At 45.5% G+C, this 72,089-nt stretch overlaps 1 long non-coding RNA gene across 1 annotated transcript; it reads right to left on the bottom strand.

Moving 5' to 3' along the window:
* Nucleotides 1-32,279: 32,279 nt before the first annotated feature.
* On the bottom strand, nucleotides 32,280-54,090 carry LOC120987319. The gene is made up of 3 exons (XR_005775987.1): nucleotides 54,080-54,090; nucleotides 39,168-39,170; nucleotides 32,280-32,416 (listed from the first exon to the last, which is right to left on the bottom strand). It is a non-coding gene; the product is annotated as an uncharacterized LOC120987319 (long non-coding RNA).
* Between the last annotated feature and the right edge of the window lie 17,999 nt (nucleotides 54,091-72,089).

Raw genomic sequence — 72,089 nt, 5'->3', positions numbered from 1 at the left:
CTTCTGAACAGTGTTAGGCTGGGGTTCCTTGAGAGCACAATCCATCTAAAAAAAAACATATGAGCTGATATTTCTTGCATTGTCTTATCATTGTAGACACAGGTCATCAATAAGATATAATAGGTTGTTTTGGGAATAGACTCATATCAAATTACCATAGTGGCAAGTGATTGGCTCTGAAGTGAGCTCCAAGTGCTGCGACCCTCTCCTGGACCTTAGGAGCCCATTATTGTGCCATTCAGAGGATATGTTATGGCAGTGTGTGTGGGACCACTGTGTCAACCAAAAGGTTTGACTTTGGGCTAATTATTTGGACATTTTCCTGGCATGCCCTTGTTTTTCAGCCTTTAAGCGCTATACAGGGATCTGGACCTAACCACATGGAATGACCTATCTGCAACCTCCTAGAGTAGACTCATGGGGGTCATTGACATAAGTGCAAGCACTGAGGGATCAGGAAAAGGTATAGTCAGGAACAGGCCTAGGTTAGTGCAGGCAGGGTATGATCAATCTAATAAACAGTCCGAGGCCAGGGCAAGCAGCAAAGGGTCATTACAGTAAACAGGTTAGGTCAAGCAGCAGCGAGTCAGAATCAGGAAACAGGCAGAGGTTGGAACATTGTGAAACAGAACGGCACACCTTTGCAGGATTAGCAAGCTAGACAAATCTGTTTCTCAGGCACCTTCCCACAGGGTAGAGTGCTTTAAGTAACCTGAGGTACCTAACCATTGCCGGAAGAAAATTAGGACACATGTGCACTGGCCCTTTAAGAGCCAGGAAGCAGTCACTCATCCTATGGGCAGACTGAGAAGACCTAGATGGTAAGTGCAGGCCAGGGCCTGCAGGAAGAAGCAGAACAGAAGATCCTGGTGACAAATCCACTGCAAGGAAGCTGTTATTAGGTCCGAGCCACTGGAGAATACAGTCAATGGGCTCCCATTTTCCTAACTTCCTATACACCTTCAGAGTTGATCAGAGAGGAAGCTGGAATATCGATGGGGAACAACCATCTTGGGGAGAAACACATGAAAAGAGATAAGGACATACACAGAGGCAGGAAGGTACAACTTGTAGCAAACCAGGTTCAATTGTTTGAAGACCTCAAAAGGGCCTCAAAAGGACCAATGAAGTTCTTAGACATTATCCCCAGGAGAAAACTGAGGTGGAGACCTGCACTTGCAATCAGTGGATTGCAGAGGCCTGCAGAAGGGATGATTTTGTTTCCATTCAGATCTGAGAAAAATTACTGACAATAGACTCAGCTGCGAAAACTCCAAAGGAAACAGGTACTAGAAGAGCGATCCTCAATTGATGGCGGTAAACAATGAAAAAAAAAAGTTTTGCTGGAAGACTCGCTGGACTGATTACATGGAATGTTGCAGGTAGTTGACCAAGACCTGATTCATGCGATCCACAAGTCCATTTGCCTGTGGGTGATGGGCGAAGGAGCAATCCAGTTTGACTTCCATAAGCTGGTAAATTGCTTTCCAAAACTTAGAGGTGAACTGAGCTCCCAAGTCGGACACAATGTGCGCAAGCAACCCATGACAACGGAAAGTATGTTCCAGGAACTATTTAGCCAGTTGGTCAGTAGATGGGATACCAGGCAGGGGTATGAAGTGGGCCACCTTTGAAAATCAGAAAATCATCCACTACCCAGATGACTGTGAAGCCAGAGGAAGAGGCCAAGTTCATGATGAAAACCATGGCAATATGCAGGGGCGCCTCATAGTGCTAAAGAGATATTTAGATGTAATTTACATTCAGTGCTACCTAAGATACAGGAGAATAAAGGACTACATACCTATTACATCCAGTGACATCTAATGTAGATGTTGTCTTTCCTCATCTTCTCCATTGGAATCAGACCTCAGTATTGACATATTTTAGCCACATCTTGTTTCTGCAGAGTTTTCTACACAGAATTCTTAGCTTCCTCACTCTTCAATTATCCTCGCAACCCTGGCATACCAACATTGTTATCCTGCCCCTAATACTGTGCCCACTGTGCTACCCAATGCCCCCAAATACTATACTGCAGAAAAAACTGTGCCATACAGATAGTCCTCCCACACACAGCCACAGTAATAGTGCTCCCCAAAGTCCCATCAATAGTAATAATTATCTCCCAAAGTGCCCTAATTAGTAATAGTGTCCCTACATTGCCCTCAATTGTAATAATCAGAGATGAGCGAATCAAAGCTGATGAAGTGGAGTTTGATCCACCGAATCCGAATTTCCTCACGCTTTGTGGTAATGAATCAAATTTTTTCCTAAAATGGCTGCTGCACGTGTGAGGACATGGAGCAAGGAACTCTGGGAAGGCAGGATCACCCATAATGCCATGCATGCAGCCAATCAGCAGCCAGGCCTATGATGTCACAGCCCTACAAATAGCCTCAGCCATCTTGGATTCTGCCATTTTCCAGTGTAGGGAGAAATGTCAGCAGGCTCTAGGGACAGTGCTAGAAAAAACTTCATTGTGCTAAAATAACAATTTACAAGTGCAGGGAAAGATTATTTAAGGTGTAGGGAAAGGATACAGAAGTGTAATGACCGACGACACGCACAGGGAGGAAAACAGGGAAAGCCCTGCCCAAGGGAGAGGGAAAGGTGGTGACCCCTAACTCACCTTGCGGCTGGCACCTGACTGCCCTGACGTCCCTAGACGGGTTCCTCACCCGTGCGGCGATCGCGTGCCTAAACCCTGGCTTTCCCTAATATGAGCCCTGGATAGTGAACAGGCCGGTGGGATCGCTAGTCCACACCACTATCACTAAGAGGGAAACACCAGGGAGAGGACAGACAAAACATACAAACACATACACCCAGGTGGGCGACCACAATAAACCAAAAAGGTCCAACAGGGATCTGGAGGGTAGCGTACTGGACCAACTACCAGCGAACGCAGCAACACAGCTCCAGAAGGTCAGAATAGATGTCCAGTCAGGAAGCTCTATCTCTGGCAACCAGAGAAGTGTGAGAGAGAAATATAAGGAGGTCTGGGAGTGCTGGACAAGGAACAGCTGAGGAGAAGGAGCTACGGATCCCTGAGTGAGCCAAAAGGGTTTGCTAAGCAAACCCAGAAAGCTACCATAAGGAAAACAGCCCTATCTTAAATAGAGCGTGCAGGTATAACGGAGTCAGGCGTGGTCCTCGACACCCTCGTGACAGTACCCCCCTCTCTACGAGGGGCCTCCGGACACTCAGGACCAGGTCTCCCAGGATGAGAGGCATGAAAAACCCGAACTAACCTGTCGGCGTTTACCTCAGACGCAGGAACCCACATTCTTTCCTCGGGACCGTAGCCTCTCCAATGCACCAGATATTGAAGAGAGCGGCAGACCCGACGAGAATTAACAATTTTGGATATCTGAAATTCTAGGTTACCATCCACGACAACAGGAGGGGGTGGCAGCGGTGATGGTTCTAGAGGTGGAACATATTTTTTGAGTAACGACTTATGAAAAACATTATGAATTTTAAAAGTCTGAGGTAACTCCAGGCGAAAAGCCACGGGGTTGATGATGGCTACAATTTTGTAAGGGCCAATAAACCTAGGACCCAGTTTCCAAGAGGGAACCTTCAATTTAATATTCCTAGTAGACAACCACACATAGTCATTCACTCCTAGGTCCGGACCTGGCGACCGTCTCTTATCAGCCATGCATTTGTATTTACCTCCCATATTTTTCAAGTTAGCTTGCACCTTCTGCCATACCGATGAAAGAGATGACGAAAACCGTTCCTCTTCGGGAACCCCAGAAGACCCCCCCTCTTTGAAAGTACAGAATTGGGGATGAAAACCATATGCACCAAGAAATGGTGACTTGCCAGTGGATTCCTGACGACGATTATTTATGGCAAACTCAGCTAACGGTAAATATGATGACCACAACTCTTGGTTTTCAGACACAAAACATCTTAGATATGTCTCAAGGTTTTGGTTGGTACGCTCAGTCTGTCCATTCGACTGAGGATGGAAAGCAGAGGAAAATGACAAGTGTACCCCCAAACGAGAACAAAAAGCTTTCCAAAATTTAGAAATAAACTGGGTACCCCGATCCGAAACAACATCGGAGGGGACCCAGTGAAGCTTCACGATTTCACTGACGAATACCTGAGCAAGAGTCTTAGCATTAGGTAGTGCGGGTAACGCAATGAAATGTACCATTTTGCTAAACCTGTCCACTACTACCAAAATAACTGTTTTACCCGCAGACAAAGGTAAGTCAGTGATAAAATCCATTGACAGATGTGTCCACGGTCTATTGGGAATGACGAGTGGTAATAGAGACCCTGCAGGACGTGTATGTGAAACTTTTGCGCGCGCACAGGTAGAACAAGAAGACACAAAATCTAATACATCCTGACGCAACCTTGGCCACCAAAAACGACGAGACAATAGTTCCAAGGTTGCTTTACTACCCGGGTGCCCAGCAAGTGCCGAATTATGATGTTCCTTTAATAATTCGAAACGTAAGTTCAACGGTACAAACAATTTCTCTGAGGGGCAAGAGACCGGGGCGTCCCCCTGGGCCTCTAACACCTTCCCCTCCAAAACAGAGTGTACCGCAGAAACAACCACTCCTCTTTGAAGAATGGGTACCGGATCACTCACATTACCCCCTCCAGGGAAACAACGAGATAGTGCATCAGCCTTGGTGTTCTTTGCCCCAGGACGATAGGTAATCACAAAGTTAAACCTGGTAAAAAATAGCGACCACCTAGCCTGTCTAGGGGTGAGACGCTTAGCTGATTCGAGGTACAGAAGATTTTTGTGGTCCGTAATTACAGTGACGGGGTGGACTGCCCCCTCTAAGAAAAGACGCCACTCCTCAAACGCAAGTTTAATAGCTGATAGTTCCCTATTGCCAATATCGTAGTTCTTTTCTGCTGCAGATAGTTTTTTAGAAAAGAAAGCACAAGGACGCCATTTGCCAGGAGACGGACCCTGAGACAGCACCGCCCCCACTCCCACCTCTGACGCATCGACTTCAACAATAAAAGGCTGAGAGACATCAGGTTGGACCAGTACAGGTGCTGAGGTAAACCTCTCTTTTAGAGAGGAAAAAGCAACTTTAGCGGCATCAGACCATTTAGAAAAATCAGTCCCCTTCCTAGTCATGTCAGTAAGCGGTTTTACAATAAGTGAATAATTTTTAATGAATTTCCTATAGAAATTCGCGAAGCCCAAGAACCGTTGTAGTGCTTTGAGGTTCTCAGGAAGATCCCAATCTAAAATTGCCTGGACCTTCCTAGGATCCATACGGAAACCTGACGCAGATAAAAAATAACCCAGGAATTGTATCTCCTGAACGGCGAAGACACATTTTTCAATTTTAGCATATAATTCATTCGTCCGTAGGACCTGCAGTACTTGTCTGACATGCACCTCATGTGTTTTCAGATCGGACGAATAAATTAAAATATCATCTAGGTATATTACCACAAACCTGCCGATTAGATGACTAAAAATGTCATTAACGAAATGTTGAAAGACGGCAGGAGCATTGGTCAGACCGAAAGGCATAACTAGATTTTCATAATGCCCCTCAGGGGTGTTAAACGCTGTCTTCCACTCATCCCCCTCCTTAATACGAATCAGATTGTAGGCACCCCTAAGATCAAGTTTGGAGAACCACCTAGCACCCGCAATCTGATTAAACAGGTCAGGAATGAGAGGAAGAGGGTATGGGTCTCGGATGGTTATCTGATTTAATTCGCGAAAATCTAAGCAAGGACGCAGGCCCCCATCTTTCTTTTTAACGAAGAAAAACCCTGCAGCCACGGGTGAAGAAGAGGGTCTGATGTGTCCCTTAGCCAAGCTCTCGGAGATATAATCTTTCATGGCTTGTCTCTCTGGACCCGAAAGATTATATAACCTGGTCTTGGGTAATTTTGCGCCGGGAATAAGGTTACCCGGGCAATCATAAGGACGATGAGCTGGTAACTTCTGACAACCCTTTTCAGAAAAAACATCCTCAAAGTCCGAAATAAATGTAGGTAGGGTAGTTATGGAGGCGACTAAGCAATTGCTATTTAAGCAATTTTCTCTGCACTGCTCACTCCACTCCAATATCTCCCTGGCCTGCCAATCCACCACTGGATTGTGCGCTACCAACCAGGGAAGACCCAGCACTACCGGAGTGGGAAGCCCCTCCAGAACATAACCTGAAAGCATCTCGTTATGGTGGTCCCCTACCCGAAGGTGTAAATTATGAACCATGTGCGTGAGGTTTCTCTGAGACAGGGGAGCAGAATCAATAGCGAATATGGGAATGGGTCTCTGTAAAGTACAGAGAGACAAACCCAAAGTGCGGGCAAAATGGGCATCTATCAAATTTACCCCTGCTCCACTGTCTAGAAAGAAAGAAATAGTCTCCGTCTTATCACCAAAAATAATAACCGCTGGCAACACAAATTGCGATGTACGTATGGAGGAAACGTATACCCCCCGGCTGACATCCTCCACACAGCCTGGGGTTAGTAGTTTTTCCGACGGTCTTTTGTTTCTGAGGAAAGAAGGACAGACATTAATGAAATGACCCCTCTCCCCACAAAAAAAACAAACCCCACGCCTACGGCGAGCCTCAGGAGGACGGACCTGACGAGTAGTTCCTCCTAGCTGCATAGGCTCGTCTAAGTCCGTACAGACTAACTGCTGCTTGGGAGGGGTTACCAATTGCTCCGGTTTTTTCAACCTGACCCTAAGGCGTCTATCTATTCGGATAGAAAGGGACATAACCGCATCAAGGGAAAAGGGGGTCTCATATAATGCAAGCGCATCCTTAACCCTTTCGGATAACCCAGAGCAGAACTGACTCCTGAGAGCCGGGTCGTTCCATTGGGTATCCGTAGCCCACCTACGGAATTCAGAGCAATACTCCTCTACCGGCCGCTCTCCTTGTAAGAGTCTCCGTAATCTTGATTCAGCCAGGGCGACTCGGTCAGGGTCATCATATATGAGACCCAAGGCCCCAAAAAACTCATCCACTGACCGAAGAGCCTGGGAATCAGTAGGTAAAGAGAACGCCCAGGACTGCGGATCCCCCTGCAGCAGGGAAATAACAACCCCCACCCGCTGATCTTCATTACTAGAGGAGTAAGGGCGCAGTTTAAAATATAACTTACAGGCCTCACGGAATGTCAAAAACTTGTCCCTTCCCCCAGAAAATCTGTCAGGGGGAGGGACCTTGGGTTCCGCAACAACCTGGTTACCAGTAGCAACCGCTGGGCTTGCAGTCAGTTGTAATTGCTGCTGTTGCTGGAGGACCGACGCCTTCAATCCTACCACCTCCAAAGACAGGCCATGAAATTGTTTGGACAGAGCAGCAATTTGATCCATACTGGATTCTAAGTAGGTAAAAAATTTTTTTTTTTTTTTTTTACCTACACAAAATAATGGCCAGAGATAATGTAATGACCGACGACATGCACAGGGAGGAAAACAGGGAAAGCCCTGCCCAAGGGAGAGGGAAAGGTGGTGACCCCTAACTCACCTTGCGGCTGGCACCTGACTGCCCTGACGTCCCTAGACGGGTTCCTCACCCGTGCGGCGATCGCGTGCCTAAACCCTGGCTTTCCCTAATATGAGCCCTGGATAGTGAACAGGCCGGTGGGATCGCTAGTCCACACCACTATCACTAAGAGGGAAACACCAGGGAGAGGACAGACAAAACATACAAACACATACACCCAGGTGGGCGACCACAATAAACCAAAAAGGTCCAACAGGGATCTGGAGGGTAGCGTACTGGACCAACTACCAGCGAACGCAGCAACACAGCTCCAGAAGGTCAGAATAGATGTCCAGGCAGGAAGCTCTATCTCTGGCAACCAGAGAAGTGTGAGAGAGAAATATAAGGAGGTCTGGGAGTGCTGGACAAGGAACAGCTGAGGAGAAGGAGCTACGGATCTCTGAGTGAGCCAAAAGGGTTTGCTAAGCAAACCCAGAAAGCTGCCATAAGGAAAACAGCCCTATCTTAAATAGAGCGTGCAGCCAACCGCTGCGACTTCCTGACCCCGGGTATAACGGAGTCAGGCGTGGTCCTCGACACCCTCGTGACAAGAAGAATCATTCCACAGCATTTATGTTGAACAGAGTTCAGTAGGGGAGGTTATAGTCTGGGTAATAGGACCAATCCTATTACACCTTGCAGCACTGAAAGATTTCAGTTTGTTTTTCAATTGAGTGGTGCAGTTTATTGGTCACATTAAAGGTGGAAGAAGTTCTGAAATTATTTATCTTTGTCTCATTTCTTTACAGCACAGAAACCTGACATTTTAACAGGGGTGTGTAGACTTTTTATATCCACTGTATATATATGCATGTAGTGCAGCAACGTTTCGGCTCAACAATAGAGCCTTTCTCAAGCAAAGAACCAAGACAAAGTGAGCAAGATATATACCCCAAGAACAAGTGTCCAATTACTGAATTCCATAATTATTCAATAAATCTAAAACTTGGTAATTTGTACACATGCTAACATAGTAACATAATAGTGATAATAAACTGTTGAAGAACAAAAGTCTATTAATTATCTCCTAAAAACATGATAAAAACCTCAAAAGGAAAAAAATATTATACCATTACATAGTAAATTCATTACTTCTGCATGATACATGATTATCCAATAAAGTGCCTGTGCAATACCATGTGAAGTTCATCAAATATGCTAAAAAGAGTAACGAAAAGATGGACTTAAACATACCAACTAGATGAATCGCGACCTCGTGTATACGCTGAACTCAGCGTGTCAACATATCCACCGCGCATGCCCAAGGTTGCGTACATTACTTACACGGGAACCACTTGTGGAGCATGCACACATTGGCAGCTCTCCCCCGATGGCCATATTAGAAAAGGTAAAAGGCCTCAATGTCAAATATGCATGCGCCCCACATCATCAGACCAAATACGCCATGTTTATAACTGGCAGTAGGCCATATTATGCCCATATATACAAAGTTGGATTCATATGAGGAGCACTCTGAGTCCAAAAATCAGGCCGCTAATACAAAAACGGATCCCAGGGAAGGAGATATACATCCTATCAAGGACGCATCACCTACCCACTAGGAGGAAAAACCTTACAGACCCCTGCACACCAATGCAGAGTCCGCAACCGGTCCCTCCAAAGATCCTTTTTATGAGCCCAAGAGGGATCTCCATAAATGTAAATAATATAATTACGAAAACAACCAAAACAAAACAAATTAACAATAATGCCACAACCCGGGTACGGTAAGTAGATCAAATACATATAAAAATATTAATTTAATTATCGCCAAAAAACATCTGGTAGGCATATCCAACTTCCATCTTCATCCATCACTCCTCCTCAGCATATTGACTGCAAAAAATAGAAAAGTTTCTAATGGAATCTGAGTAGGAGAAGGGGATAAAGTGGAACAGGGACGTGGATGATTACAAAAAAGGAACCATTTACACATGGCAGTCAGATAACATGGTCAATTTGAATCAGAAGGACATCCGAAAGAAAAAGAGGAATGTACAGACACCTCCATCTGGCGAAAGTGCTTTTTTAGGGGACAATCCGGCTGCACAGAAAAGAGACGACATCGAACAAGGCGTGGCGGCCACAGACATCGAAAATCTAGGAAAGCTGTGCAACAACAAAGTGCGTGCACCGATGAGTAAGGCGTTGATACCGAAGAAAAAATGACTGTGATTAATCTGTCATCTAAGGAGTTAACTACAGCACAAGTGAGTGTTCTCAGTAAGGGACTTTCTTTTTGTCCTAATACATCTATTAATTGGTTTGATCTTGAATTTGATTTATTTTCTTTTTTCTGGTCCATAAAACTGAAAGTGTGGTTTAGGGATAAGACGTGGGTTGATATTCCCCAGTTGAGTGAATTCACCTTGGGGATGTTTACCAATTGGCTAAAAGAGATTTCAATCCTGTTGTTAATGAACCTGCTATTGATGCTTACATACAGTGGGATGCGAAAGTTTGGGCAACCTTGTTAATCGTCATGATTTTCCTGTAAAAAATCGTTGGTTGTTACGATAAAAAATGTCAGTTAAATATATCATATAGGAGACACACACAGTGATATTTGAGAAGTGAAATGAAGTTTATTGGATTTACAGAAAGTGTGCTATAATTGTTTAAACTAAATTTGGCAGGCGCATAAATTTGGGCACCACAAAAAAGAAATGAAATCAATATTTAGTATAATCCTCCTTTTGCAGAAATTACAGCCTCTAAACGCTTCCTGTAGGTTCCAATGAGAGTCTGGATTCTGATTGAAGGTATTTTGGACCATTCCTCTTTACAAAACATCATAGTTCATTCAGGTTTGATGGCTTCCGAGCATGGACAGCTCTCTTTAAGTCACACCACAGATTTTCAATTATATTCAGGTCTGGGGACGGAGATGGCCATTCCAGAACGTTGTACTTGTTCCTCTGCATAAATGCCTTAGTGGATTTTGAGCAGTGTTTAGGGTCGTTGTCTTGTTGAAAGATCCAGCCCCGGCGCAGATTCAGCTTTGTCACTGATTCCTGGACATTGGTCTCCAGAATCTGCTGATACTGAGTAGAATCCATGCGTCCCTCAACTTTGACAAGATTCCCAGTCCCTGCACTGGCCACACAGCCCCACAGTATGATGGAACCACCATCATATTTTACTGTAGGTAGCAGGTGTTTTTCTTGGAATGCTGTGTTCTTTTTCCTCCATGCATAACGCCCCTTGTTATGGCCAAATAACTCAATTTTAGTTTCATCAGTCCACAGCACCTTATTCCAAAATGAAGCTGGCTTGTCCAAATGTGCTTTAGCCCACCTCAAGCGGCACTTTTTGTGCTGTGGGCGGAGAAAAGGCTTCCTCTGCATCACTCTCGCATACAGCATCTCCTTGTGTAAAGTAAGCCGAATGGTTGAACGATGCACAGTGACTCCATCTGCAGCAAGATGATGTTGTAGGTCTTTGGTGCTGGTTTGTGGGTTGACTCTGACTGTTCTCACCATTCGTCGCTTCTGTCTATCCGAGATTTTTCTTGGTCTGCCACTTCGAGCCTTAACTTGAACTGAGCCTGTGGTCTTCCATTTCCTCAATATGTTCCTAACTGTGGAAACAGACAGCTGAAATCTCTGAGACAGCTTTCTGTATCCTTCCCCTAAACCATGATGGTGAACAATCTTTGTCTTCAGGTCATTTGAGAGTTGTTTTGAGACCCCCATGTTGCTACTCTTCAGAGAAAATTAAAAGAGGAGGGAAACTTACAATTGACCCCCTTAAATACTCTTTCTCATAATTGGATTCCCCTGTGTATGTAGGTCAGGGGTCACTGAGCTTACCAAGCCAATTTGAGTTCCAATAATTACAGTAGTTCTAAAGGTTTTGGAATCAATAAAATGACAACAGTGCCCAAATTTATGCACCTTCCTAATTTTGTTTAAACAATTATAGCACACTTTCTGTAAATCCAATAAACTTCATTTCACTTCTCAAATATCACTGTGTGTGTCTCCTATATGATATATTTAACTTACATTTTTTATCGTAACAACCAACGATTTATACAGGAAAATCATGACGACTAACAAAGTTGCCCAAACTTTTGCATCCCACTGTATCTGCTGTAAAATCTGAGATAGAGATGTTCAGATCTACACACTCTGGGTCTGTTTTTAGACATCCAAATTTCACTGCGGCAGAGATGGAACCATTAGTTCAACTTAGAGATGACTCTAGCCTTACGGTGAAACCAGCAGATAAAGGCGGCACAGTCGTTATTACTGACACCTACAAGTAAATTGCGGAAATATTGCGGCAACTTTGTGACACAGATGTCTACTGTGTCGTCCAAGCTGACCCCAAGTTTGAGATTGCAAAAGTTATTCATCAGAGTCTGTCTGATGCAGTGGGGGCTGGCGTAGTTGATGATGATCTTGCAGACTATATAATGGTAGCTCATCCGGTCACTCCGGTGATTTATGTATTACCAAAAATTCACAGATCTTTGATTGATCCGCCTGGACGCCCTATTGTGTCAGGGTCAGATTCTATTTTCAGTCATATAGCAATTTTCCTTGATAAAATATTGCGTAATTTTGCCATTGGGGGTACCTCATATATACAAGATACATCTGATGTTTTGTGTAAATTTGAAGACACAGATTTATCACATGCTCAAACTATTATTTTGGTTTCTTTTGATGTTATTTCTTTGTACACCTCTATTGATCATGACAAGAGCATGTCAGCAGTGAAGCGGGTGTTGGAAATGTCCTGTCTCTCTGAACAGGCTGGTGAATTTGTTTTGTCTCTTTTGAATATCATCATGAGATATAACAATTTTTTTGTTTCAAGACATGTATTATATGCAGAAAAGGGGCGTGGCCATGGGGTCCAATGTGGCTTCTACTTATGCTAATGTGTTTATGCAATGCTTTGAGGAAGGTATTGTCTATGTGTCCCACCACTACAGGCATGTTTTTCGGTGGTGGAGTTACATAGACGATGTCCCTCTCATTTGGACCGGTAGTGAGGCGGAATTACTAGATTTTCATGCCTTTTTGAACAATGTGGATGTTACATTACAATTTACGCTGGTACATTCAAACACAGCAGTACAATTTAATGATACTAATGTTGTTTTCTCTGATGGCAAGTTACATACTCACAAAAAACTAAATGTCTGCACACCATTATATATACAAACAATAGAGCTAAGAAATGGGGGCCATTCTAGATAAAAGTGGTACAATACCAACTATAAATGAATAATGGAAGCTCTTAGCGCACATACGTGTTGGGCCCATCTACCAGGCATCAAAGTAAGTACTGTAAGTCCAAAGTGAGGCAGTATATTTAGTAATAGGGACCCATCTGCGGAAGCCACCTTGACGCCTGGTAGATGGGCCCGACACCTATGTGTGCTAAGAGTTTCCATTATTCATTTATAGTCGGTATTGTACCACTTTTATCTAGAATGACCCCCATTTCTTAGCTCTATTGTTTGTATATATAACGGTGTGCAGCCATTTTGTTTTTTGTAATTATGTTTGCTTCATGGATATGCACCTGTGATTCTGAAGGTTCTAGTCTAAATTTTCTTGCAATATATTGAGGGTAGCACCTCTTTTAGACTGAACACGCCCATCTACCTGGGACTTTTGAGCAGAGTACGTTTGTAGCTGGTTCCTACACTGCCCTGAATATTGTAGGCTTAAGTAAGTCCAAAGTGAGGCAGTATATTTAGTGATAGGGACCCATTGCAAACTGGATAGAAGAAGCACTTTTGCCAGTCAGAGATCTAGATCAAGACAGGACAGAATTCCTTTCATCGATCTATACTGAGTTAAGTACTGACATTAGTAAAATTATTAGACGTCATTAGAGTATATTAGGAGGGTGTCTCAAGAATGTTCCAGAATTTCGATGTCCTCTGTAATTTCCTCATCGGAGAGCAAGTAGTCTGCGTGACTAGTTGGTCAGGGCAGATGTTGGATCTCAAAAAAATGTTAAACAATCTACATTGACGCAACCTGGACTAGGGTGTTTTCTGTGTCTAAACTGTGTTAATTGTTGCTACCGTATTTTTCGCCCTATAAGACGCACCGGCCCATAAGACGCACCTACGTTTTTGAGGCGGAAAATAAGAAAAGAAAATATTTTTATCCAAAAGGTGTGCTTTTGGTGGATTTTGAACTGATGGTGGTCTGTGGATGACACTATTATGGGGGATCTGTGGATGATGCATTGTTATGTAGGGGATCTGTGGATGGCACTGTTATGTGGGGGATCTGTGGATGGCACTGTTATGGGGGGAGCTGTGGATGGCACTGTTATGGGGGGATCTGTCGATGGCACTGTTATGGGGGGATCTGTCGATGGCACTTTTATGGGGAGGGGCATCTGTGGATGGCACTGTTATGGGGGAGATCTGAGGATGACACTGCTATATATGTGTCATCCACAGATTCCCCCCCATAGCATTGTCCCCAATACACCGGGATCCGTTTTTGTATTAGCGGCCCGATTTTTGGACTCAGAGTGCTCTTCATATGAGTCCCATACATCTTTGTAAATATGGGCATAATATGGCCTACTGCCAGTTATAAACATAGCGTATTTGGTCTGATGACGTGGGGCGCATGCGCTTTTGACATTGAGGCCTTTTACCTTTTCTAATATGGCCATCGGGGGAGAGCTGCCAATGTGTGCATGCTCCACAAGTGGTTCCCGTGTAAGTAATGTACGCAACCTTGGGCATGCGCGGTGGATATGTTGACACGCTGAGTTCAGCATATACACGAGGTCGCGTTTCATCTGGTCGGTACGTTTAAGTCCACCTTTTTGTTACTCTTTTTAGCATATTTGATGTACTTCACATGGTATTGCACAGGCACTTTATTAAATAATCATGAATGGACTATGGGAGATAATCATGTTCACATGTATTTTATGCAGAAGTAATGAATTTACTATGTACTGGTATCTAAATTATTTCCCTTTTTGAGGTTTTTTATCATGTTTAGGAGATAATTAATAGACTTTTGTTCTTCAGCAGTTTATTATCACTATTATGTTACTATATTAGCATGTGTACAAATTACCATATGTTTTAGATTTATTGAATAATTATGGAATTCAGTAATTGGACACTTGTTCTTCGGGTATATATCTTACTCACTTTGTCTTGGCTCTTTGCTTGAGAAAGGCTATATTGTTGAGCCGAAACGTTGCTGTACCACATGCGTGAGTAAACTTTTTTTTCACTTTTTTGAGCTCTGGAGTACTGTCCGTTTTTCTATTTATATATTGTGGGTAAGTGCTTATTCTCATTGGATGTTGCACCCATTTTTGTCTGTTTATATATATATATATATATATATATACAGTACAGACCAAAAGTTTGGACACACCTTCTCATTAGAGTTGAGCGAACACCTGGATGTTCGGGTTCGAGAAGTTCGGCCGAACTTCCCGGAAATGTTCGGGTTCGGGATCCGAACCCGACCCGAACTTCGTCCCGAACCCGAACCCCATTGAAGTCAATGGGGACCCGAACTTTTGGGCACTAAAAAGGCTGTAAAACAGCCCAGGAAAGAGCTAGAGGGCTGCAAATGGCAGCAACATGTAGGTAAATCCCCTGCAAACAAATGTGGATAGGGAAATGAATTTAAAAAAAAAAAAAAAAAAAAAAAATGACCCAATATCAATTGGACAGAGGTCCCATAGCAGAGAATCTGGATTCACGTCAGCAGAGAATCAGTCTCTTCATGCCATAGCAAAGAATCTGGCTTCATGTCAGCACAGAATCAGTCTCTTCATGCCATAGCAGAGAATCTGGCTTCATGTCAGCACAGAATCAGTCTTCATGTCATAGCAGAGAATCAGGCTTCACGTCACCCACCACTGGAACAGGCCACTGTCACACATTTAGGCCCAGGCACCCAGGCAGAGGAGAGAGGTCCCGTAACAGAGAATCTGGCCTTATGTCAGCGCAGAATCAGTCTTCTAGTCATAGCAGAGAATCAGGCTTCACGTCACCCACCACTGGAACAGGCCACTGTCACACATTTAGGCCCAGGCACCCAGGCAGAGGAGAGAGGTCCCGTAACAGAGAATCTGGCCTTATGTCAGCGCAGAATCAGTCTTCATGTCAGTGCAGAGAATCAGGCTTCACGTCACCCACCACTGGAACAGGCCACTGTCACACATTTAGGCCCAGGCACCCAGGCAGAGGAGAGAGGTCCCGTAACAGAGAATCTGGCCTTATGTCAGCACAGAATCTGTCTTCATGTCATAGCAGAGAATCAGGCATCAAGTCACCCACCACTGGAACAGGCCACTGTCACACATTTAGGCCCAGGCACCCAGGCAGAGGAGAGAGGTCCCGTAACAGAGAATCTGGCCGTATGTCAGCGCAGAATCAGTCTTCATGTCATAGCAGAGAATCAGGCTTCACGTCACCCACCACTGGAACAGGCCACTGTCACACATTTAGGCCCAGGCACCCAGGCAGAGGAGAGAGGTCCCGTAACAGAGAATCTGGCCTTATGTCAGCGCAGAATCAGTCTTCTAGTCATAGCAGAGAATCAGGCTTCACGTCACCCACCACTGGAACAGGCCACTGTCACACATTTAGGCCCAGGCACCCAGGCAGAGGAGAGAGGTCCCGTAACAGAGAATCTGGCCTTATGTCAGCGCAGAATCAGTCTTCATGTCAGTGCAGAGAATCAGGCTTCACGTCACCCACCACTGGAACAGGCCACTGTCACACATTTAGGCCCAGGCACCCAGGCAGAGGAGAGAGGTCCCGTAACAGAGAATCTGGCCTTATGTCAGCACAGAATCTGTCTTCATGTCATAGCAGAGAATCAGGCATCAAGTCACCCACCACCGGAACAGGCCACTGTCACACATTTAGGCCCAGGCACCCAGGCAGAGGAGAGAGGTCCCGTAACAGAGAATCTGGCCGTATGTCAGCGCAGAATCAGTCTTCATGTCATAGCAGAGAATCAGGCTTCACGTCACCCACCACTGGAACAGGCCACTGTCACACATTTAGGCCCAGGCACCCAGGCAGAGGAGAGAGGTCCCGTAACAGAGAATCTGGCCTTATGTCAGCGCAGAATCAGTCTTCATGTCATAGCAGAGAATCAGGCTTCACGTCACCCACCACTGGAACAGGCCACTGTCACACATTTAGGCCCAGGCAGAGGAGAGAGGTCCCGTAACAGAGAATCTGGCCTTATGTCAGCACAGAATCTGTCTTCATGTCATAGCAGAGAATCAGGCATCACGTCACCCACCACTGGAACAGGCCACTGTCACACATTTAGGCCCAGGCAGAGGAGAGAGGTCCCGTAACAGAGAATCTGGCCTTATGTCAGCACAGAATCTGTCTTCATGTCATAGCAGAGAATCAGGCATCACGTCACCCACCACTGGAACAGGCCACTGTCACACATTTAGGCCCAGGCACCCAGGCAGAGGAGAGAGGTCCCGTAACAGAGAATCTGGCCTTATGTCAGCGCAGAATCAGTCTTCATGTCATAGCAGAGAATCAGGCTTCACGTCACCCACCACTGGAACAGGCCACTGTCACACATTTAGGCCCAGGCACCCAGGCAGAGGAGAGAGGTCCCGTAACAGAGAATCTGGCCTTATGTCAGCACAGAATCTGTCTTCATGTCATAGCAGAGAATAAGGCATCACGTCACCCACCACTGGAACAGGCCACTGTCACATATTTAGGCCCAGGCAGAGGAGAGAGGTCCCGTAACAGAGAATCTGGCCTTATGTCAGCACAGAATCTGTCTTCATGTCATAGCAGAGAATCAGGCATCACGTCACCCACCACTGGAACAGGCCACTGTCACACATTTAGGCCCAGGCACCCAGGCAGAGGAGAGAGGTCCCGTAACAGAGAATCTGGCCTTATGTCAGCGCAGAATCAGTCTTCATGTCATAGCAGAGAATCAGGCTTCACGTCACCCACCACTGGAACAGGCCACTGTCACACATTTAGGCCCAGGCACCCAGGCAGAGGAGAGAGGTCCCGTAACAGAGAATCTGGCCTTATGTCAGCACAGAATCTGTCTTCATGTCATAGCAGAGAATAAGGCATCACGTCACCCACCACTGGAACAGGCCACTGTCACATATTTAGGTCCAGGCACCAAGTCAGTGGTGTAGTACAGTCGATATGAACCACATGAAGTTTCACCAAATATCCAGTCTGCAGGTTTGCAATAGGGTCATACCAATATACAGGAGCTGCAGCAATGATCACTTGTTAAATATAGTTCCATATATTCATAAGCTGTTAGCAGAGAGTCAGGACATGCTAAATAAACCTCTTCAAATGTGCTATTAGATAACTGAGGAAAGTTTTAACAGACAGAGTCTTTACAGTGGACTCTTCCAGAAAGCCCCCTGTGTATTCTGTTACTTGGTTTGGTCTCCTCAGTGCAGACATTTACTGTGAAGGAGGTAGGATCTCTGTCTAAGTTCTCTAAAGCTAAAGTTCATTTATCTATTGTAAAAAGTTATAATATATACCCATAATAGTTCTGTAGAATGTAAAGAGGTGACTGTATGTTTTTTAGCAGCCTTTTAAACCCTGCAGCACATGCTAGGCTGAGTAGATGATGTACAGTTAGAGAGCCATGTGTTCTTCCTAAAATGGCTGCAAGACATGCTGTATTCCAGGTCACCCTGCTGCAATATCTTTGTAAATGTGGGGGGTTGAGCCCGCACAACCTGCCTGTAGGTGCAGATCACTATAGCGAAATACATATACAAACGGAAAATGCAAATGTGATCGCACACTACATCCAGCACTCTGCCCTCCATGCTGGATGAGACATTGGTGTACATTTTGGCCAAAGCGTAATTAAGCCACTCACCGCGTCAAGGTCGTCTCACTTGAGTGGTCCCTAACTCCTGTTCCTACCTGTTTATGGGCCATGACAGCCACATAAAGTCCAGGGAATGCAGGTCAGCATGCAAGCCAAGTACACTCTGCTTTTAACCCCGTCCGGTGCCATTACAGCTTTCATCGGATCCAGGGATGCAAGTACCAACATGCATGCTGAGCCCACCATATACTTCTCCTGGAGCCAAATGGCTAATGGTAGGTTCTATATAAGCAGACTCAGTTTTATACTGACTTTAAAACCAGCCTCCAGGACAGATTGACTGGTCAGGTGTGCTCGACTCAAAGGAGATCGCCACGCCTCCAATATATGCTACAAAGAAAAAATGTGGGGGGTTGAGCCCGCACAACCTGCCTGTAGGTGCAGATCACTATGGCGAAATACATATACAAACGGAAAATGCAAATGTGATCGCACACTACATCCAGCACTCTGCCCTCCATGCTGGATGAGACATTGGTGTACATTTTGGCCAAAGCGTAATTAAGCCAATCACCGCGTCAAGGTCGTCTCACTTGAGTGGTCCCTAACTCCTGTTCCTACCTGTTTTTTTTTGGCAGTGTTTCTCTGTTGTATTACAGGCTCCAGCCAAGTGCACTCCACCTCAATAAAGCTTTAAACCATAGAAGTCCTGAGTGTCGTCCCTTAGAGTCCACTTAGAGTTTATGCCTGGAGGAGCTGGTGACCGAGTGAGTGTGAAAGCTGGAGGTGTCGCAGATGGTGCAAGGAAAAGAGGGTTACATTTGGTGCCGTGACTCGGATGTCATCATTCTGCTCAAAGTGACCAGTGAAGATACCTAAAGTCACCAGTGTGCGAGTTCTGAGGTGATTGTGCCACGGCGGAGCTGCTAGGCGGCAGATTGACCTTATTAGCGGTTTATATCCTCTCAGGAATAGAAGATGAGTGGACGAGCCAGAGCCCGCGGAAGAGCACGTGCCAGGGGGCAGCCCAGCCAAGGACAGCCTGGACAGGAGCAAGAGGCTCAAGAACCTAGACGCATTAAAAGACCCCAGCAGCCACCAGCCGAGCCTTTGCTTGTGGGAAGAGGGCGCCAGAGAGGCCCGCCAGTAGTGGAGAGACCTCCGACTGATGTTCTGCAGCTTTCAGCTGGATTTCAGGACATATCCCTCAGAGAACGGGGTGGCCGCAGGCGTGACTTCCATGACCTTGGAGTGAACACCCGGCAGACCATTGAATAGAAATGTGAGACCTGTTTTTTTTTTGCACTGTGTGACAGGTTAAGGTTTAATCTCAGAATCAGACTTCTATCTGCACGGTAGCGTGTGTCTTAGGTTTTTCTGAATGACACTATCAGTACCTTCAATGTAAGATATCCTTTTTGGGATAGATTTCAAGTAGGCCTCCAATACCAGAAACTAGTTATTTTGAGAATGGCAAATTTGGGAATAGTTTTTCAACCCAGAAAAAAAAGTGTGCTTTTACGGTCACTACAAATAACTTGACCAGCTAAAACAGTACAGATTTGCTTGAATAGAAATGTGAGACCTGTTTTTTTTTGCACTGTGTGACAGGTTAAGGTTTAATCTCAGAATCAGACTTCTATCTGCACGGTAGCGTGTGTCTTAGGTTTTTCTGAATGACACTATCAATACCTTCAATGTAAGATATCCTTTTTGGGATAGATTTCAAGTAGGCCTCAAATACCAGAAACTAGTTATTTGGAGAATGGCAAATTTGGGAATAGTTTTTCAACCCAGAAAAAAAAGTGTGCTTTTACGGTCACTACAAATAACTTGACCAGCTAAAACAGTACAGATTTGCTTGAATAGAAATGTGAGACCTGTTTTTTTTTGCACTGTGTGACAGGTTAAGGTTTAATCTCAGAATCAGACTTCTATCTGCACGGTAGCGTGTGTCTTAGGTTTTTCTGAATGACACTATCAATACCTTCAATGTAAGATATCCTTTTTGGGATAGATTTCAAGTAGGCCTCAAATACCAGAAACTAGTTATTTTAAAAAATGGCAAATTTGGGAATAGTTTTTCAACCCAGAAAAAAAAGTGTGCTTATACGGTCACTACAAATAACTTGACCAGCTAAAACAGTACAGATTTGCTTGAATAGAAATGTGAGACCTGTTTTTTTTTGCACTGTGTGACAGGTTAAGGTTTAATCTCAGAATCAGACTTCTATCTGCACGGTAGCGTGTGTCTTAGGTTTTTCTGAATGACACTATCAATACCTTCAATGTAAGATATCCTTTTTGGGATAGATTTCAAGTAGGCCTCAAATACCAGAAACTAGTTATTTGGAGAATGGCAAATTTGGGAATAGTTTTTCAACCCAGAAAAAAAAGTGTGCTTTTAGGGTCACTACAAATAACTTGACCAGCTAAAACAGTACAGATTTGCTTGAATAGAAATGTGAGACCTGTTTTTTTTTGCACTGTGTGACAGGTTAAGGTTTAATCTCAGAATCAGACTTCTATCTGCACGGTAGCGTGTGTCTTAGGTTTTTCTGAATGACACTATCAATACCTTCAATGTAAGATATCCTTTTTGGGATAGATTTCAAGTAGGCCTCAAATACCAGAAACTAGTTATTTGGAGAATGGCAAATTTGGGAATAGTTTTTCAACCCAGAAAAAAAAAGGGCTTTTACGGTCGCTACAAATAACTTGACCAGCTAAAACAGTACAGATTTGCTTGAATAGAAATGTGAGACCTGTTTTTTTTTGCACTGTGTGACAGGTTAAGGTTTAATCTCAGAATCAGACTTCTATCTGTACGGTAGCGTGTGTCTTAGGTTTTTCTGAATGACACTATCAGTACCTTCAATGTAAGATATCCTTTTTGGGATAGATTTCAAGTAGGCCTCAAATACCAGAAACTAGTTATTTTGAGAATGGCAAATTTGGGAATAGTTTTTCAACCCAGAAAAAAAAGTGTGCTTTTACGGTCACTACAAATAACTTGAGCAGCTAAAACAGTACAGATTTGCTTGAATAGAAATGTGAGACCTGTTTTTTTTTGCACTGTGTGACAGGTTAAGGTTTAATCTCAGAATCAGACTTCTATCTGCACGGTAGCGTGTGTCTTAGGTTTTTCTGAATGACACTATCAGTACCTTCAATGTAAGATATCCTTTTTGGGATAGATTTCAAGTAGGCCTCAAATACCAGAAACTAGTTATTTGGAGAATGGCAAATTTGGGAATAGTTTTTCAACCCAGAAAAAAAAGTGTGCTTTTACGGTCACTACAAATAACTTGACCAGCTAAAACAGTACAGATTTGGTTGAATAGAAATGTCAGGTCTATTTTTTAGGCGCTGGGTGACAGGCTCAACTTGCCCCTGATGTAGTATATGGCCAAAAAATAACCACACTGTTGATGGTTAAATGCACTTGGGTGACACAAGCTCAGCCTGCACCAGATGTAGTATATGGCCAAAAGATAATCAGACTGTTGATGGTTAAATGCACTTCGGTGACACAGGCTCAGCCTGCAGCTGATGTAGTATATGGCCAAAAAATAACCAGACTGTTGATGGTTAAATGCACTTCGGTGACACAGGCTCAGCCTGAAGCTGATGTAGGATATAGCACAAAATAACCACACTATTGATGGTTAAATACACTTGGTGATAGCTTGTGCTGGCGCACCACAAGTCACAAAATGGCCGCCGATCACCCCAGAAAAAAAGTGATCTAAAAACGCTCTGGGCAAACTCAAAAAAGTGAGCAAGTCAATACTAGCACTTCAATGATCCACAGCTGCAGATCGATCACAGAATGAAGTCTTTTGGAGGAGTTAATCACTGCCTAATCTCGCCCTAACGTCGCAGCTGCAACCTCTCCCTATGCTTGAATCAGCAGAGTGACGTGCAGCGCAACTTGACCCAAGCTTATATAGAGGCTGGGTCACATACTGCACTGGCCAATCACAGCCATGCCAATAGTAGGCAAGGCTGTGATGGCCTCTTGGGGCAAGTAGTATGACGCTTGTTGATTGGCTGCTTTGCAGCCTTTCAAAAAGCGCCAAGAAAGCGCCGAACACCGAACCCGAACACTGACTTTTACGAAAATGTTCGGGTTCGGGTCCGTGTCACGGACACCCCAAAATTCGGTACGAACCCGAACTATACAGTTCGGGTTCGCTCATCCCTACTTCTCATTCAAAGAGTTTTCTTTATTTTCATGACTATGAAGGCGTCAAAACTATGAATTAACACGTGGAATTATATACATAACAAACAAGTGTGAAACAACTGAAAAATATTCTAGGTTCTTCAAAGTAGCCACCTTTTGCTTTGATTACTGCTTTGCACACTCTTGGCATTCTCTTGATGAGCTTTGTCACGGAACCATGAACCAGACGTACAACAAGGGATAAGTGAAAATAGGAAGGCTTTATTGAAAATAAAGCTGTAAAGCAAAAGTCCAAACGGATGGCGAAACCGAAGCAGAGTCTTTGCGAAGCCAGAGGTCAGGAACCAGAAGGGTAGTCAGACGAAGCCAGGATCAGGAACCAGCAGGGTAGTCAGACGAAGCCAGGATCAGGAACCAGCAGGGTAGTCGGATGAAACCAGGATCAGGAACCAGCAGGGTAGTCGGACGAAACCAGGATCAGGAACCAGAAGCAGCAGCAGTCTAGAAGCATGTGAACACAGGAGGACCAAGCAAGGAACTGAAGCCACAGACCTCCTATATATATGAGCTAGGCATCCAGCTCCTCCCAGTGGGAAGGAGGAGCCGCAGGGTGGGAGGCTACAAGAAACCAAGATGGCCGCCAGCACATGTCAAACGAAGGAGAACAGCAAGAAGGTAAGACCATGACAGTACCTCCCCCTCAAGGGACCCTCCTCCGCGGAGTAAAGAACGGTTTCTGAGGGAAGCGTGCGTGAAAGGCTCGGAGCAAGGCAGGAGCATGGACATCTGCGGAGGGAACCCAGGAACGCTCCTCTGGACCATAACCACGCCAATGGACCAAAAACTGCACCCGACCGCGGACCAGGCGTGAGTCCAGGATATTGCTCACCTCATACTCCTCACGATTACCCACTTGGACCGGACGAGGCCGAGGAACCGAGGAAGTGAAACGATTACACACCAGTGGCTTCAACAGGGAGACATGAAACACGTTGGAGATCCGCATGCCAGGAGGAAGCGCAAGGGCATAGGCTACCGGGTTTACCCTGCGAAGCACTCGGAAGGGACCAACAAAGCGAGGCGCCAGCTTGGGAGTGGGCACTCGAAGGTTGAGGTTGCGGGTGGACAACCATACACGGTCTCCGACCTGGTAGGAAGGAGCAGGCGCTCGTCTGCGATCAGCCTGGAGTCTCTGGCGCTGCGCAGAGACCTCAAGGGACTTCTGGATCAGTACTTAAGAAGCACGTAGGACGGAAAGGTGATCCTCCACAGCCGGAATATCCTGGGGAGAGAATACCTCCGGTAACACGGCAGGTTGGAACCCATAATTGGCCATGAAGGGAGACGTCCCAGAGGAAGAGTTCACCGCCGTGTTCCTGGCAAACTCAGCCCAAGGCAGGAGGTCAACCCAATTGTCTTGGTGATCGGAGACATAGCAACGAAGGAATTGCTCCAAGGCCTGATTGGATCGTTCTGCGGCCCCATTGGACTGAGGGTGGTAGGCCGAGGAGAAGGAGAGATGAATCCCCAACTGGGAGCAAAAGGCGCGCCAGAACCTGGACACAAACTGACTCCCCCGATCCGACACAATCTCCTTGGGCAAACCGTGCAACCGGAAGACCTCCCTGGCAAAAATCGTGGCCAACTCTTGTGCAGAGGGTAACTTCTTGAGAGGAACACAGTGGCACATTTTGGAAAACCGATCCACAATCATGAGAATGACCGTATGGCCTCGGGATGCAGGGAGGTCCACAATGAAATCCATCCCCAGGTGTGACCATGGGCGCTCCCCGGTGGCTATGGGTTGCAGAAGGCCCAAAGGAAGGTGCCGAGGGGACTTACTCTGGGCACAAACGGAGCATGCCGCTACATATGCGGCGATGTCGGAACGTAGGGAAGGCCACCAGAACAGACGTGAAACAGCCCAGGACAGCTGATTCTTTCCAGGATGCCCCGCGGTCTTGGAGTTATGGTAGGTTCGCAACAACCGAGTGCGCAACTCCTCAGGCACAAAACATCTGCCGTTGGGTCTCCCAGAGGGAGCACCAGATTGAGCCGCCAAAATCTGCTCACCCAGGGGAGAGGTCAGGCTGGTGCGAATGGCGGCCAAGATCTGATTCAGAGGTATGACCGAAGTCGGAATCGACTCCTCCCTGGACAGCTCGGAGTACTGCCATGATAAGGCATCCGCCCTGATGTTCTTGGAACCGGGTAGGTAGGAGACCACGTAATTAAAACGTGACAAGAACAGAGCCCATCTGGCCTGACGTGGTGTCAATCTCTTGGCCTCAGAAAGGTAGGTAAGATTCTTGTGGTCCGTCAGGATGAGGACCGGAACCACCGAACCCTCGAGCAAGTGCCTCCATTCTTTAAGGGCCTGCACGATGGCCAATAACTCCCTGTCACCAATCTGATAGTTGCACTCCGCGGAAGACAGTTTCCGGGAGTAAAACCCACAAGGAAGCAGAGGACCCTCTGGTGTTCTACGCTGAGACAGAAGGGCGCCTACTCCCGTCTCAGACGCGTCCACCTCGAGGACAAAGGGCAACCCAGGGTTGGGATGCGACAGAATCGGAGCCGACACAAAGGCGGACTTTAGAGCCTCAAAAGCTCGGATGGCCTCGAGCGGCCAGACCTGGGAATTACTGCCCTTCCTGGTCAGATCCGTGAGAGGCTTGGCTAGCATGGAAAAGTCCCTGATGAACTTCCGATAATAATTGGCGAAGCCCAAAAAGCGCTGCAGGGAACGAAGACCACTGGGCTGGGGCCACTGTAAGACAGCCGAAACCTTCTCAGGATCCATGGAGAACCCCTCAGCGGAAATGATGTAACCTAAGAAGGTTACCTGGGATCGGTGAAATTCGCATTTCTCAAGCTTACCGAACAGCTTGTTCTCTCGTAACCGTTGCAACACTCGTCTGACATCCAGAATGTGGGCCTCCATGGATTCAGAATATACCAAGATGTCATCCAAATAGACCACCACACACTGCTGCAACAGGTCACGGAAAACATCGTTGATGAATTTCTGAAAGACTGCGGGCGCATTGCACAACCCAAAGGGCATAACCAAGGATTCATAATGACCGGTCCTGGTGTTAAACGCGGTCTTCCACTCATCGCCCGCCTTGATCCTTACCAGGTTATATGCCGCCCTCAGGTCGAGTTTGGTAAAGACCGTGGCCCCTTTAAGGCGATCGAACAGCTCGGAAATCAAGGGTATCGGGTAAGCGTTCTTGATCGTGATGCGATTGAGACCCCTGTAATCGATGCAAGGCCTCAACTCACCGCCCTTCTTTTTCACAAAGAAAAATCCAGCCCCTGCCGGGGACGAGGATTTGCGAATGTGTCCGCGTGAAAGCGCCTCCCTCACGTACTCCTCCATGGCCTCATTCTCCGCTACCGACAGTGGATAGACTTTGCCACGACGAGGAGGAACGGCACCAGATTGTAACTCTATGGCACAATCGTATGGGCGGTGCGGAGGTAGGGCAACCGCGCGCACCTTATCGAATACATCCCGGTACTCCTCGTATTCAGGAGGCAACAGAGAGTCCGAGGAAGTACACAGCAACTTGACAGACCCATGGATGCAACTAGCCCCACACTGCGGTGACCACGAGAGGATCTCGGCCGATCTCCAATCGAAAGTCGGATTATGCTTCCGGAGCCAGGGGTACCCCAAGACCACCGAGTAGTGTGGAGACGAAATAACCTGGAGGCAGACCGACTCTCTGTGAACGGCACCAATGGCTATCCCCACTGGAAGGGTCTCATGAGTCACGTGTGGCGGCAGAAGGGGTCTGCCGTCTATCGCCTCAAGAGCCAGTGGGGAACCTCGAGCCTGCAGAGGAATGGAATTGGCGGCAGCGAACACATTATCAATGAACAAACCACCAGCACCAGAGTCCACCAACGCCTGGGTCATCACCGAGCCCCCGACCCAGGAGAGGACAACAGTGATCAGTGGTTTGTCAACACGGGAAACCGGGGACGAGGAGACTCCACCCAAGATCTGCCCCCGACAGGATCTCAGGTGCGAGCGTTTCCCGGACGGTTCGGACATGCCAACCGAAAATGCCCACCGAGACCACAGTACATGCATCGGCCCTCGCGTCTCCGGAGTACCCTCTCCCCCTCGGACAGGCGAGCAAACCCCAGCTGCATGGGTTCACCCCCAGACAAGTCATCCCCAGGAGGCGTGGGAGGAGAGGGAGGCACGGGTGGGACAGCAAACGTAGGCGCCAATCTGTTAGAAAACCTCCGCAGGCTCTCCTTAAAGGAAGGTCTCTCCCTGAGTCTGGTGTCAATCAAAATCAGGAAAGAAATAAGAGACTCGAGCTCCACTGGTAGGTCCTTAGCTGCAACCTCATCCTTCAAGGCATCCGAGAGACCATGAGAGAAAGCAGCGACCAGAGCCTCATTATTCCAGCCCACCTCTGCTGCCAGGGTACGAAACTCAATGGCGTATTCAGCTACGGATCGTGAACCCTGTCTGATGGACATAAGGAGCTTCGCAGCAGAGGCAGCACGAGCCGGCACATCGAATACCTTCCGAAGAGAAGCAACAAAACCGGAAAACTCGGCAACCACCGGATTGTTGTTCTCCCATAAAGGGCTGGCCCAGGCCAAGGCCTTGTCCGAGAGCAGCGAGATCAAGAAGCCCACCTTTGATCTCTCAGTGGGAAAGGCATGTGGCAGCAACTCGAAATAAATGCCCACCTGGTTAAGGAAACCTCGGCACTGAGTTGGCTCTCCCCCAAAGCGCTGTGGAAGAGGGGCAGAACCGGTCATACCCCGAAACACCGCAGGTGCAACAACAGGTGTCGGGGTAGACTCTGGCGCAACAACCGGAGCGGCAGTAGGAGCGGGCCCAGGAGCGACAACCGACCCATCGGCAACGGGAGCGAAATGAGCCGTGCGTTCAAGCAGGGTTTGCAACGCCACAGCGAACCGACCCAACAGGTGATCCTGCTGATCAAGTCTGGCAACCAGCGTGGGTAGCGAGGATGGCCCTGTACCGTCAGAATTCATGGCTTGGTCCTAATGTCACGGAACCATGAACCAGACGTACAACAAGGGATAAGTGAAAATAGGAAGGCTTTATTGAAAATAAAGCTGTAAAGCAAAAGTCCAAACGGATGGCGAAACCGAAGCAGAGTCTTTGCGAAGCCAGAGGTCAGGAACCAGAAGGGTAGTCAGACGAAGCCAGGATCAGGAACCAGCAGGGTAGTCAGACGAAGCCAGGATCAGGAACCAGCAGGGTAGTCGGACGAAACCAGGATCAGGAACCAGCAGGGTAGTCGGACGAAACCAGGATCAGGAACCAGAAGCAGCAGCAGTCTAGAAGCATGTGAACACAGGAGGACCAAGCAAGGAACTGAAGCCACAGACCTCCTATATATATGAGCTAGGCATCCAGCTCCTCCCAGTGGGAAGGAGGAGCCGCAGGGTGGGAGGCTACAAGAAACCAAGATGGCCGCCAGCACATGTCAAACGAAGGAGAACAGCAAGAAGGTAAGACCATGACAAGCTTCCAGAGGTAGTCCCCTGAAATGGTCTTCCAACAGTCTTGAAGGAGTTCCCAGAGATGCTTAGCACTTGTTGGCCCTTTTGCCTTCACTCTGCGGTCCAGCTCACCCCAAACCATCTCGATTGGGTTCAGGTCCGGTGACTGTGGAGGCCAGGTCATCTGGCGCAGCACCCCATCACTCTCCTTCATGGTCAAATAGCCCTTACTTTCAAAGTTTTCCCAATTTTTCGGCTGACTGACTGACCTTCATTTCTTAAAGTAATGATGGCCACTCGTTTTTCTTTACTTAGCTGCTTTTTTCTTGCCATAATACAAATTCTAACAGTCTATTCAGTAGGACTATCAGCTGTGTATCCACCTGACTTCTCCTCAACGCAACTGATGGTCCCAACCCCATTTATAAGGCAAGAAAACCCACTTATTAAACCTGACAGGGCACACCTGTGAAGTGAAAACCATTTCAGGGGACTACCTCTTGAAGCTCATCAAGAGAATGCCAAGAGTGTGCAAAGCAGTAATCAAAGCAAAAGGTGGCTACTTTGAAGAACCTAGAATATGACATATTTTCAGTTGTTTCACACTTGTTTGTTATGTATATAATTCCACATGTGTTAATTCATAGTTTTGATGCCTTCAGTGTGAATCTACAATTTTAATAGTCATGAAAATAAAGAAAACTCTTTGAATGAGAAGGTGTGTCCAAACTTTTGGTCTGTACTGTATATATATATATATATATATATGTATTTATATATATATTTATATATGTACGTATATGTACCTCTTGCAGTGAACCGACCAAATGAATAATTTTACTGCACCAAGTGCTCAATACTCCATGACATGGCCATAGTCTTATATGGAGCGTGGGGGTGTCATACACTGTAATCCCTCCACATGTGATGATACACCCGCAAACCGAAGGATGGAGTCATCCTGTATTCTCTTCCAAGCACCAAGGTCTAGTAATGCTTTACACTTTGTCACCTTGATGACGGACCAGGTAGCTACACATATTGTCCTCTGGCTTGGCTAAGCACAAGCCCTAGGGACATAAAAACCCTTGGCTAAGCACAAGGCCCAATAACATATAACAATTAGGAGGATGAGGCCATGCTCTCCAATCTCTCCAGACACATATAAGCAGCGGGTTACCCTCGACGGTCTTAGATCTGCTTGTGACTTGCCACTTGGTTCACCCCTGTGTAGCAATACAATACCATGTATACCTAGGCAATCTAGCTAACACAAGGAAAAATCAGAACCATTAGTATTAACATTCTCAGAGGCAGTCCTTAACGAGCAATGATGATGTAGGACTTGCTTGTGACGTATCAGACGTCCTCAGTGGCATTCCATAAAAGATAAGAAGTAAAGTTCTGACTATCTGGCTAAAAATATTACACCAAAGTCCATACAAAAGTGCATAAGAGATCACAATGTGGCACCTGAAAAAGAATACACACAATGGGCACAGTACACTTGAACGTTGCTGAACTTGAAAAAGATTATTGTAAATCACAGTGTAAAATAGATAAGGCAAATACATAAGGCACATATTTAATGTAATAAAATAGTGCAATAATAAGGTCACATTGCAATGAAATCACATTGGGGTCCATTTCTTCAGTACTTGGAGATAAAGTGCACCGAACGGGAACAAAAGTGCAAAAAAGTCCTTTGTAATCCATGGGAAACAACGTAACATCATTATTTGTAATCCACATAAGGCACAATGTCATTTGTAATCCACATGAGAAGCAAATAGCAGCACAGGTCATGAGAACCTTTTTGGCAAAGGGGCTCCTAAATAACCAAAAAGGTGGAAAAAGGGAATGGGCACTGTTAAGCACAACTTGGAGGTATTTTTGGTAACTGGGGGAAGTCCTAACTATCATGGCCATCCGGGTGAGGGCTAAAAACAAGGGCAAACTGAAACGGAAAAACAGATAAAATGCCAACAGGCCCTCACCCTTCAGGTTCAGTCCACGAAATGGTTCCCAGAAGTCACTGTTCTTTTAAAGGAAAGGCAAGAAGGAGCATCTCTTTAGAGGAAGGACCTCAAACCTCGCTACTGGAGATGCTAAAGGCCATGAGAGGTCTGTCCTGCCTCTTGTAATCCACTCTCGCAGTGTTCTGGCAACACCTGCTGTCACTTCTGGGTAAGGTTCTGGTGGTAGTGCTCCGCATTGCTGCTGTGACTCTCTGTTTCACATAGGTGGATGCTCCTGCCATTCCAAAGGGGTCCAGTACCTCCGGATGTAATGGTGCTGGTAAATAGTCCTCCTCTCTGGGTGGCAAATCTTGGGATGCTCTCCTCATGGTTGCCTCCATCTTCCAGGTTAACTGGTATGTTAACATTGTCGGACTGAAAGTAATGGAAGTACTGGATACACATCCTGCTGGTGAATTGGTGTTGGGGGCGCAGGTAATCCTGGGATTAGCGGCTCTGGCTGGGGTCACTCTCTGAAGCGGAGCACACCTTCTGCCGACTCTTGCAGACAGCGCACCCTTCCTGTCGCAGCTGGGTCATCCGGCCATACCGCCGGTGCTGACAACAGACCAGAAGTTTCTCGGGGCAGATTACCACTACAGCAAATGGACCCTGAAGGGACTCCATGGGGGTGTATTCTACGGTGTCCCCTTTGTAGAGGCTGTGGCGGGCCTGAGGAAGGTAAGGCACTTCACTGCTAACATAAAGCTCCTGCCCGGTCTTATCATCTTAGATGAAGGAGAGAGAAAAGTCCAGCTCAATTAAAATGTTACCTTTATTTTTCAGTGCAGATTAAAAGCCAGTTACACTACTACTGGAGTGTAACTGGCTTTTAATCTGCACTGAAAAATAAAGGTAACATTTTACTCGAGCTGGACTTTTCTCTCTCCTTTACTTAAGTTACGCTGTGGTTCCCGGCATGGTCCGTGCTCGGTGCAACAGGGTTTGAGCACGCCTACATTTTTTCTTTTTATCATCTTAGATGAAGCCAGACCCCCTCTCAACCAAGAACCACATCACGCTCCCGGTCCTCCTCTGAAAAATCGAGCCCCTGGCTGGGGTTGATCCCATACCCTGACTGCCCGGTCCTCAATAGCTTTCCTGTATTGCCACATGTTTCCCGCATGGGCCGTAATCTCTCTGGGGGCCATGGGATTTAATCCTTCCAATGAGCCAGGCCCCCTCCGCCATGCCAACCGACATGGTGAATGCCACCTCTTTACCTTTCAGGGGCCGCTGTACTTGAGAAACGCATATCTCTTCGAGAGCTGCCTGCATCTCGGGCACTTCATCACCCCAACACATGCAGCCTCAGTTTGGCTGACGAGGATGAGCCATCTTGTCTCCTCTTCCTCTAGCACAAACTGCAGATGAAGGAGGGGCTTTAGGGGTGGAGCTTCCACTTCCTCCTCTGGCTGTACTGGGTTGTTCCCTGTTGGCAGGGCTGGATTTTCCCTCTCTAGATGGGGGCGTTCTGCTACTTTCCATGGCTGACTGAGCAAGAAGAAACTGCGCCATGGCATGAAAAAAATGGCGGATTAACCCTTCGTATGCCGGCACGCAGGGTTTTGCGCCTGTCGCTCTGCAACAAATTCAATAAAGTCATTTTTAAAGTTATCTGGTCAATTCTGTAGGCATTATAATCCAAGGGCACACAGATTTATCCCGTTCAGATCCTGTTCATGACGCCAAATGCAACTGACTCGACAGCAGCAAGGGGTCCCTTTTAGTGAAATTGTCGTGATGCCAGTTGCAGTGAAGCACCAAGGGCACAGGGCCCCTTGTAGTGATATGGTGGTAGATGGTACCCAGGTATAGGAATGTCAGAGTGGTATAGGGTGGCCTAAAATGTCTCTTAAGGTGTTGTGCACGTGTCACAGTGCTCCTACCTGGATACGCTGGACCCCAGTCGGTGCTAGCTTTGTCCAGGGAAAACTTTCTTCTCCTGGCTTCTGAGGCTTCAAGCTGTGGCCTCATATGTAGCAGAGCTGAATGTGCTCTAGCTGGTTCAGACAGGGCTCATCCAACAGGGACGGGCTCCTGCTTCCTTCCTCTTGCAGGGGGTACTCTCCACTGACTTCAACCTAGAACTCCACCCTCCCTGCAGCAAGTGGGACAGGTCCACCACACCACAGAGGATGGTGTTTGAATGGAATAGAAAGCTTCATTCTATATATCTGTAGTTCTGCCATATATGCTGCCACCTGCTGGTGAACCAGGCATATTACACTTTAACAGTTACAAAATAAGAAATATGAATGCACATTTTGCAGGACCTGGAAATTAATACATAGGATGACACATGGTTAACCATAGGAGATAGTGGCAGGGTGCAAAGGTGGTAATGCACCTCTGGGACGTTACAGACGTAGTCTCATCTGAAGCATGTCACCATGTGAAAACGTGTCTTTCATTTTCCTAGGTGGTCTTCGTCCATCCAGCGGGACATCCCCCACCCTTCGCTGGCTACGAGGGGCGGGGTGTCGCCCCTGGAGGGCTAAGGTAGTAAAGGTTCACGCTTTACGCGCGCATCACTCTGTAATATCCACTCCGGATCTTGGTTCTGCTGTGAGACGGAACGCCGCCATTACGAGTGCTGACGCTGGTCTGGGGTCCCTGGATGCCGGAACCCCTAGCGTCAGCTGTTGCCAGGGAACGTCTGTTGTCATGTCTCATGACATAGATATGTGGTGGGAAGTTCCCTCCTCTACACACTATTAGCCCTCACCTGTGCTTCCCTGGTCTGAGGGTGGAGATTGGGAGTGACCTCAGCAGTGTTAGGTGATCTGTGGAGGCATATTTAAACCTGGTCTTTTCCCCCACTCACTGCTGATTCAGTTGCTTCCCTGGTTCTGGATCTGAAGCTAACTGGTGAGTAGTTTCTCTGGTCATTGACTCTGGTTCTTGTGCGCCGGCTTACGTTTACTGACCATTCTCGTGTTTCCCTATTTCCCCATTGCATAGTGTCAAAGTTTTGTCCAACTGCAGCCGGTGTGCCCAGCCACCAACCGCCCTGCTACTGACACCTGGGAAGGGCTCTGCCAAAGTCCCCCTTTCTGCTGGAGGCGAGTGAAGAGTACCCAAGCCCTCAAGGGTGTTCAGAGTGTGATGGCTTGTGCAAAGTGTGTCTGGTACACCGCATTTGCTGGCCATCAGTTTGGCTTTATCATTACATTAGCATTACAGCAAGGAACCTTTGGTACCAGCTGGTACCTTGGTACCGAAGCGGACTTCTGATCCAAGTTTTTAAATGGTTTTTAAGTTTAAAAATTGAAGTCCGAAGTCTAAAATAACAAATTTACCTCACCGGAGCCCATACATTTGAATGCTGTATGGAGCTGAATTCAAATAAAGTTTTGAACAAATTAACTATATACCTATGACAGGCAAGCCCCCCTATGTGACTATATCTGGAGTGGGCCCAGCCTGGCCTGAACTGTACTAGAGAAAACACTACTCTAAGGACCCTTCTCAACTCAGGCCGCGAAGCAGCCACTTCCGCTGCTTTCCCTATGGTTACACTACTGTATATAAGCCTCCAGGAGTCACTTACAGGCCCTGTTAGTAGCCTGTACATGACTGCATGACTTTTTAAGAGGAGGGCACCGTACTGGATTTAAAAAGCCTAGTGCTGATGTACTCCTCAGAACAGCTATATCCAGGCCCAGGCCCGGCTCCAGGTTTATGTGGGCCCTTGGGCGATAAATCTCAGTGAGCCCCCTTGTGGCATTTGTCACCATGGCATCTGAGAGTGTTAAAAAACGGATGCGCGGGCTTCCTGCTCAGACACGCCTTCCCTAGCAGAGATTGGGGAAAGCACCCTGTTCTAAAAAATGAGAAGGCTAGGCTTCCAGGCTCATTATTAGTATATCCCAGTTCAGGCCACTAGGTGGCAGCACTAAACTGTGATATAGTGATTTCTATACAATATAATGGAGCAATTTCCATTATTCTGCATAACTTGCAATCTGATGAAAAGTAATTAAAAAAAATGTAAAATCACCCCACTTTCCCCAAAATAAAATTAAACAAAAAAAAGAATAACATTATTGATATCGTCGCATGCAAAAACACCCATACTATTAAAATATTTTCAAAAAGTTAGCCCATATGGTGAAGGATGTAACGGAAAAAAATAAAAAAGGCTGATTTTATAAAAAGTGATTAAGTCATACCCACCCCAAAATAGTATTGTAAAAAAAGACAGATTTCCCTCAAATGAGCCCCCACACATCTCCGTAGACATAACTATTAGTGTTGATCGTGAATATTCTAATCGCAAATTTTTATCGCGAATATTGGCACTTCAAGAATTTGCGAATATCTAGAATATAGTGCTATATCTTCGTAATCGTGAATATTCTAGATTTTTTTCATCAGTACCCATGATCCCTCACTTCTTCTTGCTTGTGGGCCAATGAGAAGGCTGCAATATCTTTGACTTTAGGAGTAGTGTTGATCGCGAATTTTCCTATTGTGAATTTTTATCGCTAATTTTCTGATTTTCGCAAATAAGAAAATAATGACTGGAGATCACGAATTCTCGAATTCACGAAAAAATTAAGAATATTCACGAAATATCGCAAATTCGAATATTGCCCCTGCCGCTCATCACTAATAACTATAAAAAAGTTATGGGGGTCACCGGGGAGCAGGGGTTCTGTTAGGGTTGGCACCTTTCCCAACAAAAAATATAGTTACACAAATTAAAAAGGTTGGTGTGTCTATTGAATTTTTAGTTAGCCTCTAATGATTCTGCTGGGAATCGAACTCACAGCCTTTTACACTAAAATCAAGAATCTTAACCACTGAGCTATAGAGCTTCATGTTAACCTGCTATAACTATATTATGGCTAAAAACCTCAGTAATAAATTTGGTTGTACCGCTGAAGAGAAGAGGCGCCTCTTCTCTTCAGCGGTACAACCGCATGTCTCTCGCTCTACTGCGTCCACACCTGAGATCTTCTGCACTACAAGAGGCACTAGTCTGATCAAGGCACGGATGTGCCGAAACGTCACTATTTACCTTGCCGTAGCAAATACCATTGTTTGCTAAATAAACAGAATTGTACTTTACACATACTTGGCTGGAGTCTCTGAATTTATTATTGATAGGGGTGGGAACCCTACTCCAGCAGAAAATCCACCGTGCTACAAGGGCTCTGCTTGTAATTAAAAACCTCAGTAGTAATTACACATTAATTTTGTGCCATACATTTTTTTACAATTGCTAAGAAAAAAAAAATGAGACTTTTGCTGTATAGGAATACCTAATACATGAGGAACTACTATAAGGTTTTTCTATTATAGCTTAGCATTGAGCTCAATAGCTCAGTGGTTAAGGTTCTTGCTTTTAACATAGAAGGTTGTGAGTTCAAATGTCAGCAGGAACATTTTGGAAAGAGAGGGTAATTAGACTTAATTACAAAGGGGCTCCCCAAGCATACTGACAATGCTAGGAGATACCTCCTTCATGGTCATAGCACTGATTCCATATATGGACATATCCATATATGGAGTCAGAGCAGGGACTCCTAAGCCAAGAAGAGTCTGACTCTTCAGGATTCCCCACTGTTCAGAGGCACTTGCCTTGCTTTGCCAGGGTGCTTGTCCTCCGCCTGAAGAGTCCCTGCACCAAGGAAGAACCCTCCCTTGGAACTAGCATCTTCCTATTCTGCCTCACTGCTACCCCTGACTAGTAGATCACAGATCCATCCGTTGGACTCAACCAGCAACTCAGAAACTTGGCTAAGTAAAGGGAGCTACACACTGCTATCAGGAGCGCCAGAGGCTCTGTGCTTAGTTGTAACCCTTTCCTCCCCAAACTGTCCTGCATTTCTTTCCCTCACTCAGCAGCTGGTCTCCTCCTTGCCAAGTACTGATCTGTTTAAACCTTTTTTTTCCTCTCACATGACCCTTCCCTCACTATGAATCTTATTCTCTCACAGCAATTCCCCTGTAGCAATAGCCCTCTCCTGCCCTAGACGGTTATTCAGTTAATGCCTTCTCCTCTATGGTTCATTCTGCTGTATAGATATACAGAACTCTTTTCTTCCTGTCAAACCTTTCTTCTCTATAGTGACAGGAAATATTAATAGATGGTGGAGGTATGGTTTATGTGTGTGTGTTTAGGTAAATTTTGGTATATATTGTAAGCAATCAACCATAAAAGTTCTGGGTCATAGGTACAGTATCTGTCACTGAACAACATTTAAGTGCTAAAAGTATGAGTAAGGTCAGTTTCAGATAAGTGTATTCAATGCGAACTCCACTCCATGTGTCATCGTTACATGTAGAGTCCTGCTGTAGACTGAAGTTTGGGGCAAACTGTTTCTCAGAATTTTCAAGACCTACCTCTTACCTAGGCATGCTACTCGTGTCTTTGACAAGAAGAAAGTTGAAACTCTGCCACCTCATTGTTCCTATGATTGTCCCATTGACCTGATACCTGATTCCAAGTGGACGCTTCTACCCATTGTCTCTACTTGAAACACATGCCATGTCTGATCTGTTAATATAACCTGCACGAAGGCTTTATCTAAAAGTCTTCTTCACTGACTGGTGCTGGGTTCTTCTTTGTAAAGAAAAAAGGACAAAATAAAATAACTGTTAAAAAAAAAGTATCTTTTACCACTACTTCCAGAAATCTTTGATAAGCTCTGAGGAGCCAGAATTTTCAATGGATCTCAGCAGAGCTTACAATTTTATCTGGATCCAAGAGGGTAATGAGTAGAAGACTGCCTTTTAGGGTTGAGTAAACACGAACTGTAAAGTTCAGGTTCGTACCGAACTTTAAGATTTTTGGACCCCGGACCCGAAACCGAACTTTTCACTAAAAGTTTGGGTTCGGTGTTCGGCGAGTTAATGGTGCTTTTTGAAAGGCTGCAGAGCAGCCAATCAACAAGCATTTAACTTGTGTGCCCTTAGAAGCCACCACAGCCATGCCTACTAATGGCATGGCTGTGATTGGCCAGTGCAGCATATGACCCAGCCTCTATATAAGCTGGAGTCACGTAGCTCTGCACGTCACTCTGCTCTGATTAGTGTAGGAATAGGATGCTGTTGCTGTGAGGGAGAGAATAGGAAAGAATATTTAATCAGAAGCGCTTGTTAACTCAGCGATCTAAATAGATTTTGTTTTGTGGGTGCAGTGCACAATCTTTTTACCCTGCCCTGAACCCAGTGACACAGAAAAATAACTTTAATCCATCTGTTAGTTAGGTGGGCGTCGGCGGCCATTTTATGCTAGTTCAGTGCACCAGCACAGCATATGTGCATTTGTGACAGTCAAATACAAGCTTGAAATACTGCAATAATATTCTGGGTTTAAAAAAACACCCATTTTTGGCAATACCCTACATCTGGGGCCTATGCTGCATTTGTTAGTGTGAAATACAAGCTTGAAATACTGCAATATTATTCTTAGTTTAAAAAAGCACCCATTTTGGGCAAAATACTAAATTTGAGGCCTTTGCTGTATCTGTCAGTGTGAAATACAAGCGTTAGATACTGCTGTTATATTCTGTTATTAAAAAAAAACACCAGTTTTAGGCAAAATACTAAATTTGCGGCGTTTGCTGCATCTGTCAGTGTGAAATACAAGCTTGAAATACTGCAATAATATTCTGGGTTTAAAAAAACACCAATTTTTTGCAATACCCTACATCTGGTGCCTTTGCAGCATTTGTCAGTGTGAAATACAAGCAGTAGATACTGCTGTTATATTCTGTTATTAAAAAAACACCCATTTTGGGCAAAATACAAAATTTGCGATGTTTTCTGCATCTGTCAGTGTGAAATACAAGCTTTAAATACTGCAATAATTTTCTAGGTTTAAAAAACACAAATCTTTGGCAATACCCTACATCTGGGGCCTATGCTGCATTTGTTAGTGTGAAATACAAGCTTGAAATACTGCAATAATATTCTTGGTTTAAAAAAACACCCATTTTAGGCAAAATACTAAATTTGAGGCCTTTGCTGTATCTGTCAGTGAGAAATACAAGCGTTAGATACTGCTGTTATATTCTGTTATTAAAAAAACACCCATTTTGGGCAAGATCCTAAATTTGCGGAGAATGAGGAGAGCGTCAAATAAGGGACATGGCCCAGGTCGTGGTGCTGCTGCTGGAGGTCTTGTTGCAGGGAGAGGACGTGGTTGATCTGTGTCAGCTACACGCACAAGTACAACACCTTCCTTCCTCAGGTGCTAGTAGGCTACAGAACCTTCAGCGTTATTTGGTCAGGCCTAATGCGGCTCTATGAATGGTGAGGCCAGAACAAGTACAGGCGATAGTAGATTAGTTGCTAACAGTGCCTCCAGTTCGTATACATTGTCTCCCACCTAGTCCCTTGCTGAAAGTTCAGAGTTGGCACCTGCAGCCAATGTCCATCAGTCCTCACCCCCTTGCAAATCAGCCAAGCAGTCTGAGCCCCAAGTCATGCAGCCGTCTCTTCTGCTTTTTGATGACTCTGCTAGCAGGGTTTCCCAGGGCCATCCACATAGCCCTGCCCCAGAAGTCAAAGAGATTGAGTGCACCGATGCCCAACCACTTATGTTTCAAGATGAGTACATGGGAGGTCCACCGCAGCACGCCTCGGATGATGACGAAACACAGGTGCCAACTGCTGTGGCTTTCTGCAGTGTGCAGAACGACAAGAAGGGCAGGGGTGAAGACTGGGTGGAAGATGATGTGGAGGATGATGAGGTCCTCGATAGTGATGTCGCGAACATAAAATTTTCCGTTCGCGAACGGGAATTTTCGCAAAAGTTCGCGAACAGGCGAACCGGGCGAACCGCCATAGACTTTAATGGGCAGGTGAATTTTAAAACCCACAGGGACTCTTACTGGCCACAATAGTGATGGAAAAGCTGTTTCAAGGGGACTAACACCTGGACTGTGGCATGCCAGAGGGGGATCCATGGCAAAACTCCCATGGAAAATTACGTAGTTGACGCAGAGTCGGGTTTTAATCCATAAAGGGCATAAATCACCTAACATTCCTAAATTGTTTGGAATAACGTGCTTTAAAACATCAGGTATGATGTTGTATCGAACAGGTAGTGTAACGTTTACGCCCGCTTCACAGTGACAGACCAAACTCCCTGCTTAACGCCCCGCAAACAACCGCTAACAGTCCATTTGCACAACCGCAAACTCCCCATTTGCACAAGGTTGAATATCAAGCTAGCCATGTCCCGTTCCTTGTCCTCACTGATGTCATTGAAGGTCTCTTCCTCCATCCAGCCACGTACAACACCAAGGGTCCCCGAAAGGTGACAACAAGCCCCCTGGGACGCCTGCTGTGTTTGGTCTTCCACCTCCTCAAAGCCACCTTCCTCCTCTGACTCCTCTTCTTCAGACTCCTCTCTCTGCGTTATTATAAGGTGTTTTAAGTAGTACTATTCCTATCAGTTTAATCCCTGTTACGTCCCCTATCAGGGGACGTGTATATGGAATCGATTTTAGGAACCGGGAGATGGAAAAAGATGCTTGGTCGGTCCTCCTACTTCAAATTTGGGGCACTGCGCTTGCAATCTAATGTGCCACCAGATATGAGTGGTGTGTTAAGTAGTACTATTCCTATCAGTTTAATCCCTGTTACGTCCCCTATCAGGGGACGTGTATGGAATAGATTTTAGACAACCGCAAAGAGTTGTCAATAGTTGACACACTCATGACATAAATTTTATGCCTCTATGCGTCAATCTTGGTGTAGTTATGACTGTGCTCGTACGCACGTTTGGGAGATTGCAGGCGATGGGGTTTTTTCAAAGCCTATGGTCGTGCTGAGGTAGTTCAGTGACAGTTAAGTGACCCAGAAAACAATGATTCTGCAGTGTGGGCCAATTGTTGGCCTAGTAGGCTTTAATGATCACCTTAGATGATCACAAAGAAAATTAATGTTTTTTCTATGCAAAATTATCCAGCCGATCGCTTTTGGTCTGTTCACAATGAAGCAACGACCTTATCATCTGGGGTGTGCCAACATTGCCATTGCCAACACACTCATAGAGGTGGTCGCTTCATTGTGATACGCAAGCCCCTTCACCACAACAAGGTAACGATCATGAAGGGGAATTGACACATGTATGTGCCTTTTTTTTTTTGGGGGGGGGGGGAAGGTTTGAAGCCACAGTGCAGCACCAGAGGTCAGAAAAATTAGGCATGTACACATGCCTGAAAAATTAGGTATTGTTGCAGCCGCTAGAGATAAAATACAGCAGCGTGTGGACCATTTTTAGCCCAAGGCAGCTCATCTCATCAGGCCTTTTTTAGTCGAATGTATCGCCCACTGTCAGTCCCTTCGGGATCCATCCCTCATTCATCTTAATAAAGGTAAGGTAATCTAGACTTTTTTGACCTAGGCGACTTCTCTTCTCAGTGACAATACCTCCTGCTGCACTGAAGGTCCTTTCTGACAGGACACTTGAAGCGGGGCAGGCCAGAAGTTCTATCGCAAATTGGGATAGCTCAGGCCACAGGTCAAGCCTGCACACCCAGTAGTCAAGGGGTTCATCGCTCCTCAGAGTGTCGATATCTGCAGTTAAGGCGAGGTAGTCGGTCGAGTCGTTCTCTGAGGGTGGACCCCAAAGGGCTGTGGCGATGCGTAGGGCTTAAAAAGCTCTGCATGTCCTCCATCAACAAAACGTCTGTAAAGCGTCCTGTCCTTGCCGGCGTGGTCGTGGGAGGAGGAGGATTACTTTCACCTCTTCCCCTGTTAGATTCCCGTTGTGCTATGACATCACCCTTATACGCTGTGTAAAGCATACTTTTTAATTTATTTTGGAACTGCTGCATCCTTTCGGTAATTCTGTAACATTTCAGGCACTTTCTGCTTATACCGGGGGTCTAGTAGCGTGGCCACCCAGTACAGGTCGTTCTCCTTCAGCCTTTTTATATGAGGGTCCCTCAACAGGCAAGTCAGCATGAAAGACCCCATTTGCACATCATGTCCCGTTCCTCATCCTCAGTGATCTCACTGAAAGTCTGTTCTTCCCCCCAGCCACGTACAACACCACGGGTACCAGATAGGTGACAATGAGCAACCTGGGATGCCTGCTGTGGTTGGTCTTCCTCCTCCTCCTCAAAGCCACATTCCTCCTCTGACTCCTCTTCCTCACACTCCTCTTCCAGTGTTGCCGCAGGTCCAGCAAGCGATGCTGATAAGGCTGTTTCTGGTGGTGATGATGACCACAACTCTTCCTCTTCACGCTCATCTACGGCCTGATCCAGTACTCTTCGCCGGGCTCGCTCCAGGAAGAAAACAAATGGGATGATGTCGCTGATGGTGCCTTCGGTGCGACTGACTAGGTTTGTCACCTCCTCAAAAGGACGCATAAGCCTACAGGTATTGCGCATGAGCGTCCAGTAACATGGCAAAAAAATTCCCAGCTCCGCAGAGGCTGTCCTAGCACCTCATCATACAAATACTCGTTGATGGCTTTTTCTTGTTGGAGCAGGCGGTCGAACATTAGGAGTGTTGAATTCCAACGTGTCGGGCTGTCGCAAATCAAGCGCCTCACTGGCATGTTGTTTCGCCGCTGGATATCTGAAAAGTGCGCCATGGCCGTGTAGGAACGCCTGAAGTGGCCACACACCTTCCTGGCCTGCTTGAGGACGTCCTGTAAGCCTGGGTACTTATGCACAAAGCGTGTGTCACAGTCATTACCTCTGGCTGTGACCTTCCGTCCTTGCTCGTTCGGCGCTCCTCGCTGAAGTTCTGTTTCTGTGTGTCATTTGTGGTTCTTTATGGGTTAACTCCCCTGTGTGCCTATTAGGAGTTAATCCTCTGTCTGCTCCATGGGTGTGGTCTCTCTGCTGCACCCATGGAACCTGTATATAAGGCTGAGGTTTCCTCAGTTCTGTGTCAGCTCTCCTGGTGTGTGTTGTCTTGTCCTGTCCTGCTCCTGGTTTGTACTTTCTCTCCCATGCTGCTGTCCCATGGGATCCGTGTCTGTCTGTCTGTGCTCTGTGGGTTTCCCTACTTGTTCATTAACGTCGTCTGTCTGTTATCTGTTCTGCCTGTTATGTTTTAGTTACTTTGTGTTTATTCTGATGTCTGTGTTCAGCAAGCCTTTGTAGCAGAGTGGCATGACAAGGCCATGCAGTTTACTACTGGTGGAGCAAGTCCTTCTCTGCTCATTGCCACTCCTGCTCTCTTGCGTGAACTCCTGCTCGTATTATTAGTTCCCCTGTTTTGTATTCATATGTCTGTGTTCAGCAAGCCTTTGCAGCGGAGTGGCATGACAAGGCCATGCAGTTTACTACTGGTGGAGCAAGTCCTTCTCTGCTCATTGCCACTCCTGCTCCCTTGCATGAACTCCTGCTTGTGTTATTATTTGCCCTGTTTTGCATTTACCTGTCTGTTATGTTTGCCTATGTGCCGTCGGTACCTTCTGGTACCTGTTGTCCATTCTTCCCTGCTGTCACTGTCTGGTTCACGCTCCAGAGTGGACCCTGGCAACTTCCTGCGGCAAAGTCTAACCCTACCATCTAGGGCTCTAGTGAACACCAGGAGTTGCTTAGTCACGCCCCTCTGGAGTATTCTTAGACAGTGGCGCAGTGGGGGTTTTCTCCCACTGTGCTGATGGTACATAGAGCTCATGTTTTATCTGTGCTGCCTTCCATGTTTTTGTTTCTGCAATAAACTCTTATGTGTCTGTACCTGATTTCCATTTGTTTATTGCATGACGACGCGGTGGTCTCTCCTGGGACCTCCAACTCGTGACAGCGTTGTACGATCAGATTACACACATATGCCATGCACGGCACATGTGTCAAATTGCCCAAATTCAATGCCGCCAACAAATTGCTTCCGTTGTCACACACCACTTTGCCGATCTCCAGTTGGTGCAGAGTCAGCCACTGATCCACCTGTGCGTTCAGGGCGGACAGGAGTGCTGGTCCAGTGTGACTCTCTCCTTTCAGGCAAGTCAACCCCAAGACGGCGTGACACTGTCGTATCCGGGATGTGGAATAGCCCCTGGGGAGCTGGGGGGGTGCCGTTGATGTGGAGCAAGACGCAGCAGCAGAAGAGGACTCAGCCGAGGAGGTTATGGAAGAGGATGGAGTAGGAGGAGTAAAGGAGGTGGCAGCAGGCTCCTCTGCAGAGCCACGCATTCCATGCTTGGCAGCCGTCAGCAGTTTTACCCAATGCACAGTGTAGGTGATATACCTGCCCTGACCGTGCTTTGCAGACCAGGTATCAGTGGTCAGATGGACCCCTGCCCCAACATTGTGTGCCAGACATGCCATTACTTCCTTTTGCACAATCGAGTACAGGTTGGGGATTGCCTTTTGTGCAAAGAAATTTTGGCCAGGTACCTTCCACTGCGGTGTCCCAATAGCTACAAATTTTTTGAACGCCTCAGACTCCACCAGCTTGTATGGTAAAAGCTGGCGGGCTAAGAGTTCAGACAAACCAGCTGTCAGACGCCGGGCAAGGGGGTGACTTTGTGACATTGGCTTCTTACGCTCAAACATGTCCTTGACAGACACCTGACTGTGGGCAGATGAGCAGGAACTACTCAAGGCGAGAGACAGAGTGGCGGATGGTTGAGAGGGGGCAAGGAGGACAGCAGTGGTTGACGTGGCTGAAGATGCTGGACCAGGAGGAGGATGGCGGCTTTGAGTTTGTGTGCTGCTTGTACTCATGTGTTGATACCATAGGCGTTTGAGATGTGAGATCATGTGCCTTTGCAAAGCAGTTGTACCTAGGTGGATGTTGGACTTCCCATGACTCAGTTTCATTTGGCACAGGTTGCAAATGGCATCGCTGTTGTCAGAGGCAGACACACAAAAAAAATGCCACACTGCTGAGCTCTGCAATGACGGCATTCTGGTGGTGGAAACAGCATGCGTTGATTGGCGTGCTGTCTGGCTGACCCTGGGTGCCGATGCATGCTGTCTGACTGTGCCACTAGCTCCTTGCGACGACCTCCCCCTGCTTCCAACTCGTCTCCTCCTCCTCTCTGTCTCCCCATCAGAACTTTCCCAGTGTTCTTCTTCTGTTTGAGCGGGCACCCACGTGACATCCACGGACACATCGTCATCATCAACCGCTTCACTTGTATCTGACAACTCAGCAAAGGAAGCAGCAGCGGGTACAACATCATCATCATCATCATCATCACACCGTACGTCCATGTGTGTAATGCTGCCTGACTGAGATATATCCCTGTTATCTACATCCTCTGGCAATAATGGTTGCGCATCACTCATTTCTTCCAACTGATGTGTAAATAACTGCTCTGACAGATCAAGTGAAACGGCTGTGGTGCTAGTGTTGGTGGTGGCGGCAGGTGGGCGAGTGGCAACTTGAGAGGTGTCCGAAGCTGAGATGGAGGAGGATGGTGCGTCAAGGTTCCGAGCGGAAGCTTTAGAAGATTGGGTGTCCTGTGTTAGCCAGTCAACTATGTCCTCAGAACTTTTTGAGTTCAGGGTACGTGGCCTCTGAACACTGGGCATTATTCTAGGGTCAAAGGTAATCACAGCACCACGACCACGACAGCCCCTGCGGGGTGGCTTGCCTCTGCCTGTCATTTGTTTTAGATTCGTTAAGTTGTGCTATGCGTGCAAGCTACTGTGACACCAGATATGAGTTGCGCTGGTGACACTATGGACTTGCAGCTGGGCCTTAAACACACAAACACGTGTGTGCAACTGACTGCTATTTATTCACAGTCAAAATGGTTGTTTTTCTTTAAATGGAATCGAATGTGACACCAGATATGAGTTGCCCTGAAGTGACACTATGGACTTGCAGCTGGGCCTGAAAAACACACAAACACGTGTGTGCAACTGACTGCTATTTATTCACAGTCAAAATTGTTGTTTTTCTTTAAATGGAATCGAATGTGACACCAGATATGAGTTGCGCTGAAGTGACACTATGCTCTTGCAGCTGGACCTTAAACACACAAACACGTGTGTGCAACTGACTGCTATTTATTCACAGTCAAAATGGTTGTTTTTCTTTAAATGGAATCGAATGTGACACCAGATATGAATGGCGCTGAAGTGACACTATGCGCTTGCAGCTGGGCCTTAAACACACAAACACGTGTATGCAACTGACTGCTATTTATTCACAGTCAAAATAGTTGTTTTTCTTTAAATGAAATTGAATGTGACACCAGATATGAGTTGCGCTGAAGTGACACTATGCGCTTGCAGCTGGGCCTTAAACACACAAACACGTGTGTGCAACTGACTGCTATTCATTCACAGTCAAAATTGTTGTTTTTATTTAAATGGAATCGAATGTGACACCAGATATGAATGGTGCTGAAGTGACACTATGCGCTTGCAGCTGGGCCTTAAACACACAAAAGCGTGTGTGCAACTGACTGCTATTCATTCACAGTCAAAATTGTTGTTTTTATTTAAATGGAATCGAATGTGACACCAGATATGAATGGTGCTGAAGTGACACTATGCGCTTGCAGCTGGGCCTTAAACACACAAACACGTGTGTGCAACTGACTGCTATTTATTCACAGTCAAAATTGTTGTTTTTCTTTAAATGGAATCGAATGTGACACCAGATATGAATGGCGCTGAAGTGACACTATGCGCTTGCATCTGGGCCTTAAACACACAAACACGTGTGTGCAACTGACTGCTATTTATTCACAGTCAAAATTGTTGTTTTTCTTTAAATAGAATCGAATGTGACACCAGATATGGGTTGCGCTGGTGACACTGTGCACTTGCAGGGCATGAAACACACGCGCGTGCCGGCAACTGACTGCTATTATATTACAGTCAAAAAAGTTTTTTTTTTTTTTTTAATGCAAGCTACTGTGACACCAGATATGATTGGTGGCACTGGGCAAGTGGGCACAGTATACGCTGTGAGCCTGACACACGCTGGCAGGCAGGCAACTGCAATTAGATTACACAGGAATAAAAAAGCAGACTGATGTTCTAGCCCTAAAAAGGGCTTTTTGGGGTGCTGTCCTTACAGCAGAGATCAGATGAGTCTTTCAGGACTGTAGTGGACACTGAATACACTAGCCTAGCTATCGATTTCCCTATTAAATCAGCAGCAGCTACACTGTCCCTCCTCTCACTAAGAATGCAGCTTCCGAATGAATCTAAAATGGATGCTGTCCAGGAGGTGGGAGGGTCTGGGAGGGAGGGTCTGCTGCTGATTGGCTGGAATGTGTCTGCTGACTGAGGTACAGGGTCATTAGGAACCCAGCTCTAAGTTGAATTCGCAATGCGATTAATATAACCTGTATTAATTGCATTGCGATTACAACTTAGATCTGAGTTCCTAATGGTTGTATTGCTAGAATTGAAGAATATAACGAATATAGCACTATATTCTCAATATTCGTTATATTCTAGCAATACAACAACCATTAGGAACCCAGCTCTAAGTTGAATTCGCAATGCGATTAATGTAACCTGTATTAATCGCATTGCGATTACAACTTAGTCAAATTTGTGACACTGCAGCTTCCGAATGAATCTAAAATGGATGCTGTCCAGGAGGTGGGAGGGTCTGGGAGGGAGGGTACAATGCTGATTGGCTGGAATGTGTCTGCTGACTGTGAGGTACAGGGTCAAAGTTTACACAATGATGACGAATAGGGGGCGGACCAAATAGTTCGGGACATCTCTAGTCCTCGACCCCCACATGGAATCAAGGTCATGCGAGTTACCTGTCTAGTTCGGAGGAACAGGTGGTGGTCGCACAGAGCCACCAGCACAGCAGAAGAGGGAGCAGGATGCAAAAGCGGAGCGGCCGTCCCCTAGACAGTACACATGCTACTGCCCAATGCAGCAAGGGACCGAGCACACCAAAGCCAGCTCTAAGATTTTCCCTGGCGTGGCAGTTCTTCAGACAATGTGCTGACGACAAGACACGAGTGGTTTGCACGCTGTGCAATCAGAGCCTGAAGTGAGGCATAAACGTTCTAATCCTGAGCACAACCTGCATGACCAGGCATCTAAGTGCAAAGCACGAGCTGCAGTGGAGTAGACACTTCAAAAACCAAGAAAGGTCTCGGGCTCCTCCTGCTTCCTCTTCTGCTGCAGTCTCGGTCTCTTCATCCACCTCTGGAGTGACAGTGGCACCTGCCACCCTGCAAACAGAGGATGTGCCAGCAACACCACCACCTGGGACACCAAGCATTTCCACAATGTACCATGGAAGCGTTCAGCTCTCCATCTCCCAAACACTGGAGTAGAAGAGGAAGTACCCCCCTACCTACCCCCGATCCCTGGCCCTGAATGCCAGCATTTCAAAATTACTGGCCTTTGAAATGCTGTCATTCTGTCTGGTAGAGACAGAGAGCTTTAAAAGCCTTATGGCGGTGGCTGTCCCACAGTACATCGTGCCCAGTCGCCACTACTTTTCCAGACGAGCCATCCCTTCCCTGCACAACCAAGTGGGGGACAAAATCAGGTGTGCACTGTGCAACGCCATCTGTGGCAAGGTCCACCTAACTACGGATACGTGGACTAGTAAGCACGGTCAGGGACGTTATATCTCCCTAACAGCACACTGGGTAAATGCAGTGGTGGCTGGGCCTGAGGTGGATAGCAGTTTGGCGCATGTCCTTCCACCACCGAGGATTGCAGGGCGCTACAGATTTCAGCATTAAGTGCCTTATTTGAGTTTAAGTTAGCATAGCATCCTTTGGTTAAGAGATTTGTGACTGCAGTGTTATCATTGGTCTGTATTGATATGTAGAATTCCATTGTTTGGATGTTAGGAGGTGTATTATTCAATATCTACAGGTAACTCAGCCTTGGAGATCATTCTGCTGTCTGTTGCTTTGGTTCCAAGGTGCAAATAAAGACTCTGCTGCTTCTTCCCAGACCATTGCTATGTGGATTGAACAAGCTATTTCCTTAGCATATTCTTCTAAGGGAGTTGTCCTGCCCTCAGGGCTCACTCGACTAGGTCAGTCTCCACTTCGTGGGCAGAGAGGGCTTCCGGTTCCATAGAGCAGATCTGTAGAGCAGCCACCTGGAGTTCCCCACATACATTTTTTTAGGCATTATAGACTTCAGCTTCCTTCTAATGAGGGCCTTACATTTGGCCGTAAGGTACTTCAAACTGTTGTCCCTCCCTAGTTTGAATTATTGCCTATTTTCCAAGGGTGCTGCCATAGGCGAAAGGGGAAAAAGTAGATAACACTTGCTGGTAATCGGTTGTAACAGGGTTCCAAAGGTGCACTCGGTCCCCCATTGCCCGCAGAACTGTTGCTTAGCTTTGGGAATGAGGATCTGTGTTTGACCTCATTCCCAGGGCGGCTTTACTGCTGGGTGGCTCCCTGCTTCTAAGTCTGCCTTGAGCGCCGAGCTGATCACTCGGTGCTCAACTGGTTGGTCTGTCGGTCATGTGACGCTGGCCACGTCACATGACCCTCACTCCCCACTATAAATACAGGCAGCCTGCTAGCCACAGGTTGCCTGTTAATTTCTAGGTTCCTGGCTATTTGTTGGACTACTGAATACTCACCTGATTCCGTTCCCTGACTATCCTTTTGCCTGCTCCTCCTGTACTGCGCATCCGTCCTGGTATTGTGACCTCGGCTCCCACCTGACTACTCTCTTAGGACTCCTCTTGTACTTCTCTACTCTCCTGGTATTTGACCCCGGCTTCTCCTGACCATTCTTTGCTTTATCCTTTGTACTGCGTAGCTCTCTTGGTTCTGACCCGGTCCGTTCATGTTCCGTATTTTGTCTTGTCTGTCTTCCCTGCACGTATCCTAAGTTAGGGACTGTCGTCCAGTTGTCCCCTGTCATCAGGACTTGTGAGGCAAGTAGGCAGGGCCAGGGGTGAGGGTGGAGCGCAGTGGTCACTATCCTTCCCCCTGTGTGTGTGTGGACGTGACCGTTACATCGGTTTTCTTTGAGCATGACAGCACCCGATTAATTCCCTTCCTAAAATAAAAACTTTTGGGGAGCAATATTCAGTAGTAAGGGCTTAGATTCAGGTGCCAAAATAGAAAATGTGTCCCTGTCGTGGATATCAGGTTTCAAAGTGAAGCTAAGAAGAGGGGAAAGATCATTTGTACTGTTGACTATTATGGGGAATGTATTATCAATAGGAAATAAGATTGATTAATTACAGGAGTTTGTTAGGTCGCAGGATGTCTATAGGGAGTGTAATTTGATGATTGCAGGAAAGTATTCCTGATTCAAGTATTTTTAATTAGGGATGAAGTGTGGTACGGATAGCTTTATGAAGTCCTTTTTTTCTGATAGCTATTACCCTTTGTAATAGTCTATTGCTCTTTGTAATAGGCTAATAAAAGTACCAATAAGAATTAAAATTAAAGTACCAATAAGAATAACTACAAATACCCTTATAACACACAGTATAAGTGCTAGGTATTTTTAAATATGTATCAATACTATTTATATTGATAATAACTTTTATTGTTAACCCATAAAGGACCTGCGCCGTACATATACGGCGCTGGTGAACGTGACTTAAGGACCAGCGTTGTAAATGTACGGCGGGCTGATCAGCGGTACGGACCCAGCAGTCACTGACAGACAGTTCCTTGCTGCATACGCCGACATCGGTGAAAACATGATGTTGGCATGTTAACCCCTTGTATGCAACGGTCAAAGCTGATTGCAGCCTACAGTTCGCGGAGGGTACGGGTGCCCTCTGCTTCCCCATCGGGCCCCTACGCTGCAGTGGCGGGGACCTGATGGCAGAGAGGGCAAGCCTGAGGCCTTCTATAGGCATAGGAGCTTGCCTTCTATGGAAGCCTGTGAGATCCAGCCCTTAGGCTGGGTCTCATAGGCAGGCTGTCAGCATAAAAGCTGACAGCAAATGCATTACAATACAGGAAGTATTGTAATGCATTGCAAAGGGAATCAGACCCCAGAAGTTGAAGTCCCAGAGTGGTAAAAAAAAATAAAAAATTAAAAAATTAAGTATTTTTCGTAATAAAAAAAAATAAAGTTTCAAGTAAAAATAAAAATTACATTTCCCAAAATAATACACATAAAATTGTAAAAAAAAAAAAAGAAGACAGATATATTGGGTATTGCTATGTCCGTAACAACTGGCTCTACAAAAATATCACATCATCCACCCCCTCACCTGAACCCCGTAAAAAAATTTTTTTAAATTAAAACGGTGTAAAAAAAAGAATTTTTTTGTCACCTTACATCACAAAAAGTGCAACACCAAGCCATCAAAAAGTTGTATGCCCCGTCACCAAATCCCGCAAAAAATGAGCCACTACATAAAACAATTGGACAAAAAATAACAAAAACTATGGCTCTCAGAATGTGGAGACACTAAAACATAATTTTTTTGTTTCAAACAAGCTTTTATTGTGTTAAAAGTGAAAAAAAAAAGTATACATATTAGGTATCGTGTCCGAAACAACCAGGTCTATTAAAATATCACATGACCTAACCCCTCAGATGAACACCATAAAAAAAAAACTGTGTCAAAAAAGCTATTTTTTGTCAACTTACATCGCAAAAAGTGTAATACCAAGCAATCAAAGTCATTCGCACCCAAAAATAGTACCAATCAAACCGTCATCTCATCCCGAAAAAACTGAGACCCTACCTAAGACAATCGTCCAATAAATAAAATAATTATGGCTCTCAGAATATGAAGACACTAAAACATGATTTATTTTTTTTGTTTCAAAAATTATTTTATTATTTTATTTTGTAAAACTTAAATAAATAAAAGTATACATATTTACATATTAGGTATCTCCACGTCCATAACAACCTGCTGTGTAAAAATATAACATAAATTAACCCCTCAGGTGAACACCATAAAAGAGATAAAAATAAAAACTGTGTAAAAAAAGCTATTTTTTGTCACCTTACATTGCAAAAAGTATAATTCCAAGCGATCAAAAAGTCATATGCACCCTAAAGTAGTATAAATCAAACTATCATCTCATACTGAAAAAAAAATTAGCCCCTACATAAGATACTCGCCCAAAAAATAAAAAAGCTATGGCTTTCAAAATATGGAGACACAAAAAAAAAACATTTTTTTCAAAAATGCTTTATTTTGTAAAACTGAAACAAACAACCCAAAAAACTGTCATATTTGGTATTGTCGGATCCATAACAGCCTGCTCTATAAAAATAGCACATGATCTAACCTGTCAGATGAACAATCAAAAAAACTAAAAATAAAATAAAAACAGTGCCAAAACAGCAATTTTTTATTACCTTGCCTCACAAAAAGTGTAATATAGAGCAGCCAAAAATCATATGTACCCTAAAATAGTACCAATAAAACTGCCTCCTTATCCCATAGTTTCCAAAATGTGGTCACTTTTCTGTAGTTTCTACTCTAGGGGAGCATCAGGGGGTCTTCAAATGTGACATGGCAACTTCAAATTATCCCAGAGTAATCTGCCTTCCAAAAACCATATGGCGTTCCTTTCCTTCTGCGCCCTGCCGTGTGCCCGTTCAACAGTTTACGGCCACATATTTCTGTAAACTACAGAATCAGGGTAATAAATATTGAGTTTTGTTTGGCAGTTAACCCTTGCTTTGTTAGCGAAAAAAAAATGGATTAAAATGGAAAATCTGCCAAAAAAGTGAAATTCTGAAATTATCAAAGTTTGTAAAATCAGTTTTGAATACCTTGAGGGGTGTAGTTTCTAAAATAGGGCCATTTATGAGTGGTTTCTATTTTGTAAGCCCCACAAAGTGACTTCAGACCTGAACTGGGCCATATAAATTGGGTTTTGGAAATTTTCTTAAAAATTTTAAGATTTGCTTCTAAACTTCTAAGCCTTCTAACTAGAGATCAGCGAATTTCATAACGGAATGCCTTTTTGAGGCATTCCGTTATTCATTATGTCATAATAGAAGTCTAGGTGCTGCAAAATGGATCCATCCCGTTTCCGTTATGCAGGAGAGGACTCCCCTGCATAACGGAAATGGGACGGATCTGTTTTGCAGCCCATAGACTTCTATTATGACGGAATGAATAACGAAATGGCTCTAAATGCATTCCGTTATGCATTCCTTCATAGAACTGCGTTATGGTCCGTGTTAACAGAATCCATAAGGCAATTCTGCTTTTACCACCAAACAAAGCGTGAACGAATCTCATAACATGAAATTTGCTCATCTCTACTTCTAACGTCCCCCCAAAAAAAATGTCATTTACAAAATGATCCAAACATGAAGTAGACATATGGGAAATGTAAATTAATAAGTATTTTAGGAGGTATCACCATCTGCTTTAAAAGCAGAGAAATTGAAATTTTGAAATTCGCTTATTTTTCCAAATTGTTTGTTAATTTTTTATATAAATGAAAATGAAATATTTTGACTTAAATTTACCAATGTCATGAAGTACTGTACAATATGTGACAAGAAAACAATCTCAGAATGGCTTGGATAAGTAGAAACGTTTTAAAGTTATCACCACATAAAGTGACATGTCAGATTTGCAAAAAATGGCCTGGCCCTAAAGTGAAAAATGTCAGGGTCCTGAAGGGGTTAATTTTATTGTCCTATGTGTATTGTGTTGTTGTTCATTTTTGATTGAGCATATGTTGTGCTGTAGATGTGATTAAGGCCTCATGGACACAAACATATATTCTTGTCCTTTCCGTTTTGTTTGTGGACCGTATACGAAACCATTCATTTCAAGAGGTCCGCAAAAAAACGGAAGTGTGCATTCTGTTTCCGTATGTCCTTATTTCCGTTCCGCATAAAAATAGAAGATGTCCTATTATTGTCTACATTACGGACAAGGATAGTACTGTTCTATAAGGGGACAGCTGTTCCGTTCCGCAAAATACGAAATGGAGGCGGAGCGCAAAATACATATGGTTGTGTGCATGAGGCCTAATAAAGTTTATCTTATCTTAATCAAGGAGACCCTAGGAGTTACTTCATGGTGACCTTTCATTTTTGGTTAAAATTCTCAGCACACTCTGCGACCCTGGCTATGGTCACGTGACCACTTGACTGTGGGCTCTTCCACTTAAGTTCTGACCAGATATATATATTTTCTTTCTGTTCAGCTGCATGTACCTTATACAGCTAAACAGGACAACACAGCAGCACATCTGGTTGAGACCTCAGCATAAGAGCCCACAGCCAGTTGGGCGGTCATGTAATCACAGCCGGGATTATGGAGTCTGTGGCATGAATAAAGGGTCACAAATGCAAAAACTTTCTTTCTCCCACAGGTTAGCTGATACACAGAATTTAGGCAAAGCCCATAGAACCCCTTTAATGTATTTTATGTAATAAGAACTTATTTTTAGAACTTATTTGCTGCATACCAGTGAAAATGGAGGTCACAATTAGTTCAGTCCCAAATAATATGTCACGTTTTATATTTCTTGCTATTTCATGCCTTCAGCCTGTACAGACATAAGACTGAAAACTAAGATTACCCACAGGGCAGGAATAAAAAAAAAAGATAAAGTACCATCTCCAGAGGAATAATAAAAATTCATATTTCAGTTTTTTAAATACTGTTAGAAAGTCAGCATGTTAATACATGGGAAGCAGTGGAATGCAAAGAAACAGGTATAATCCTAACAAGTGTGTGGGAAGGCTTTTAATGGGTAACTGTCATATTTTTTTTTATTTGCTAGTTTATTATAGCTAGGCACGTATACTGTACCTGAGTTAGTCTGGAAATGATTGTCAAAAGATCTGTACTTACTATGCAAAAATATGCTCTGCCATATACCACGTGTGCTCGAGGGCGATGCTCGAGTCTCCTCCCTGCACGTTTGTTGACTGCTACGCAGCCAATAAACGTGCAGGTAAGTACTGCCCTTCACTGTAATGCCGTAGCCATGTTGGTTACCGACATTACAGTGATTGGCTGGCCGGAACGCGTCATCGGGTGCTATAAAGCACTCAATGACACGTGGTTCGGCCAGTCTTAGTCAGAGAGAGCTGTGCTGTAGAAGGCACAGATAGTGTAGGGCAGGCATGCTCAACCTGCGGCCCTCCAGCTGTTGCAAAACTACAACTCCCAGCATGCCCGAACAGCCTACAGCTTTCAGCCTACAGTAGGGAATTGTGGGAGTTGTAGTTTTACAAAAGCTGGAGGGACGCAGGTTGAGCATGCCTGGTGTAGGGAATTGAATATTTTTTTTTTGTTAGGCAGGGTTGGTGTTAGAGACCCAAAAGTCCTTTTAAGGACTATTGTTGTGTCTGGCAGCAATATATATTTTAATGCAACCTGCGCTAAATTGCATGCAATTGTAGAGACCCAAAAGTCCTTTTAAGGACTATTGTATCTGGCAGCAATATATATTTTTAGCGCAACTTGGCTAAATAGCTTGCAATTGTTTGGCCGCTGCAGACAGCGACATTATTTGCGCTACATCTCCTGTGTAATGTGTGCGCAGCCTAAAAATATCTGTGACATCCAGTGTACTTTTTCCGTAAACGGTGTCCTCTGTGGACAGTTACATTACCTGCGCTACATCTCCTTTATAACGTTTGGGCATCCTAAAAATATTTGTGACATCCAGTGTACTTTTTCCGTAGACGCTGCGGACAGTGACATTACCTGCTCTACATCTCCTGTATAATGTTTCCGCATCCCAAATATCAGCGACATTGACTGTAATTTTTTCTTGGCCTCTGGTGACAGCAGTGCTTTTACCTGTGGTACCTCTCCTGTATAACATTTCCGCATCCCAAATATCTGTGACATTGAGATGTAATTTATTTGTGCATACACTTAAAAAATAGAGAGGGGGAGGGATCCTCAGCACCGCAACAGGCTGGAAGAGGCAGTGAGGTGGCAAAAGGGAGAAGGCGGCCACACCAAACAGGCCCACAACTGTTCCCCAGAGCACCCCCTTTCGGAAATCTCCCTTGCCAAGGGGTAGGTGTTCCGCAGTCTGGTGCTTTTTTGATGAAAGTGTGGATGATAAAAAAAATTGTCATTTGCAACCTGTGCCGTACCAAAATGAGCACGGGTGTGAACACTAGCAACCTTACCACCACCAGCATGATCCGCCACGTGGTATCAAAGCACCATAATAGGTGGGCCAAACGCCTGGGTCCACAATTAGTGTCTGCGGGTCACACCACTGCCTCCTCTTCCCCCGTGTTACGTGCTGGCCAATTTTCTGTCCAAGACACAGGCCCGGATGCCTCCCACCCTGCACCTGGACTTTCACAAGCGCCATCAGCTAGCACATCCACTTCTGTCTCCCAGTATCGTACAGATGTCCATACCCCAGGCCTTTGAATGAAAACGCAAATACCCAGCCACCCACCCACAGCCCATAGCACTAAATGTGCACCTGTCACGAGTTGGAGGTCCCGGGAGTGACCTCCGCGTCATCAAGCAAAAACAAATGGAAATCAGGTACAGACACACAATAGTTTATTGCACAAACAGAATCCAAGGAGGGAAACACAGGGAAATTGAGAGCTCTATATACCGTCCACACAGCGGAAGGAAAACCCCCACTGCGCCACTGTCTAGTAATACTCCAGAGGGGCGTGACTAAGCAACTCCTGGTATTCACTAGGGCCCCAGATGGTAGGGTTAGGCTTTGCCGCAGGGAGTTGCCAGGGTCCACTCTGGAGCGTGAACTAGACAGTGACAACAGGAGCAAATGGACAATGGGTACCAGAAGGTACCGACGGTACATAGGCAAACATAACAAACAGGCAAATACAAACAGCAACTAAAAACACAAGCAGGAGTTCAATCAAGGGAACAGGAGTGGCAATGAGCAGAGAAGGACTTGCTCCACCAGTGGTGTACTGTGTGGCCTTGCTAATAGCACTCTGCAGCAAGGCACGCTGCAGCAAGGGCTTGCTGAACAGAGACATATGAAACCACACAAGGAGACTCAAACATAACTGGCAGAACAGATAACAAAACACAGGAAAGAGGACGGGAACAAACAAGTAGGAAACCCACAGAGCCAGAGCACAGACAGACACGGATCCCATGGGTCAGCAGCATGGGAGAGTGAGTACAAACAAGGAGCAGGACAAGACAACACACACCAGGAGAGCTGACCCAGAACTGAGGAAACCTCAGCCTTATATACAGGTTCCATGGGTGCAGCAGAGAGGCCACACCCATGGAGCAGACAGAGGGTATTAACTCCTAATAGGCACACAGGGGAGTTAACCCATAAAGAACCACAAATAACAGACAGGAACGGAGCTGCAGCAAGAGAATAGAGAGAAGGTCACAGCCAGAGGTAACGACTGTGACAGCAACTTTCCAAATTGCTGGCCCTGGAAATGTTGCCCTTTAGGCTTGTGGACACTGAGGCTTTCCACTTTCCCTCGTTACTCAGTCCCCAGCCACCACTATTTTGCCCAGTGTGCCATCCCATCCTTACACCAGCATGTGTTCCGTAACATCACCCGTGCCCTGACCAACGCAGTTATTGGGAAGGTCCAACGACTGACACATGGACAAGTGCTTCTGGCCAGGGACGCTACATTTCCCTGATGTCCCACTGGGTGAAAGTTGTGGAGGCCAGGAGCGAGTCGTACCCTGGAATGGCACAGGTGCTACCGACGCCAATGATTGCGGGCTCTACTTCCATCAGGATTTACACCACCACCTACATTAGTGGCTGCAACCCCCCCCCCTTATCCTCCTCCACTTCCACTTCTGAATTGTCATCTTGCAGCACCAGTCAGCCATCAGTCAGTAGCTGGAAGCAGTGTAGCACTGCAGTGAGGAAGAGGTAACTTATTTGCTTAGGTCACAAACAGCACACCGCCGCAGAGCTGTGGCAGGATATAAGGGACCATACTGAGCTGTGGCTCTTGCCACTCAACCTACAACCAGGCATGGTTGTGTCTGATAATGGCCATAAATTAGTGGCGGCTTTGGAGCTCGGCAAGCACACATACCATGCCTAGCTCACGTGTTCAACTTAGTGGTTCAGCGGTTTCTCAAAACCTACCCCAATTTGCCTGAGCTACTGGTAAAGGTGCGCCGTGTGTGTGTCCATTTCCGATAGTCATCTACAGCTGCGGCCAGTCTGGCAGTGCTGCAGCAGTGTTTGCAATTGCCAGCTCACCGACTGTTGTGCGACGTGAGCACGCGCTGGAACTCCATGTTCCACATGTTGGCCAGGCTTTGTGAGCAGCAGAGGGCAGTAGTGGAATATCAGCTGCAACATGGTCGTCGCCTTTCCAGTCAGCTTCCGCTCTTCACAAGCGACTAGTGGGCATGGATGTCTGAGGAATCAACACAGATGGTGTTCGCGATGCCGCTATTATCAGCATAACCTTCCCACTTCTGTGTCTACTGAACAGCTCGCTGCTCACAATGAAGGCAGACACTTTGCATTTGGAAGAGGTGGAAATGGGGGAAGACAGTACACAGGGTGATAGCCAGACCACCCTCATTTAGTCTTCTCAGCGCGAATTGGATGATGAGGAGGAGGAGCAGGAGATGGTTGCCTCCGCTACAGAGGGTAGTACCCTTAGCAGGTTTATTCCATCTGTTCAGCATGGATGGGCAGAAGAGGAGAAAGAGAATGAGGAGATTAAGAGTCATCCTCCTGATGAGAACAGCAAAGTTTTGTCTGTTGGGACTCTGGCACACATGGCTGACTTTATGTTATGCTGCCTTTCCCGTGACCCTCGTGTTATATGCATTTTGTCCAACACCGATTACTGGTTGTTCATCCTTCTCAACCCCCGCTACAAAGAAAACTTCTCATCTCTCATTCCTGTGGAGGAGAGGACTAGCAAAATTGTGCCATACCAAAAGGTCCAAATATTTCCAGCTGACAACACTGGCGGCAGAGTACGTAGGTCCTTGGGCAACCAAGGAGGGAAGACGAAGGGAACACACAGCAGTTCCAACAGAGGCGACTTCCTGACCCCGGGTATAACGGAGTCAGGCGTGGTCCTCGACACCCTCGTGACAGTACCCCCCTCTCTACGAGGGGCCTCCGGACACTCAGGACCAGGTCTCTCAGGATGAGAGGCATGAAAAACCCGAACTAACCTGTCGGCGTTTACCTCAGACGCAGGAACCCACATTCTTTCCTCGGGACCGTAACCTCTCCAATGCACCAGATATTGAAGAGAGCGGCGGACCCGACGAGAATTAACAATTTTGGATATCTGAAATTCTAGGTTACCATCCACGACAACAGGAGGGGGTGGCAGCGGTGATGGTTCTAGAGGTGGAACATATTTTTTGAGTAACGACTTATGAAAAACATTATGAATTTTAAAAGTCTGAGGTAACTCCAGGCGAAAAGCCACGGGGTTGATGATGGCTACAATTTTGTAAGGGCCAATAAACCTAGGACCCAGTTTCCAAGAGGGAACCTTCAATTTAATATTCCTAGTAGACAACCACACATAGTCATTCACTCCTAGGTCCGGACCTGGCGACCGTCTCTTATCAGCCATGCATTTGTATTTACCTCCCATATTTTTCAAGTTAGCTTGCACCTTCTGCCATACCGATGAAAGAGATGACGAAAACCGTTCCTCTTCGGGAACCCCAGAAGACCCCCCCCCTCTTTGAAAGTACAGAATTGGGGATGAAAACCATATGCACCAAGAAATGGTGACTTGCCAGTGGATTCCTGACGACGATTATTTATGGCAAACTCAGCTAACGGTAAATATGATGACCACAACTCTTGGTTTTCAGACACAAAACATCTTAGATATGTCTCAAGGTTTTGGTTGGTACGCTCAGTCTGTCCATTCGACTGAGGATGGAAAGCAGAGGAAAAGGACAAGTGTACCCCCAAACGAGAACAAAAAGCTTTCCAAAATTTAAAAATAAACTGGGTACCCCGATCCGAAACAACATCGGAGGGGACCCCGTGAAGCTTCACGATTTCACTGACGAATACCTGAGCAAGAGTCTTAGCATTAGGTAGTGCGGGTAACGCAATGAAGTGTACCATTTTGCTAAACCTGTCCACTACTACCAAAATAACTGTTTTACCCGCAGACAAAGGTAAGTCAGTGATAAAATCCATTGACAGATGTGTCCACGGTCTATTGGGAATGACGAGTGGTAATAGAGACCCTGCAGGACGTGTATGTGAAACTTTTGCGCGCGCACAGGTAGAACAAGAAGACACAAAATCCAATACATCCTGACGCAACCTTGGCCACCAAAAACGACGAGACAATAGTTCCAAGGTTGCTTTACTACCCGGGTGCCCAGCAAGTGCCGAATTATGATGTTCCTTTAATAATTCGAAACGTAAGTTCAACGGTACAAACAATTTCTCTGAGGGGCAAGAGACCGGGGCGTCCCCCTGGGCCTCTAACACCTTCCCCTCCAAAACAGAGTGTACGGCAGAAACAACCACTCCTCTTTGAAGAATGGGCACCAGATCACTCACATTACCCCCTCCAGGGAAACAACGAGATAGTGCATCAGCCTTGGTGTTCTTTGCCCCAGGACGATAGGTAATCACAAAGTTAAACCTGGTAAAAAATAGCGACCACCTAGCCTGTCTAGGGGTGAGACGCTTAGCTGATTCGAGGTACAGAAGATTTTTGTGGTCCGTAATCACAGTGACGGGGTGGACTGCCCCCTCTAAGAAATGACGCCACTCCTCAAACGCAAGTTTAATAGCTAATAGTTCCCTATTGCCAATATCGTAGTTCTTTTCTGCTGCAGATAGTTTTTTAGAAAAGAAAGCACAAGGACGCCATTTGCCAGGAGACGGACCCTGAGACAGCACCGCCCCCACTCCCACCTCTGACGCATCGACTTCAACAATAAAAGGCTGAGAGACATCAGGTTGGACCAGTACAGGTGCTGAGGTAAACCTCTCTTTTAGAGAGGAAAAAGCAACTTTAGCGGCGTCAGACCATTTAGAAAAATCAGTCCCCTTCCTAGTCATGTCAGTAAGCGGTTTTACAATAAGTGAATAATTTTTAATGAATTTCCTATAGAAATTCGCGAAGCCCAAGAACCGTTGTAGTGCTTTGAGGTTCTCAGGAAGATCCCAATCTAAAATTGCCTGGACCTTCCTAGGATCCATACGGAAACCTGACGCAGAAAAAAAATAACCCAGGAATTGTATCTCCTGAACGGCGAAGACACATTTTTCAATTTTAGCATATAATTCATTCGTCCGTAGGACCTGCAGTACTTGTCTGACATGCACCTCATGTGTTTTCAGATCAGACGAATAAATTAAAATATCATCTAGGTATATTACCACAAACCTGCCGATAAGATGACTAAAAATGTCATTAACGAAATGTTGAAAGACGGCAGGAGCATTGGTCAGACCGAAAGGCATAACTAGATTTTCATAATGCCCCTCAGGGGTGTTAAACGCTGTCTTCCACTCATCCCCCTCCTTAATACGAATCAGATTGTAGGCACCCCTAAGATCAAGTTTGGAGAACCACCTAGCACCCGCAATCTGATTAAACAGGTCAGGAATGAGAGGAAGAGGGTATGGGTCTCGGATGGTTATCTGATTTAATTCGCGAAAATCTAAGCAAGGACGCAGGCCCCCATCTTTCTTTTTAACGAAGAAAAACCCTGCAGCCACGGGTGAAGAAGAGGGTCTGATGTGTCCCTTAGCCAAGCTCTCGGAGATATAATCTTTCATGGCTTGTCTCTCTGGACCCGAAAGATTATATAACCTGGTCTTGGGTAATTTTGCGCCGGGAATAAGGTTAACCGGGCAATCATAAGGACGATGAGGTGGTAACTTCTGACAACCCTTTTCAGAAAAAACATCCTCAAAGTCCGAAATAAATGTAGGTAGGGTAGTTATGGAGGCGACTAAGCAATTGCTATTTAAGCAATTTTCTCTGCACTGCTCACTCCACTCCAATATCTCCCTGGCCTGCCAATCCACCACTGGATTGTGCGCTACCAACCAGGGAAGACCCAGCACTACCGGAGTGGGAAGCCCCTCCAGAACATAACCTGAAAGCATCTCGTTATGGTGGTCCCCTACCCGAAGGTGTAAATTATGAACAATGTGCGTGAGGTTTCTCTGAGACAGGGGAGCAGAATCAATAGCGAATATGGGAATGGGTCTCTGTAAAGTACAGAGAGACAAACCCAAAGTGCGGGCAAAATGGGCATCTATCAAATTTACCCCTGCTCCACTGTCTAGAAAGAAAGAAATAGTCTCCGTCTTATCACCAAAAATAATAACCGCTGGCAACACAAATTGCGATGTACGTATGGAGGAAACGTATACCCCCCGGCTGACATCCTCCACACAGCCTGGGGTTAGTAGTTTTTCCGACGGTCTTTTGTTTCTGAGGAAAGAAGGACAGACATTAATGAAATGACCCCTCTCCCCACAAAAAAAACAAACCCCACGCCTACGGCGAGCCTCAGGAGGACGGACCTGACGAGTAGTTCCTCCTAGCTGCATAGGCTCGTCTAAGTCCGTACAGACTAACTGCTGCTTGGGAGGGGTTACCAATTGCTCCGGTTTTTTCAACCTGACCCTAAGGCGTCTATCTATTCGGATAGAAAGGGACATAACCGCATCAAGGGAAAAGGGGGTCTCATATAATGCAAGCGCATCCTTAACCCTTTCGGATAACCCAGAGCAGAACTGACTCCTGAGAGCCGGGTCGTTCCATTGGGTATCCGTAGCCCACCTACGGAATTCAGAGCAATACTCCTCTACCGGTCGCTCTCCTTGTAAGAGTCTCCGTAATCTTGATTCAGCCAGAGCGACTCGGTCAGGGTCATCATATATGAGACCCAAGGCCCCAAAAAACTCATCCACTGACCGAAGAGCCTGGGAATCAGTAGGTAAAGAGAACGCCCAGGACTGCGGATCCCCCTGCAGCAGGGAAATAACAACCCCCACCCGCTGATCTTCATTACCAGAGGAGTAAGGGCGCAGTTTAAAATATAACTTACAGGCCTCACGGAATGTCAAAAACTTGTCCCTTCCCCCAGAAAATCTGTCAGGGAGAGGGACCTTGGGTTCCGCAACAACCTGGTTACCAGTAGCAACCGCTGGGCTTGCAGTCAGTTGTAATTGCTGCTGTTGCTGGAGGACCGACGCCTTCAATCCTACCACCTCCAAAGACAGGCCATGAAATTGTTTGGACAGAGCAGCAATTTGATCCATACTGGATTCTAAGTAGGTAAAAAAAATTTTTTTTACCTACACAAAATAAGGGCCAGAGATAATGTAATGACCGACGACACGCACAGGGAGGAAAACAGGGAAAGCCCTGCCCAAGGGAGAGGGAAAGGTGGTGACCCCTAACTCACCTTGCGGCTGGCACCTGACTGCCCTGACGTCCCTAGACGGGTTCCTCACCCGTGCGGCGATCACGTGCCTAAACCCTGGCTTTCCCTAATATGAGCCCTGGATAGTGAACAGGCCGGTGGGATCGCTAGTCCACACCACTATCACTAAGAGGGAAACACCAGGGAGAGGACAGACAAAACATACAAACACATACACCCAGGTGGGCGACCACAATAAACCAAAAAGGTCCAACAGGGATCTGGAGGGTAGCGTACTGGACCAACTACCAGCGAACGCAGCAACACAGCTCCAGAAGGTCAGAATAGATGTCCAGGCAGGAAGCTCTATCTCTGGCAACCAGAGAAGTGTGAGAGAGAAATATAAGGAGGTCTGGGAGTGCTGGACAAGGAACAGCTGAGGAGAAGGAGCTACGGATCCCTGAGTGAGCCAAAAGGGTTTGCTAAGCAAACCCAGAAAGCTACCATAAGGAAAACAGCCCTATCTTAAATAGAGCGTGCAGCCAATCGCTGTGACTTCCTGACCCCGGGTATAACGGAGTCAGGCGTGGTCCTCGACACCCTCGTGACAATACTGTAGTATATATGTGATATTAAATCAACAGCAAATGTATAAACTGACCACAGTATCAGTAGGAACTCCTGGGACACATAAGCTCATTCCTGTTAATAGGCTATTACTCCAATATGTAACAGGTTGGCTGCAGGGGCACTGAATGTGTATTTATTTATACATCTAGTACCAATATTTGAAGCTCTCTATCAGATAAACTGGCTCCAGCCAATATAGAGTTATATTATGAATTTGTGCGCAAGATCTATTGGCCCAGCTTTATGCAGCTGGGCCAATAGAAAAAGTGTGCTGCAGGATACTATATGGAACCTGTATGCCTCCATGTCCAACAGTATCTCATCTTGTATGCAGGCTAGAGGTGGCCCAACATGGTACTAGAGCTTTCTTTCAGATGTAACATTTTCCCCAATAAATGTATTTTTTTCAATCTAATATTGCAATCTTTTCCACATATCATCATTACAGTACATTCAAAGTTTTAATCAATGCCAACAAATTCTTCTGGTGCTTTATTTTTTTTTTGTCAGTGAGTGTACTTTCAACTATTTACTGTCCAAGCATATCACAAATAATACCTCTGCCATCCTGAACTAACAAATTAGGTGTCAAACTAAAAAAGAAAAAATAGATATAGATCACAATAAATGTTACTATTAACATGTTTACCACACTAGACTTCAAGATCACAGGTGATATATTATCACTGATTCCTAGACTACCCTATGTAGTGCAGCAAAAAAGTTATAATGGGTCAAGGGCAGGCATTTTGCCATCCACTACTATGGACACCAACACATTTAGAAATCTCTTCAATCCTGCATCCACAGAATTTCTCCAAAGCCAACTCTTTAAAGGGGTTTTCCGGTAATAATTATTTTTATGCAATGCCTGCCTCCTGAAAAATAAGATTTATATGTACCTGCTCCACGCCTCTCCAGACCTCTGCAGTCTCCATCTTCCGGTCCTTGCACTGTTTACATCGGCTGTCATTGGTATGGTCACATGCTCCACTCCAACCAATGATTGGCTTCAGCGGTCATAAGACCATAAGCAGCATGTGACAACTGAAGCTAGTCATTGGCTGAAGCCAGCCGGATATAAAAAGTGCAGGCAGGCTAAACGCATTATGTAATTATTACCAGAAACCCCTTTAAGGTTGACACTTCTACTGATCTACAGTATTAAAGTAGGCATCTCATCACTTAGTGAACATTTTCTAAGAACAGTTTAATCATTGTTCACATCACAAGTATTGTAAAAACCTTCCGATAATAAACTACATGAAATTACATTTTATTTCATTACCTTGCAAATCATTCAGTAGGATACAGACAGCTATTTTCAATATTTCAACTCAGCATAAATTAATAGTACAGGCAAATATAAGAAACTTTGTAATGTATCTTATTCTCCCCGCCCTGTAAACTCTCTCTCCTCCTCATTCTTCTCTCTCCATACACTTCTTCCCCCTGAATGATTTTATCCCGGTCGGAGGTGCAGGGGGGGGGGGGGGGGGCATTGCGGGCGGTGCGGCAGGCGGGCTTGTATCATCAACATTTGGTGAACTAATAGTTTATCTTACAAAGAAAAATATAAGGGGTTGGGTCAGCACAACCTGCCTGTAGGTGCAGATCACTATGGCGAAATACATATATAAACGGAAAATGCAAATGTGATCGCACACTACATCCAGCACTCTGCCCTCCATGCTGGATGAGACATTGGTTTATATTTTGGCCAAAGCATAGTAAGCCACTCACCGCGTCAAGGTCGTCTCATGAGTGGTCCCTAACTCTTGTTCCTACCTGTTCATGGGCCATGACAGCCACATAAAATCCAGGGAATGCAGGTCAGCATGCAAGCCAAGTACACTTTGCTTGTAACCCCGTCCGGTGCCATTACAGCTTTCATCGGATCCAGGGATGCAAGTACCAACATGCATGCTGAACCCACCATATACCTCTCCTGGAGCCAGATGGCTAATGGTAGGTTCTATACAAGCAGACTCAGTTTTATACTGACTTTAAAACCAGCCTCAAGGACAGATTAACTGGTCAGGTGTGCAATGACTCCAAGGAGATCGCCACGCCTCCAATATATACTACAAAGAAAAAAATAAGGGGTTGGGTCAGCACAACCTGCCTGTAGGTGCAGATCACTATGGCGAAATACATATATAAACGGAAAATGCAAATGTGATCGCACACTACATCCAGCACTCTGCCCTCCATGCTGGATGAGACATTGGTTTATATTTTGGCCAAAGCATAGTAAGCCACTCACCGCGTCAAGGTCGTCTCATGAGTGGTCCCTAACTCTTGTTCCTACCTGTTCATGGGCCATGGCAGCCACATAAAATCCAGGGAATGCAGGTCAGCATGCAAGCCAAGTACACTTTGCTTGTAACCCCGTCCGGTGCCATTACAGCTTTCATCGGATCCAGGGATGCAAGTACCAACATGCATGCTGAACCCACCATATACCTCTCCTGGAGCCAGATGGCTAATGGTAGGTTCTATACAAGCAGACTCAGTTTTATACTGACTTTAAAACCAGCCTCAAGGACAGATTAACTGGTCAGGTGTGCAATGACTCCAAGGAGATCGCCACGCCTCCAATATATGGCCCATGAACAGGTAGGAATAAGAGTTAGGGACCACTCATGAGACGACCTTGACGCGGTGAGTGGCTTACTATGCTTTGGCCAAAATATAAACCAATGTCTCATCCAGCATGGAGGGCAGAGTGCTGGATGTAGTGTGCGATCACATTTGCATTTTCCGTTTATATATGTATTTCGCCATAGTGATCTGCACCTACAGGCAGGTTGTGCTGACCCAACCCCTTATTTTTTTCTTTGTAGTATATATTGGAGGCGTGGCGATCTCCTTGGAGTCATTGCACACCTGACCAGTTAATCTGTCCTTGAGGCTGGTTTTAAAGTCAGTATAAAACTGAGTCTGCTTGTATAGAACCTACCATTAGCCATCTGGCTCCAGGAGAGGTATATGGTGGGTTCAGCATGCATGTTGGTACTTGCATCCCTGGATCCGATGAAAGCTGTAATGGCACCGGACGGGGTTACAAGCAAAGTGTACTTGGCTTGCATGCTGACCTGCATTCCCTGGATTTTATGTGGCTGTCATGGCCCATGAACAGGTAGGAACAAGAGTTAGGGACCACTCATGAGACGACCTTGACGCGGTGAGTGGCTTACTATGCTTTGGCCAAAATATAAACCAATGTCTCATCCAGCATGGAGGGCAGAGTGCTGGATGTAGTGTGCGATCACATTTGCATTTTCCGTTTATAATAGTTTATCTTGGTAGTTTAGGGGAATGAATATAGCCTGATAAGTGGAGAAAGAGGCATTTTTCCCTGATAAGATTTATTTACCTGTACTACTGATTTATGTAAAGTTTCTTACAGAACATTTAAAAATTTTAGCGCAAAACCTGCTACTTTGAACATGGCAAGCGAGCTTTGAAATAAATAGGAAGTATTATTCATGTAAAGTATTTCCAATAAAGCATTGAACTAATCGCAACGACTTTTATCTAATTGATGAACGACTTTGCTCTGTTTCTATGGAGCTTTTTTGTTGTTTTCTTTTTGTTTATTTTTCTTGTAAATGATATCACAGCAGAACTCACTATTCTCACAACATTTGAAGAGGTGCTCTCATTATGTAGTAGTTTGTGGTGATAATCCCTTAACAATACCGTACTATAGCATAATAATCCCATAACAGTACAATAGTTAGGGATGTGGTCTAGTGTCAGTCATTGTGTTCGACGTATGAATAGGTAACATGATTAAGACAGAATGATGACATTTACTGTATATTTTATGCATTTTTGCACGTTTATTATTCCTTTATAAAATTGTGTTTTAAAAGCTTGGAACTTTAATTTTATGTGACAGCATGGTGACCATTTCTCTGTTCAGTGTAAAGTGGTGGTCACCATTCTAGAGGAAGCAGTAAAGTATTTTTCTTACCAAATTATTTAGGTACAGATAATACTTAATTCCTGTGTTGGTCATCATGCTGCATTCTGACATTCATCCACATAAAGCTAAGCATAGTAAGCTATAAGAAAGTAGAAGGGGAGATTCAGCTCACCCAAATATCTTCACTGACTAAAGTCAAAGGTTCTGTGCAGAAATTGGTCTAGAGCAGACCAGTTCATACATAGAAAAGTAAGGTAACCAAGGAGGAAGAATCCACTTGTGCAGTTAAAATAGATTTGTAAGCATGAGCAGAACTACAGTATATCTTCAATATGCAGTATGTACTGTGATTTTAAAGTGGATTAATACAAGTCAAGTTTAACTGCACTATTAGGCTCATGTTCCTTGATTACCTCATTATTTTTCTGAGCACAGTAAGTGGTAGAAAAACAGTAGCAGCTGACAACCTACAAGTAAACCACCAGTAAGAAATAGATTGTCAGGTAGTTGACATACAGTATCTATACTTAGGAGGTTAATTAACTTTGGTAATGGAGAAGCTTGTTCTGCGGACTGCTGTGGGGTGTGCTGAGGATGGGAGTGGTAGTTGTGGTGGCTGTGAGGGTGGTGTTAGTAATCACAGTTCACAGTGGCAATCTCCACTCTGACACTCCCTAGGGCCATGCAGTGACTGGATGTGCAGCGGCCAGGGTTGGGGTGGCTCCAACACTATGCTGGGTCGCCCAGATACCGTTATGGTGTCACCATGTGTTGCTACTCTCCCAAAGAAATGGTAAGGTGCAAGGGTGGACTGGGAACTTAATGTGGTCCCAAGTTGTACGTGGGTTCAAGTTGACTGAAAGCGAGCCGATACAAGTAGGCAGGGATAGCAAAAGTAAAAGGGGCAGCAATACCATAGTTTCACACAAAATACTACCCCTGCAGAACCAAACACCACAGTGTAGTACAAAATGCTGCCTTAGCAGAATCAATTATCACAGTGTAGCACATAATACTACTGTCCTCACCGCAGTATTCACCTGTATCACCATCAGATTGTTATGTACCCAGCTGATGGCCATGAGGAGGGCTCTGTAAAAGGATTTTAGGGGTGCTCTGACTCTGCTCCCCTATTAATGTACGGTTACCTTTAGTCCTGACATGCGCGCGTACTGAGACTCAACACGCTGTATATTAATAAAATATATATTTATTGTACACTACCAAGTCTTTCACCTATATATATCCAAACAAATATGTGGCTGATATATATATATATATATATATATATATATATATATACACACTACTTACAAAAGTTAGGGATAATTCGTCTTTCGGGTGTAATTTAACCCCTTAGTGACCACCCATACGTGTTTTTACGGCGGTCACTAAGGGGTCTTGGGCTGGAGCGCCGCCTTTTAAGGTGGCACTTCAGCCCAAGCTAGCGCCACAAAAAAGCACAGAAGGTCCTTGCCCGCAGCTACCAGAGGTAGCTGAGGGCTGGGGGCAGTGATAAGAGACAGTGACAAGCCGGCGGTGAATTTTCTCCCTCCTCCTCACATCCATTATATTTACTAAACACAGCCAGGACATAGGCTGTGCTTCTCTCTCCCCTCAGTGCAGTTGTTCTGTGAGGAGAGAGAGATCAGACTTCTGTCCTGGCTGTGCGATTTACTGTTAAAAAAAGAAAAATCTATTTATAAACTGTCTGTCCGTAACTGGCGGTCAGTAGGCATCTGTCATTAGGCGTCTATTAGGGACGGTCAGTTACTTTCATTGGGGATCGTGTGTTCGTCTGTTACTGGCGGTCAGAGGCCATCTGTTGCTGTCCGTCTGTCACTGGCGGTCAGTGGCCATCTGTCACTGGCGGTCAGAGGCCATCTGTCACTGGCAGTCAGAGGCCATCTGTCACTGTCCATCTGTCACTGGCGGTCAGAGGCCATCTGTCACTGGCAGTCAGAGGCCATCTGTCACTGTCCATCTGTCACTGGCGGTCAGTGGGCATCTGTCACTGTCCATCTGTTAGTCTGTTAGTGGGCATTAGTTAGGCTCCGTCCATAATTGTCGGTGAGTGGACACACCACTGCTGATGCTAGCGAACATTTACTTTTCATTTTTAGGGTGGGATATATATGATAATTTTTTTATTTCTGAGCTTTTTAGTAAAAAAAAGTTGTCTCGAAGATTATATTGGGCAAATGTCACGACCATGGTCATGGTCATGACTCCTGTATCCGCATGCTGTTGCCTGTGGTCTGGTTTGGTTGTTCAACCACAGATGAGGGCCGCTAGTATGTTGCCTCACTTGTGGTTGCCGCTGGCAACATGTAGTTATGTGGCAGTCGAGCAGCTGGAGCTGGTTGCTAGGCTGCTCGCTGTCATTTGCATGCGGTTGCACCTGGCAACCTGTCTTTAGGTGTGCCTTGTGTTTGTCTGGTGTGCACAGGGTTTTAGTTATATGTGCACTTTCTCCTTTAAGTGGTTGTCTTCCCTTCCCTGGTGTGAGAAGGGTTAATTCCCTTCTGTGTGTGTAAACACTGGGTGTGTCTGTGTGGGTGTGGCTACTTGGGCTATAAAGCCTCAGTGGAGACCTGAAGCTGAGAGGTACTCCAGCCTTGTTTGTAAGCTGGAGGCACCCTCCTGGTTTATACCATCTGCCACTGAGGGCCACCCTTGTGGTCATAAATTTTGTTTGATGTTATGAAGATCTGTCTGTGGTATGCTTCTTTATTGCAGCTTATGGTCCTGGGTTCCTGTGTGACGTGTGTTGTGTGCTGTGTCCGTTTGTGTTTTAGGACAGCAGCACTTGCGCATGGGTTCCAGGCTTTGTGTCTGTGGCAGGTGGGTGTTGTGCTTATGGCATTTACCTGTCATTGCCATAAGTTGTATATGTTCCCCTTTATTGTAGCCTGGCCTGTGAGACTCCTGTTCCTCCATGTCCAGAAGGAAAAGGTCGTCTTACCCTGCTCCTAGTTGAGGGCCGTCCTGAGGGCTAGCAGGGACTACAAGGTTCCGGAGCATGAGCCCTCCTACCATCAAGGTCGGCTCATGCAGCTAGGAGTCAGGGTCAGAGTTAGGGATGCGATAGGAGGTGACCTGCTCCCTAATTCTGTGCTCCTGGCCAAGCAGCGACCACCATCTTCCGCCATCGCACGGCTGAGGGTTTTCCCCATCCTCAGCCGTGACAGCAAAGCAGGCATATGAATTTCTATGTTCTGAAAACTCTGATTCTGACACTGCTTCAGATGCGGAAATATTTTCATATAGTGGTGACTCTAGCTCCGCTTCCATCCCCAGACCTCATTGCCCTATGGTGGTAGAAGTTGCCACCTCATCGCATTCACCATCCAGTGGTCCCATCCCTTCTACTACATGGGTTCCTGCTTAATCATTTTCCCCCCAAGTACCCCAATTTTTATCCACTCCTCGAATTAATGTGGACGTCTCCAATTTTACCCCTTATGATTTTTTCATTTATTTGTGGACGACAAAGTCCTGGAATTAACTGTGCAGCAGACTAATCTGTACGCCACACAATTTGCTTTACAAAAGCCCACGTCTATTTATATATGACGGTGGACCCCCACAAGTGTCCCTGAAATGAAACAATTTTTGGGGGCTTAACCTGGACATGGGCATTGTAAAAAAGCCATCTGTCCAATCCTATTGGGCTGAGAGTACTGTCCACTCAACCCCTGTGTTTTGCAGCAGTTACACCCCAAAATCACTATGAAGCCCTAATGCGGTTTATGCATTTTTCGGACAATTCCCTCCAAGAACTTACCCAGCCTACGACCGCCTAAATAAATTGGGACCCCTTATTTCCCTCCTTAGGGATTTATTTTTAAAATGATATACACCGAATAAAAATCTATCCGCCGAAGAATCCCTTTTTAGTTTTAAAGGCTTGACTTTAGGAGTAGTATTTATCACATATTTTTTATCGTGAATTTTCCGATTGATGATTTTCGCAATCAAGAAAATAATGACTGGAGATCACGAATTCTCGAATTCGCAAATATATGACGAATATTCGCCCAAATATTTGCCAAATATTGCAAATTCGAATACTGCCCCTGCCGCTCATCAGTGATTGCTACCTATAATAGTTTTGTTTTATTTAAAAAGGCCCAAGGAACCCTCAACTTCCTTGAGTTCCAGAAGGTGGTTTAGAGTCTCCTGTTTGAGTCCCCCGCACCTGGGAAAGCCTTTGAATGCGAGGATGTTCGAAGGCTTTTAGAACGCCACTTCCCTCACCCCGTTCCTGCCACTGCCAGCAATACATATCCTCAGAAACGATGCCGGGTGTGTAGAAAACATGGAAGGAGGAGGTACACCCGATTTTACTGCCCCAGATGCCCATCACAACCAAATCTCTGCAATTACCCCTGTTTTGAGATGTACCATACGGGTGGGTGGGGGTGTCTTTTCAGGAAGTCGATTTATTCTCATTTTATGTTCAGTTTGTGGGCTTACCAAGAAGGAAGGGATTCTTTTGGGATGGGTTGTGGAGCTGATTTTTTTTTTTTTCAGACATTGTAACAAATTTTACCTTTTCTGATTTGTTTTCTTAATTTTCCTAATGTCCTGCCACACAACTCTGTTAATTCCATTCACATTACTGTTTAATGATATTGGCATGATTGAGTTGTTCCTCACCAGTACACTAAGGGCTTTATTAAGAATTTTTTTTTGGTGGCCACCCCACAACACGTCTAGAAATACTGACATCATTTTGGGAATTAGTGATCCATTACTGTTCCTACAGATGGTACTCGACACTGTCCTTTTATATAATCTGTAGGTGATTTGTTGATTGTGTGCATAGCGGTTTCTACCTTGCTGGGCAGGGACCTGTTATGGTTTACATCGTCACACTATATTATAGCCCTATCAGTGTTCTTGTATCTTGTGAACAAACTGGAATTTGCAACATAGTTGGAAACCTGTTGCTCAGTTTTCTTGGACTTGTTGTCTTTCACTACAGTTCAGTTTTTTTTCCTGCAATAAGTATTTATACAGTACAGACCAAAAGTTTGGACACACCTTCTCATTCAAAGAGTTTTCTTTATTTTCATGACCTATGAAGGCATCAAAACTATGAATTAACACATGTGGAATTATATACATAACAAACAAGTGTGAAACAACTGAAAATATGTCATATTCTAGGTTCTTCAAAGTAGCCACCTTTTGCTTTGATTACTGCTTTGCACACTCTTGGCATTCTCTTGATGAGCTTCAAGAGGTAGTCACCTGAAATGGTCTTCCAACAGTCTTGAAGGCGTTCCCAGAGAT

This window comes from Bufo bufo, chromosome 1 (assembly GCF_905171765.1).
Source record: "Bufo bufo chromosome 1, aBufBuf1.1, whole genome shotgun sequence".
NCBI classification, from domain to species: Eukaryota; Metazoa; Chordata; class Amphibia; order Anura; family Bufonidae; genus Bufo; species Bufo bufo.
The sequence above is the reverse complement of the archived record's forward strand: the minus strand, read 5'-3'. Positions and strand labels throughout refer to the sequence as shown.